The sequence below is a fragment of the Pipistrellus kuhlii genome, unplaced genomic scaffold (genome assembly GCF_014108245.1).
Source record: "Pipistrellus kuhlii isolate mPipKuh1 unplaced genomic scaffold, mPipKuh1.p scaffold_m20_p_124, whole genome shotgun sequence".
NCBI classification, from domain to species: Eukaryota; Metazoa; Chordata; class Mammalia; order Chiroptera; family Vespertilionidae; genus Pipistrellus; species Pipistrellus kuhlii.
This window is the reverse complement of record NW_023425432.1, coordinates 172,777-233,724: the sequence shown is the minus strand read 5'-3', so window position 1 is coordinate 233,724 and position 60,948 is coordinate 172,777. Positions and strand designations below refer to the sequence as shown.

Sequence of the window (60,948 nt, the reverse complement as noted above, 5' to 3'; positions counted from 1 at the left end):
GTGGAAATTACTCAGATCCTCAGATCTAGGGTGTCTATAGCAACCATCGCTGTGTGTGTTCCTTAAATTGGATTATGTGTCCAAAAAGTCAGTCTTCAGCTTTCACTTTCACTTCTCCTGCATCATCATGTTCTACTTCTGCATTTCACTTTTTAAGCTCCTCTCGTTGCCCTAAAAGTTCAAGCTCAGCTGTGTCTGTGGCTTCTTTGAAGATATTCCTTTCCCCCTCAACCTTTTCTTTGATTATGGCGACCTGAGAACAGAGATGCCATATTTTCTCTCCAGAATTGTGTAGCCATCACATGCCCTGGGGAGCTTGTCTTAATGGGTACAGTTTCTGTGGAATAATATGGCTTGCATGAATTCTTTTATGGCTTTAAGAACTATAAGAAGCCATTTCCATGTCTACTTGAGTTTTGTTGGTTCACTCTAGGAAGTGATCTGAACTTGAGATCAAATATCTATTCATATTATGAATTATTGACATTGTGCCCATTTTCGATTGTTGTATAACAAGTTACTACACATTTAGTAGCTTAAAAGAACACACATTTTAAAAAAAGAATAAACATCTATTAGTTCACAGTTTTGTGGGCCAAAAGTCCAGGTACAGCTTAGCTGGATCCTTCACTCAGAGTCTCACTAGGCTGCAGTTGCAATGTTGACCAGGAAGCATTCTTTTAAACAATATATATATTTTTACTAGAAGCCTATTGCACGAAGAGACCCATGCAATAGGCTTTCCTTCTCTTGGTTTCCAGCACCGGTTTTCCTCTGGCACCCAGGACCCAGGCCTTTGCTCTGGCCAGAGTCTGCTTTCTCTATCTTTGCTACAGACTTTGGCCGGAGTCTGCCATCTTTGGCTGTAGGCTGCCATCTTCGTCTTTGCTGCAGACTCCGGAGTCTGCAGTCTTGTCTTCACTGCAGCACTCGACTCCTGTAGATCCCTTCACCCCCCATTCTCCCTTTTATAGCAGGCCTTCTGCCCCAACTGGCCACTCCATGCCTGCAGCAGCTGGGCAGCTGCCATCTTTGGCTTTGTAATTTGCATACTCACTCTGATTGGCTGTGGGCATAGTTGGAGGTATAGTCAATTTACTTGTTTGTCTATCATTCGGTAAAATTGATTTCAGAGAGGAAGGGAGAGAGTGAGATAGAAACATCAAAGATGAGAGAGAATCTTTGATTGGGTACATCCTGCACACCCCCTACTGGGGATTGAGCCCACAAACTGGGCATGTGTACTTAACTGGAATCCCCTTTGGAGCTATTCTAGGCTGTCAGTTTCATCAATCTTTAAAAAAATTTTTAAATTTGCCGAGACCGGTTTGGCTCAGTGGATAGAGCGTCGGCCTGCGGACTGAAAGGTCCGAGGTTCGATTCTGGTCAAGGGCATGTACCTTGGTTGCGGGCACATCCCCAGTAGGGGGTGTGCAAGAGGCAGCTGGTCAATGTTTCTCTCTCATCGACGTTTCTAACTCTCTGTCCCTCTCAATTCCTCTCTGTGTAAAATCAATAAAATATATTAATTTTTTTTAATTTATTTTATTTTTAATTTATCTTTATTGTTGAAAGTATTATAGATGTCCCCCATTCAGTTCACAGGACAACACTCTATCCACTGAGCCAAACTGGCTAGGGCCAGGCTGCATTCTTTTCTGGAGTTTGAAGTCCTCTGCCAAGGTCACATGGCTGTTGGCTGAATACATTTCCTTGTGGTTCTAGGACCAGTTCATGTCTTTTTATTGGCTTTTTGCCAAAGGCTGCCCTCAGGTCCTTAAGGTCACCTACAGTTCCCTGCCATGTGGCTCTCTCTATGAAATTACAATACGTATGACTTTTCAAATATCAGCAAGAGGATCTCCCTAGTGTTTTCTAGCGCAATGGACTCCTATCTTCATCATAATGTAGTCACAGGTGTGACATCCTGTGTAACCTTCATATTTTATTGGTTAGAAGCACATATTCCACCCCACACCCAAATTGAGGGGAATATGCATGGGCATGACTCATTGGGATAGGCTTAGAGGGTGTGTCCATTACAGCTGTCAACAAATACTAGCTGTTAACCTTTATTCAAATCTGAAAACTCTTCCAGAAAGATACAGATAAGATTCCATGTCTTGTCTGTCATCTCTCATATCTATCCTTAGAAGCCTGGCTATTGTTCAGAACAGGCTTTACAGCTAAATCTTCTTGATGGACTCCAACACCTCAGCAATATGTCAGAGGTGCTTGAATCCATGTTAGATTAGGTGAATTTGTCTTCATATCTATTGCTTCCTCTGGGGAAACTCTTCTTTTTGACAAATCAAAAGTCCACCTGTGTTACAGTGATCAAGTTATACTTCTGCCTGTCCTTCCCACAGACAGTGCACTCCTGAGGGAGGGTAGCAGGCAAGGACCAGTGTGCCTCCTTAATCCTCATGTAGTCTCTCCCCCCCCCCCCCCCCCCCCCGGGCCTAGATAAGATGGGATTCAGTGCACAAAAGAACCACTACAGACATTTTTAGAGGCAGGAACAGTGTGTGGCTTAGCCTCATTCTTCACATTGGTCAACCCTGGGGTATACTGAATTATTTTTTCTTAATGGCTTTTTGGTAAGGATGAGAATGTAATTAGGTCCTTAGTTTACAAGCACATAGGAGGCAACTATTGCTATGAGAAAGTATTACATATCCTAATGAAAGAGGAAATAAGAGTAAGAACAACTTTCTGAACACCCACTGGAATATTTATTTACATTGGGCTCAGACTTCCCGAGATATTAGGCCATAATTTTGGGAGGAAAAGAGCAAGACTCTGAATAGCCACCAATACAAGGGAAGGGTCGGGATGAAGAGGGACAGCTGAGGGGCCACCTGGAGTCTGGCAGCTTGGGCCCTGGACTGGGGCTGACCCACCTTGAGGGACTCAGTATGCTCTGGCCTGGGGATAGCAGGCATAGGCTGGCCCTTCCCAGGGGGACACCAGCCAGGCCTCAGTGTTAATAGCTGCCCATTTCTGGGGCCTGAAGAAACAGCAAAGCAGGTGCAGCAGCAGTGGTGGCAGGCCACAGACAATGACCATGTTATGCCTATCGCTTGAGGATGCAACCTTTCATTGAGAGTCACCTTGCTTTTCTTTTTTTATTTTTAAAATTTTCTTTATTGCCGAAACCGGTTTGGCTCAGTGGTAGAGCTTCGGTCTGCGGACTGAAAGGTCCCGGGTTCAATTTCGGTCAAGGGCATGTACTTTGGTTGCGGGCACATCCCTGGTAGGGGGTGTGCAAGAGGCAGCTAGTCGATGTTCCTCTCTCATCGACTTTTCTAGCTCTCTATCTCTCTCCCTTCCTCTCTGTAAAAAATCAATAAAAATATATTAAAAAATAAATAAAAATTTATTTATTGATTAAGGTATCACATATTTGTCCTCATTCCGCCCATTCTCATCCCAAAATCCTCCCCACGCATGGCCCCATCCCCCTGTTGTCTGTGACCACTGGTTAGAGAGATCAACCAAAAGACTTTGTGCGTGCATATGAGCCTAACCAGTGGTCACCTTGATTTTCTACATCCTGGCTGTGTGTCTTTGGTCAAGTGATTCAGCCTCTTTGAGTTTAATTTCTGGATTTGTAAAATGGGAATGATAGCAGCATCTACTTCACAGCATTGCTGTGAGGAGAAAGTTAGCATATTGCCTGGGTCATAGGAAGCCCTCAGTAGCAACATTGATATTTATGTATTTCTTCACACAAAAAAATTTACCTCTAATCTACCTGGCATCATATTAGGTTATTTCACTGGAGAGTTGTGGTGGGTTAGAGGGAGCATGGGGACTGTGATGTCTTTCTCAACCTTCAGTCCCAGGGAGACAGTGAATGATTCTTGTCAAGGAGTTATGATCCTCACTCCTCCCATCTCCTGTTACCAGCCTCTGGGATCCTCTAACACTGTCAGTCATCTTCCACACAATGGCTGCTCCCTCTGCCTGGATCACCCTTCTTGCAGACATCCATGTAGTTTGTACCCTCATCACCTTGGGGCTTTTGTTAAAATGTCACTTTATTAGCTACTCCCACAGAAAATAACAAGCAAATCCTCCCCTCCAGACCATACATGCCACTGCCACTCCGTGTTTATTTGGTTATTTAGTGTCTGCAAGGTCCATAAGGGCAGGGACTTAAAAACTCCCAAGCCACCAAATGTGTTTGGTATATATATCTGTGGCACTTAGTATTTGTTGAACAGATGACTAGGAAAGGGAGTCAGAAATGCTGGTTCTCAAAGGTTCTCACTGAAGGAGAATGGCATTTGGAGTGCTCTGTAAGGAAAAGTGACTTTTATACAGAGAAGAGGGAAGGGGAAGGCTGCAGGTTAAAAGCACAGTAGGAGTAAGGGCAAAGAAGCAGGAAAGTGCTTTTTAAAAACAGTGGTTGCACACCTTGAAAGACTCCCTGCAGCAAGCAGCTCTCAAAAGAGGATCTGAAGCAAGAGCCTGTTTCTCCACCAGGCCCCGCCCCCAGAGGGGCGAGGCTAGAAACAGGCGCGCAGGCGCACTAGCGCTGCGGCGCTCTGGCCTTTGGTCCCGGAGGCCCTGCTGGCGTAGTCCGCTGCTGTGGTCGCGGTGGAGGCGGAGGTGGCTGTACCCCGCCCTCCCGCTGCGACTTGTCACCGTGACCCTGGAGCAGTCGCACTGAGGCAGAAATGCCGCTGTCGGACCGGGGCCTGGTCTTGCTAGGCCTGGTCCTGGGCTCCTTCTGCACCCCTCTAGGATCCGTGGCGCCAGGCAACTATTCCAAAGGTGATGCCTGTGCCCCTGCCCTGATTGTGGGGCTCTCTTCCTCCCACCCAGCTTCCCTTCGTTCTTCCCTCCCTACATTCATCCTTTAGTCTCTCGCTCCCTCCCTCAGTTTTCCCTCCTTCCTCCTCCTTTCCCTGCCTTCCTCCCTGCCTCCCTGCCTGCCTTCCTTCCTTGCTTGCTTCTATCCATCTTTACATTCATCCTTTCTTCTTTCTCTTCCACTCACTGTCTTTTTTCCCTCTATCCATACTTCCCTCCTTCCCCAAATTTTTCTGCTTTTTTAATTTAAGAATATATATATATATATATATATATATATATATATATATTATTGATTTTTTACAGAGGAGGGAAGAGGGATAGAAAGTTAGAAACATCAATCAGCTGCCTCCTGCACACCCCCTACTGGGGATGTGCCCACAACCAAGATACATGCCCTTGACCAGAATCAAACCCGGGACCCTTCAGTCTGCAGGCCACTGAGCCAAACAGGTCAGGGCTTATTTCTTTTAACCTTTCCTCCCTCTCCCTCTTTATCCCTTGTCTCTTCCTCTCTCCCTCTCTCATCCAGGCTTGAGGCCATGGCCAAAGCCTAACCCTACTACCTGGGACTAAGGCTTCCTCTGTGCACCAACTCTCACCATCTCTGGCTTGGTTAGTCTTGTTTGTCAAGGTGCAGGGTACAGTTTGGGCCTTTCAGTACCCTAGCAACTACCATGATCTGGGTTCAGTGTCTGTGCAGGTCATCTCACTGAAGCTGCACCCTCCCGTGCAGATGCTTTGAATGTCCTTCTTATAATTGTGGATGACCTGCGTACCTCCCTGGGTTGTTATGGGGACAAGCTCATAAGGTCTCCAAACATCGACCAACTGGCATCCCACAGTCTCCTCTTCCAGAATGCCTTTGCCCAGGTATGTCTGGGGTCCTAGGTATATATGTGTGCCTTGTGCACTGAGGGGTGGAGAGGAGGGTCACCTTAGCAGTTGTTAGATAGTCTTGATTGTGCCAGGCATCTCTTTATTAGAGGGAAGGATCATCTGGAAAACAGCAGTTGTGATAACCTGGTTGTCCACTAACAAGGAAGATTGTACTTTCAAGGTTCCCCTCCTATTTGGGCCCAAGTAATACCCTGGTCCTAACATGCCCAGGATGGTTCTGACCAGCCTTCTTCCCCATAGGTGCTGAGAAGGAAGAGGTGCTATAGAATGGCACCCTCAGACCTGCTGGCTAACTTTGAGTGAGATCAGCCAGCTTGCCATGGTTGCACTTCATCTCATTAATTGAGGGCACCCCAGGACCCTTGTCTGCTCTGCGCACCTGTGAGATACTGTTGTGTAGAAGGACATAATCATCTGCTGGTTTGAGGGGCTGAGTCCTTCCCTCTCTCTTTCTGGTGACTGAGTGAAACCCAATTCCCACTGGTTGGCTTTGAGATCTGCATGACTCAGCTGCCAAGCTGTTTGCTGAGGACTCAGTAGGTTGCCTGGTTACATTTGAGCTCCCAGACTTGTTTTTCTCTGATGATGTTTCCCTCTGCTTCTGCTCCCTAACAGCAAGCAGTGTGTGCCCCGAGCCGAGTTTCCTTCCTCACAGGGAGGAGACCTGACACCACCCGCCTGTATGACTTCAACTCCTACTGGAGAGTGCAGGCTGGAAACTTCTCCACCATCCCCCAGTACTTCAAAGAGAATGGCTACGTGACCATGTCGGTTGGAAAAGTCTTTCACCCAGGTACTGCTTGCTGTCCAAACTCTGGGTTATTTTTTGTTTCATGTCCAAGCACTGGGGATTCTGTCCTAGGGTTGGGTCTGTCCTTGCAGAAACCTATTGAGAATAGGTGGACACCTCATTATTCACTACTGACTTTTTATAAAATCTTCTCAACCTGGCAGGAGTGAAAGGGGGTAAAAACAGTAGAAGTAACAAAGGGTAGGAGGAGTTTCTCTTCCTTACAGAAATTAGTCATGGTGCGGTTTGATTCCTTCAGCTCATGGGGTGGAGGGACGTGCACTGGATTGGATGAGATTCTAGCTCTGTGCCTGACCTCTGTACTCCAGGGTCCTTGTCAGTAAGTTGGAGATTAAGGATTAGAACATCTGAAGCTGCCCTATGTAGCCATAATTGTTGTTGCTGTCTTGCCTAAAGAAGGGGCTGCTGCTTAGGTCTGTGAATTAGATCAGCAAAAGCAGTGTAAGCTGGCATCTAGGATCTATAGAGTGTCAGGGGCTGCTAGTCTTGATATTCAACACTGCTTGATAAACTGATTCTCTTTAATGCCAAAATGAGAATGCTGAAGCACAAACTTTAAGACTTTTATTTTAACTTACAGAAGAATTGCATGATTATTGGACAAAAAAGAAAGTATAAACTAAATGTAAAACACTTGTAATCACATCACCCTGTGGGGGAGCTGTATTTTGATATCCACCCTATTCTAGGCATATTGTTTTTCTGATTGGAGATTATTTATTCTGTACATATAATTTTATATCATGATTTTTTAACATAAAAATTTCCCATATAGTTACTCTCCATGCAAAGTTTTTTTTTTTAATGACATCCCAGTAGTCATTTAGTCCTACTTTACTTTAGTCCAAGTTGTTTTCAGATCTTTGCTGTCCCACATACAGCTGAGATGAGCATCTCTGGAGGCAGAGTGAACTACTGATGGGCAGTGCCACCAGGAATCCAGGCCCCTCGGTTTCAGTCCCAGCTTTGCCACTTCTTAGCTGTGCAGTTGATCTTGAGCAAATCATTCACCCTCTGAGCCTCAGATCCTTCTCTAGGAAGCTGAAGTCATAACTACCTTAATTACCTAGCAGGGGAGCGTTCCAGTGCAGGTAGTTCGGGATTGTGACAGTGCATTGAAAAACCCAAGCCCTGTATAGAACACAGTGCTTATCATCAGGGGCTACTGCTTGAAAGTTTTCAGTAGTTTTCCTTTTGTTCACTACTTACATCAGCAGAATCAGCAGCCTTCATCTGGAACCCAGTTGGCCAGTCCAAGTTGAGGGTAACTTTAGGCTAGACTAAGTCAGGCCCAGTTTTGAAGGTGAATATGTCAGGAATATTTTGTGTAACCCAAAGCCCACCATCAGGAGAACGTCCTATAGTCGGTACTCATATTATGATACCCCCTTGTCTGAGTACAGCTGGAAGGAAGAGAGAGTTTTGGGGAGACGAGGAAGTAAAGCAGAGGGGAGATTGTGTTTCAGGAAGTGAGGCGAGATATGGCCTGAGTGGTGGTGGTTGGCCTCCTTCCTCCTGATGGTTAGATTTTGGGATAAGGCTCCAAGCAGAGTGTTAGCCAGAGAATAAAAGCGTTGCCTGAAGTCCCTGTGGAAATACATTTTTCAACTTGTTCTTTGTTCTCAAGACCTTGTTCTGTCAGGGAAGAATCTGTCAAGGATGACAGCAGCCACCTTTGATTCAATGCTAGCTATGTACCAGTTACTGTGCTGGCTGCTCCATTAATCCTCTCCTCAACAGAAAACAAGGTGGGTTTTTATCATAGTCATCATTTCCTGAGGAAGAAATTGAGACTTGTTGGAGGTCAAGTAGCTTGCCCAAGGTTGCACAAGTACTAAGGAGCAGTGTGGGGATTTGAATCCAGGTCTGTCAGTGGTCTCTGGTCTGCCCACTATGCTTATTGTGCTGATGAGCCCCCCACCCACTGCCTACCAAATATTTCACTGTGCTAGTAATGCTCTTTCTCCTGGGATTCTGACTGCACTACCCTCTCTGCTCCTCCTGGCTAATCCCCTCAAATCCAATTGGTAGCACTTCCCCTAAGACTCCTTGCAAGCCTCGCTGACTCAAAAGCCCTCACTGCAAACCATCACCAGACCCACATCACCTCTGGGCCTGGGGCCTCTCACACTTAACACAGTACGTCTACTCTAGATAGCTGGCACTGATTCCTTGGTTTCACATGTTGTTATTTTGTCCTCCCAAATAGACTGTTATCTACTGAGCTTAGGATGGGTTTATGCTTCATGAATGAGCACTGAGCCTGGAGTTCTAGGACTTGGGTTGGAGTCCTAACTCAATCATGTAATATCTGGTTGGCATCAGGCATAGCACCAACCTTCTCTGAGCCTCATCTTCCAGCCAATGGTGGTGTATGTGCCTTTGCCACCTTCTTCATAGGACAGGTGAGAGGCTCCAGTGAGGGCTGCAGGGCTCTGTTGCTGTAACAGATTGGCTTATCTCACCCTTTTAGGTTTCTTCTTAAGAGCCTAACATGAGTCACGAAGTCTTTGTAGACTGGGAAGTCAGATGCTTAGTGCTCAAATAGAAACCTAGAGAGAGTTGGCTTTAGGGGGATTTATCATCATGTGGCCTAAGCTCTTGATTTTATAGATTAAAAAACTGAGGGCCAAAAAGGGGAGATGATAATTCCCCAAATGTTTACAAAGTTTTAACTTAGGGTGAGGAAGGCATTGAAAAACCCTTCATGTTTTATTTAGTGACTTTCTTTTTTCCCGCCCCCCTCAAGGAATATCTTCTAATCATAGTGATGATTCTCCATATAGCTGGTCGGTTCTACCTTATCATCCCTCCTCTGAAAAGTATGAAAATACTAAGGTAAGGATGTGACCAGGGGTTAACTATTGTGTATGCTATACCTTCTTTCAAGCTGGTTATCCATTGAGGTTTGTGGGTTTTGTTTGTGATTATGACTTCCTGGCCTGGTTGCCCCCAACTACTTTCCCCTGCAGGCCTGGTCACCTGTAACTGCCTCCCCTGCAGGCCTAGTCATCCCTAACTGCCCTCCCTTGCTGGCCTGATTGCCCCCAGTGACCCTCCCCTGTAGGCCTTGTCCCCCACAACTGTCCTCTCCAGCAGGCCTTATCTCTCCCAACTGCCCTCCCTTGAAGGCCTGGTTTCCCCCAACTGTCCTCCCCTGCAGGCTTGTTCAACCCCAATTGCCCTCCCCTGTAGGGCTGGTCCCCCCCCAACTCCCCTCTCCTGCAGGCCTGGGTCCCCCCAACTGCCCTCCTTTGATGGTCATCTTGTGGTGGCCATCTTTGACCACATGGGGGTGGCCATCTTGTGTGTTGTAGTGATGGTTAATTTGCATATTACTCTTTTATTAGTTAAGATGTTTAACTTTTTGCAGAATTGTCAAAGTGTTTTTCTTTTTCTTTTTTTTTAAAAATATATTTTATTGATTTTGTACAGAGAGGAAGGGAGAGAGATAGAGCGTTAGAAACATCGATGAGAGAGAGAGTCATTGATCAGCTGCCTCTTGCACACCCCCTACTGGGGATATGCCCACATCCAAGGTACATGCCCTTGACCGGAATCGAACCCGGGACCTTTCAGTCCCCAAGCCGACGTTCTATCCATTGAGCCAAACCGGTTTTGGCCTGTCAGAGTGTTTTTCAAAGTAGCTGCATCATTTCACATTCCCACCAGCAATGTATGAGAATTCTAATTTCTTCACATTCTTGCCCAACACTTGTTAATTTCCATTTTTAAACATTATATCCACCCTCGTGGTATTTTTTTTAACAAATTTTAAATTTTTATTAAATTATTACCTGTGTACATATTTTAACATTCCCCACCCCCCCTCCTATACATACCCTCCCTCCCCAGAGTTTTGTGTCCATTGGATGTATACAAGTCCTTCGGTTAATCTATTATCTCCCCCAGATCTCCCTACCCTCCCTGCTGTAATTTGACAGTCTGCTTGTTGCTTTACTGTCTCTATATCTATCTTTTGGTTCATCAGTTTATAATGTTCTTTATTATCCATAAATGAGTGAGGTCATGTGGTGTTTCTCTTTCATTGACTGGCTTATTTTACTCAGCATGATGTTCTCCAATTCCATCCAGGTTGCTGCAAATGATGAGAATTCCTTCTTTTTATGGCAGCATAGTATTCCATTGTGTAGATGTACCATAGTTTTTTGATCCAATCATCTGCTGACGGGCACCTAGGCTGTACCCTCGTGGTATTGATTTGCATTTCCATGATGACTAAAGATTTTAAGCATCATTGTGTGTGCTTATTGATCATTTGTATATTTACTTTGGAGAAATATCTATTCAGGTCCTTTGACCATTTTTTAATGGGCTTATTGCTTTATTGAGTTGGAGTCAGAATTTTTTAATCATTAGTTTACTTGGGTTTCCTTTAATTATGATATATAGACAGAGGATTAACAGCAGGGAGATAAGTGCTGGTAGATTTCTGACCCCTCCCTGGAAAAGCAAAAACACTTCTCTGTTTAAGTTCTACTTCCCGTGTCTCTGTCCTGAATGACTAATACTTAATGGGCTGGGTTGCGGATATGAATGTTAAATATATTGTGTATGTAAAATACATGACTTCTATTTCTTGCACTTAACAAGTTGACTTTATATATTTTTGTTTTGAAAGACATGTAGAGGGCCAGATGGAGAACTCCATGCCAACCTGATTTGCCCAGTGGATGTAGCAGATGTACCTGAGGGTACCTTGCCTGATAAACAGAGCACCAAGAAAGCCATACAATTGTTGGAAAAAATGAAAACATCTACCAGTCCTTTTTTCCTGGCCGTTGGGTATCACAAGCCACACATCCCCTTCAGATACCCCAAGGTGAAGAGCTGGCTGGGGGCTGATCCAACATAGTCAAGGCAGCTGTGCTGTTTGTTAAAGAAGGGGTTTGTGTAGTGAAGGTGGCTTTGTCCTGCCATCCCTGATCACTAGGGGTGCCTGATGACACTAGTATACTTGGTGGTGTGAAGACAGGATTCAGAGGTCAAAGCTAAGTAGTAGACTTTGTACATATAAGAATTTTGTTGGAAATGCTTGGCTTTCTACTTTCCTTCATTGGAGGGTTTTATTTCCTTTCCTTGAACTCAATGAGCAAATGTTGAGTTGGTTGGTGAGATCATCATAGAGAAGCGAGTCAGAGCTGTCAAGGCCTGCAAAAGGGGATGGTCCTTGGGACACAGTTCCAGGGAATGTGAATCCCTCTTCAGTAATCCCCTTTCCCCCAGAGCCTGTCAGCTCAGACTCCTTATACACACAGCACTGCATTTCTTGTTGGAACCTCAAATCCTGTGCTTGCATGTATATCATTTAGAGCTTGTAATATCTTTTAAAAAATGTTTTCCCTATTATTGTTAGCTTTTCTTTATTGTGTTTTCCCTGGGCCTGAGCAGCCCATTTTTAACTCCTCATCCCTTGCTCATGAGTAGAGTTGAGACTAGAAGGCATGTTCTTTGATGCTGCTGGTATCTCTCTTAGATTGGCCCAGGGGATCTCACCTTTCTAGCAGGAGCTATCAGGTCCCTTGATAGAGTGAGTCTCGCTTTTGCTTTTTGTGAAGAAGAATTAACCTTGCAGGCCTCACTATCATCCTTTAGAAGTTCTGCTTATAAGCTTAACCCTGGCTGGGAACCTGAATCTCTGGAGTGTTCCTACCATTCCAAGAACTGATGAGAAGGTCACTATACCTGCACTGTTTATGCAAACCCTTACCACCTTCCTGCATGACGTCTGGAAGTTTGGTATGTGTAGGCAGAGGATGCCAGGGTGACCAGCCCTAGTAAAAACCCTTGACTCTAAAGCTTTAATGAGCTTCCTTGGTGGCAGCATGTCATGCATGTTATCACACAACTCACTACAGGGGGAATTAAGGACATCCTGTGTGACTTCACAGGGAGAGGACTCTGGAAGCTTGTGCCTGGTTTTTCCCAGACTTCATGTGGTTTTCCACTTTGCTGAATTTGTTTGGTCTTTAACTGTAATCAATCATAGCCATGAGTATGACTGTGTGCTGAGTTCCAGTGAATTACAAACCTTAGGGTGGTTTGGGGAACTGACAATACCCCTTCACACCTTTTCTAGTTGCAATGGAGGGAGGATAAGAACAGGAGTGCATGATTTTGTGAGGGAAGAGAGCTGTCACTACTCTGTTGAAAACAAGTCACAGGATTTCATTACCATTGGCATCTAGTGAGAGTGACTTAAGGTCCAACTTTCAGGTGGGGAAATGTCTGAGCAGTGTTAGTGAGTCACCATATAAATGCATCACAGGCTTAGAAAAAAAGGCAGCATAAATACTAAGAGTCTCAGTCCTGTGCCTTTGCTAAAAGAGTGACAATCTGGTGGCTTTATGTCTTTTTCCTCAAGGAGTTTCAGAAATTGTATCCCTTGGAGAACATCACCCTGGCTCCTGATCCTCAGGTCCCTCCTGGCCTCCCTCCTGTAGCCTATAATCCCTGGATGGACATCAGGCAGCGGGAAGATGTTGAAGCTCTAAATCTCAGTGTGCCCTATGGCTCAATTCCTGTGGACTTTCAGGTACCAAGAATATATTTTGGAGAAGTATGGGGCACTTATGGCATGATGTCACTTTTCTCCGTAGATACTATGTACTAAGAACTTTCTCTGTGCAAAGCATCTTACAAATTGCTGGGGTTGGGAGTGGTCTGGGGGCATTTATGACATGGGAAGTGCTGGATGGATAAAGTGTCTCTCAATCAGTGTCTCCACTTCCAAAGAAAGAGGCATCTGGAGATTTGGTAACTCACTGGATGTGGGCACGGGGTGAGGAAGAGGCCTGAATGACCATCAGTAACTCATGGAGAAAGCTAATTAATCCAAGTGATAGTTATCAGTTATAGGGTAGTGGGCAACTCCTGTGATGCCCAGAATACTCATTTTGCTGGCACTTTGGGGTCCCCTCTGAGGAAAACGCAACATGGGCCCATGTCACTCTCAGGGGGTACCTTGGTGAGCAGGGTCTTGGAGCAGGGAGAGCTGGGGCACCAACATGGCCAGTGCCATCCAGCTGCAATGCCTGGTTTCATCAGCTGAAGGAGAAATCTAGAGTTTCTCTTGGAGTCCTCGTCTCCTTCCCTTGCATGTTCCCTCCCCTCTCCAACTCCTACTTATTCTCCCTAATCCTTCTCAAATCTCTACTGGCTTCTTGCTCTTTCTTCACATCTTTCCAAATCACTGCAGTGGGTGTGGATGTATTTTGTTTATTTAACAAGTATCTATTGAGCCTTTCCTGTGTGCTCAGCACTAATATAGTATAATTTTTTCTTGAGCCCCTAGAATCTTCTCTGGGCTGTTGCCTGAGGAATCATGCTGACCTGTAGCCCAGAATGCATTAACTCCTCACCCTAAACATCCTAAGTGCCTCCCTTTGCCTCCATTGAGGGACCTCCACTCCTTGGATGGACCCACCAGGTCTGGATCCTCTGAACTGCCTTTCAGCATTCTTCCCCACCCCCTTGGCCCTCTTTTATTTTTCAGACAGAGCAGCCAGCTCATTGGCCCCAAATACACCTTGCTCTGGTGACTCTGCTCCATCCTGTGCTCTGTAGCTTCTGTGTGTCTTATTCCAAATTGTCTGACTGCCAGTACCCTTTCACAAATGCTAACTCTTCTGTGAGGTCTTCCCTGATTTCCCCAGGCTGACATGAGGGCTCATTCTCCTATGTCATCCCTGGGCCCCAATAATAATGTGCACTTTCATGTCTTCAAGCCTGTGTTCTCACTGGACGGGTGACTCATTAAGGGTAAGGACCACATCTGTTTCTTCCCTATTTCCAGCAGCTGGCATAGGAAGGCAGATATAGTCTTGAATAGGACACAGCCATCCTGACAGGTGTCTTTGATCCCCAGGAGGATCAAAGTTCTCAAGCTATAGACTGAAGGCTTTTATCTAGTAGAAAGCTGAAGTAGGCCACGGTTCAGTATAATCCTCTTAGAAGGTTGTTAGATGGATATCAGTCATAGGGAGAACAGGTGAGTTTCATGATTGCCCTCACCTGGCAGTGAGAAAAGACACCAGAAGGTCTAGCCGATAAGATGGCTGGGCACATGGTGGAAGCTGTGGCTGCTATGATACGTCAGTGGCCCGCTTATTTCTCATCCTTGGTGGGGGTTCATCTTTTTCTTTAATATTTCTGAACAAGGATGGGAGGGGAATCATCCAAGAAGGGGCCATGACACTTTGACATCAGTGCTGCTCCAGAAATCCCTCTTGGGTTTAGCAAGCATGGGGGTTGTGATGCTCTCTTGTCCCACCATTGCTCTCTGGCTGCTGGGGGTTTGTTAGAAATGAGCCTCACATGCCAGCCGGGGGCAATGAAGAAAAGCAGTTGCCAGTCTTCTGCTGTGTTAGAAAGTAGTCAGAGAAAAGGCCCCTCCACTCCTGTTGTTATAAGTTGAACTGTGTTCCTCAAAAAGATATATTGTACGAATCTGGTTTGGCTCAGTGGATAGAGCGTTGGCCTGTGGAATGAAAGGTCCCGGGTTCGATTCCGGTCAAGGGCATGTACCTTGGTTGCGGGCACATCCCCAGTAGCGGGTGTGCAAGAGGCAGCTGATCAATGATCTCTCTCATCGATGTTTCTAACTCTCTATCCCTCTCTCTTCCTCTCTGTGAAAAATCAATAAAATATATTAAAAAAAAAAAAAAAGATATGTTGAAGTCCTGACCCTCAGTAACTCAGAATGTGACCTTATTTGGAGTTAGGGTCCTTGCAGATGTAACAAGTTAAAATGAATAGTCTTACTGGAGTAGGGTGGTCCCTGACTCAATTTGACTGGGAAAAGGAGAGAGATACATAGGGGAAAATTCCATGTGAAGACAGAGATGCGAGTGCTACAGCTGCAAGGCAAGGAATGCCAAGGACTGCTGCCACTGCCAGAAGCTGGAAGAGGCAAGACCTTCTCCTCAAGCCTTCAGAGAGAAAATGACTCTGTAGATACCCTGATTTCAGACTTCTGGATTTCAGAACTGGGAGGCAATACATTTTTGTTGTTTTAAGCCCTCCACTTTATCATCCTTTGTTACAGTAGCAACAGGAAATGGATACAGCTTTAAAGTATATTTGGAGTGACCCTCAGCAGAGTTTGGAGGGACTGAAGGATTAGTTTCTGTGTACATGTTCATCTCCTGGGTCCTGTAAGAGTATGTGAAGGAGACAGAAAGGAACAGTAAATGGCACATCAATCTGCTGTGCGCTAAGTGAAAGCTGATCCCCTTAAAAAAGAATCTTACTTATAGGCCTGCATAATCGCTGTGACTATGGGGTGAGGGATATAGATAGTATAGAAATGAATGATATGTTTTGATTGAGAAAATCAAGGGCATCAGCACAGGGGTGGTGTTTGGGAGGAGTGTTCAGGTGAATACTGTCTATGCTACAGCAATTTAAATCACAGTCATATTATTACTATTATTTTTTAATTTTGTAGAAGAAAATACGTCAGAGCTACTTTGCCTCTGTTTCCTACATGGATACACAGGTTGGCCATCTTTTGAATGCTTTGGATGACCTTCAACTGACCAACAGCACTATTGTTGCATTTACCTCAGATCATGGTAAGCATTTAAAAATGCTCTGGTGAGTCACTCACTTGAGGTGCTTGTATGACCACCTTGTTAGTCCTGCGACCTCTCTCCATGTCTCCATGGCTCAGAGGAGCATATAGGAAGCTGGGATGGTAGAGGTAGGTGGGTGGGGTGAATCTGTAGCAATCTTTTATTTATTTTTTGCTAGATAAAGTCAGCAGGAACCCTCCATTTTGGTGGGAATCCTTTTTATCCCCCATTTCTATTGTAGAGGGTTTATCTTTGGAGGATCCAGAACATTCTTGATAGAACTCAACAAAGCCTTCAGATCTGCCTCTACTCCTCCACTCCATCCTTTCTGACATGAGCCTGGGATTAACAATTATCTCTTTTAAGGCAGTTTCCCATTTAAAAAAAAAATAGAAACATGTTTAAATTTCTTTTTAATTTGAAAAATTTTAAATATGCCCAAGAGGAAAGGATAAACAACTCCTTGGTTTCAATTCGTCTTCCTGCTACCCAGGTATGCACTCATGGCAGTCTTGTTCATCTCATCCTTCCCCATACCCCACCTCTGAATTGTTTTAAAGCAAATCCTAGTTGTTCAGTTTTAGTGATAGAATTGCTAAAAAAAAATTTGGCTTTTTTGAAGTATAACCACATTATCATTACATATCTCGAACCAACAAAACCACACACAATAATTTAATATTATTCTATCTAATAAAAGGGTAATACGCAAATTGACTGTCACTCCAACACAAATTGGTCGTGGTCAAAGATAGTCAAAGATGGGTGGTCAAAGATGGGTGCCCCCATGTGGACACAGATGGCCATCAGGGGAGGATAGTTGTGGGCGATCAGGCCAGCAGGGGAGGGCAGTTGGGGGGGCCAGGCCTAGAGGGGAGGGCGATTAAGGACAATCAGGTCTGCATGGGAGGGCAGTTGGGAGTGACCAGGCCAGCAGGGGAGGGCAATTTGGTGGGACCAGGCCTGCAGAGGAGGGCAGTTGGGCGGGACCAGGCCAGCAGAAGATGGAAGTTAGGGGGGACTAAGCCTGCAGGGGAGGGAAGTTGGAGGGAACCAGGCCTGAAGGGGAGGGCTGTTGAGGAGGGGGTTACCTGGCCTGCACTGGAGGGCAGTTAGGGGCAATTGGGCTGGCAGGGGGAGCAGTTAGGCATTGATCAGGCTGGCAGGGGAGTGGTTGGGGGTGATCAGGCTGGCAGGCAGAAGCAGTTAGGGTAATCAGGCTGGCTGGCAGGCAAGTGGTTGGGAGCCAGCGGTCCTGAATTTTGAGAGGGATGTTTGCCCATTTAGGCCCGATCCCACCGGGATGGGTGGAGCCTAGATGGGCAGTCGGGCATCCCTTGAAGGGTCCCAGATTGGAGAGGGTACAGGCTGGGCTGAGGGAGATTCCCCCTAGCTCGTGCATGAATTTTGTGGACTGGGCCTCTGGTCTAATATTAGAACAACAATATTAGAACATATATGTGCTCATTGTAAAAAGGAAAAAAAAAAACACAAGTTTATGGAGCATATCACATAGGGGCAGATCATCCTACCCTGAGCTGTCACTGACAGATAGGGGGGCATTTGCAGTCTTTGGTTGTGCATATGCATGTGGCTATGGGTTATGTGAGTGCATTTATATAATATACTAGTAATGAAACAAGGCAGGGCTGATTGTGCTATGTGTATTATTTTGTTCCCTGGTGTTTTGTTTTTTTCATGACTTAACAATGTCATAGACAGTTTTCTGTGCCATTTTTTCACAGACCTAGCTTATGCCTTTTAAAGGCCTGTATTCCTTAAATATGGTGGTGTTGTAATTTTTCCCTATTTCCCTAATGAACTTCCATCCACTTCCGAACTCTCTTCTCAATGCCAGGTTTCCTCTTGCAGTGCTAACACAGCCCTTTGTATCCCATGATGGGAAGCCCCACTTGGAAGCACTCTTTGTTCCGAAGCAGCTGCAGTTGATTACAAATTGCGCTTCTCAAAGGGCTCTCCCAGGACTTCCTACATCTGAACTCCAAAAGTCTTCTCAAATCCATGCATGGCAACGCTTTTGGCTTTGGTTATTTTGTAACACAAAATACTCAGTGTACAATCTCTTGTCTTTTATGTACTTTTTATATCAAAAAGAATACTCAAACTTAAAAAGGTTGGAAATTTCCAACTTGGAGTATTCAAGTTACCTTTTTAAGGGATGTTTTAAATCAGAATTAAGGGTAGTTTTTAAATCAAGATTAAAGATTTGAAATCAAAAGTTATATTTTTTTAAATCTATGCTGTGTCCTAAAAGTTGGACAAGCTGTCCTTGTCTTTTTATTTTATTTTTTTTAATTTGAGTGATTGTGCTATAGTTTCACAGTTTTTTTGTGTGTGTGTGTGTTTTTTTTTTTTTTTGTGGTACATACCCAAATGTAAAAACTAGAGGTTTGAAACTTGAATCAAGATAGGTAGGTGTAGGATAAGGCAGTGCTGATACTGCAGCTGTCCGAGTCCCTGCCCAATCAAGAATGAGCCCATCTTAGCAGGGGAGGTGGGTTTGGAGGGCGGGCACCGATCCCTTGAGTCTAACTGGAGTGCATATTGCTAGTTGCTTACTGAAAAGAAGATATTTTAGTTTGAGAATTTAGTATTTTTTTCTTTTTAAAGGTTTCCTCATTCAAGATAAATGTGGTACTTCAAATAAGTAATATTCAGGTGAAATCACCCTTTTTCTGTTAATTTTAGAAGAATTTTTTGATAGTTGATGAGTTTTTGCTTCCTCTGGTTTTTAATAATAACAGGAAATGAAATGGTGTCTAAAATGAACAAGCTGTAATGTGATTATTTCATTTTCTGTCATTCTTTGCTTTTTTTATGAACCAGGGTGGGCTCTAGGCGAACATGGAGAATGGGCCAAATACAGCAATTTTGATGTCACTACTCGTGTTCCCCTGATGTTCTATGTTCCCGGAAGGACGGCTCCGCTTCCAGAGGCAGGCGAGAAGCTTTTCCGTTACATCGACCCTTTTGATTCCATCTCAGAATTGATGGAGCCAGGTATATAATATGCTAAAATGATATAGCTTGACAGTAATAGCTTCTTTAGTTTATATAAACCACTTTACCAAATCATAGGCTAGGGGCTTACTCAGTCCACCTTCTTGTCCAGTGTTGGCATTCCTACACATGTTTCCTGGGTATTTCCCATGCTCTGGGTAAGGGAGGACTGGCATGGTCAGAGATGACAAATAAGGCTTCTGTCCTCAAGGAACCATGAATGGCAGGTGGGGCAAGGCGAGGTTGGAGACAAAGGAGCAAAAGGCATCCATAGGATGGGGAGGGTTATCTTAGGGGTGGCAAACAGCAGCAGCCTACTTCAGAGCTCAGAGGAAGTGGATAACAGATTAGGCTGATGCTCTATCCGCTGTCCCCCCTTCCCACATACACAAACACAGATGAGCAAAACTCCATTGCCCACACATGTCTGGCAGAAACTTGGCCGTTTGTGAGAGAGAGGCATTTGCCATTTTGGTAGCTCACCAGTCTGGTGCTCCACTAGACCTGTAACATTACCAGGTGATTCTCCTTCTGCCCTCCCCAACAATGACCATCACGTTTACTTTGATTTCCATGTGCCAGTCTTTCCAAGTTTCAAAAACAACATAACCTTCTCTTATCTAGGCTGAAATTCCCAGTCCATTAACTGTTCCTCTCAAGACAGTGTTAGACCCATGGTTATCTTGGTCTCTGTCTTCCAAAATGCTCCAATTTAAGAAAGCACTGCCAGAATGTCTTTTGGACTGGATCCCCTCTCTGCCACACAAGGAGACCTGGATGGTGTTTGTGAGAGTTGTCTCATGACTTGATCTGCTCAGTGCAGAGATGAAGCATGTACTTTAAGACAACATTTGCTCTTTTTGGGAGTCCTTTTTCTATGATTCTGCTAAAGCAGGTTGCCCCTCCCCCCCCCCCCCCTTTTTGGAGTCCTGCATTTAATCCATCTTTTAAACATCTACATTCTGTACTTTATATTGATTCTCTTTTAATTAATTAATTAATTAATTAATTAATTTTTTGGTCCTGGACCATCATTCTGGCCCTTTTATCAATAGATCTTTCCAAGTTTGCTTTCTACTGCTCATTTTTATTGACTGCACATTTGATTTTTGTGTGCTGCATGCTCTTCTTTCATGTCATTGATAAAAAGGTTAAATAGTTTAAAGGCATGAATCTAGCTTTTGTTTACTTGGAGAAATCTGACAGGTTGAGGATTTTTTAAAATATATTTTTGTTGATTTCAGAGGGGGAGAGAGAGATAGAAACATCAATGATGAGAGATAATCATTGATTGGTTGCCTCCTGCATGTCTCCTACTGGAGATCGAGCCTGCAACCCAAGCATGTGCCCTTAACTGGAATTGAACCAGGAACCCTTCAGTCTGCAGGCTGATGCTCCATCCACTGAACCAAACAGCTAGGGCAAGAATCTTTTCTGAAACTTTTATTGGGAGGTTTCTAGGCAACTTATAAACTCATAAAACTGCACTGTCATCTAGTTTATTTCCAAATCTTATCTCTAGCCTGTATCTCTTTCCTGAACTTTGGACTTGGATTTCCAACAGACTGTCCTACCTAACCAATCTCACATGCTCAGCGCTAAACTTCTGACCTTTTACCTCAAATGTTGACACTCTTCCATATATGATATGCAGTGCAGCAGCAAGCCTGTCACTCCCCATTCAGAATTGGTCCATTGCATTTCTCACCATTTCACTGCCATCCCCATGGACCACACTACCACCATTTCTTGCTGGATTACTGGAATAACTTGCTAAGTTCTCCTGGATGTGCCATTGCTCCCCTAGAGTTTTTCTTCCTCATAGTAGCCAAAGTGATCCCATTAAAACCCAAGTCAATTTGTAGTATAGCCCTGCTCTAGAGCCTCCTATGCTTTCCTGTCTTACTCTGAGCAAAATGTCCTTACAGCGGCTAAACAAGGTCTGATGTGATCTGGATGCTCCTTATCTTCCTAACCTCATATTTTTTCAAGCTCTCTTATGCAATGGCCCTGTTTTCTCATGATGAGATTCAGGGTAAACATTTTTTAACATGTACACTACATGTGAGGTAGTGTGCTCTCATTGTATCACATTTGGGCACTTTTTGGAAGCCTGTGCCATTATTAATGATGCCAGGTTTGATCACCTGGTTAAGGTGGTCATGTCATCTAGTTCTTGCCATTGTAAAGGTTATCTGCAGTCTGTTCTTTAACAGACTTTAACTCAGTGGTTTGGGCCTCCATTAATGATCCTTGCTTGAATTAATTATAAACTGGTGGTTCCAAAATTCCAGTAGTTTTTAAAAGTGTCAAGAGGGCTGCTATTGGGTGAGGTGCTAAGTTGGTATTGTTTCTACAATTCTTATGCTAAACATAGATATTATTTAAAAAACACACAAAACTTGTGGAGTCTAGATGGCCTCCTTTACTTATTCTGCTTTGCTGTGGCAGAATTCTGTAATGTAACCTATTCTGATGGGTCTTTTTCTCCTTCAGGACGGCAAGTCAAGGACCTCGTGGAACTTGTCTCTCTCTTTCCCACACTCACAGGACTTGCAGGATTGCATGTTCCACCTCACTGCCCCAGACCCTCATTTCATGTGGACCTGTGCCGAGAAGGCCAGAGCCTTCTGAAGTATTTTCAACTTCATGACTTGGAAGAGGATTTGACTCTCCGTGGTAATCCCCGTGAGTCCATTGCCTATAGCCAGTACCCCCGGCCTGCAGACTATCCTCAGTGGAATTCTGACAAGCCAAATTTAAAAGATATAAGAGTCATGGGATATTCCATACGCACAATAGACTACAGGTATACTGTGTGGGTTAGCTTTAATCCCCATGAATTTTTGGCTAATTTTTCTGATGTCCATGCAGGGGAACTGTACTTTGTAGATTCTGACCCTTTGCAGGATCATAACATGTATAATGACACTCGAGGTGGCGATCTTCCCAAATCATGGACGCCTTGAGTTGTGCCAACCACAGAGGGGGCATGCATGTGTGTGTGTGTGTGTGTGTGTGTGTGTGTGTATACACACACACACACACACACACACACACACACATACATATATAGTGCTCCCTTCGGGCTCGTGACAGAATGAGTTAGAGCTGGTTATTTTGTGATTACCCTTAATATTGGAAGAGGTACCAAGGGGTATGCAATGAAAATATGCATGAATAATTTGGCCTAAATTATATAGCAGCCAAACATTTTTATTTGGTCTTTATTAATTTCTAATTGTTAATTAAACTGACGATTGGCTGATCCTTTTCTTTCCTTTTTTGAACAGTCATAGCTTATTTATTGAATGAATATGTACATAGTAAGCAAATTAAAATTATTATACCTTTAGATATCAAGAACATAATAACCAAACATAGCACTATATTCAAGAAATACTTTGTGGAATTTAGTACATTTCGAAAAATAAGCATATATCAAGTTAGGTTTAACACTAAATTCCTGGTTCTCTTGTTTATAATTTAACTAGATGACCAGTGCACAAAATTTGTGCACTGGGGGTGGGTTGGGGTGGTGTGTCCCTCAGCCCAGCCTGCACCCTCTTCAATCTGGGACCCTGTGAGGGATGTCCAACTGCTCGTTTAGACCTGATCCATGAGACTTCTGGCTCTCAACTGCTCACCTGCCTGCCTACCAGCCAGATGATCCCCTAACCACTTCCCTGCCAGCCTGATCGATGCCTAACTGTTCCCTTGCTGGCCCAATTGCCCCCAACTGCCCTCCCCTGCCAGCCTGATTGCCCCTCACTGCCCTTCCCTGACAGCCTAGTCATCCCTAACTGCCTTCCCCTGCTGGCCTGGTCTTCCCTAACTGCCCTTCCCTGCTGGCCTCGTCGCCCATAATTGCTTTCCCCTGCTGGCCTGGTCATCCCCAACTGCCCTCCCTTGCAGGTTTAGTCCCTCCCAACTGCCCTTCCCCGCTGGCCTGATCACCCACAACTGCCCTCTCCTGCCGGCCATCTTGTGGTGGCTATCTTGTGTCCACATAGGGCAGCCATCTTGTATGTTGGAGTGATGGTCAATTTGCATATTACCTCTATATTATATAGCATAATTTGCCTTAGTTAGCCCAATATATCAAAAGCATTATGTCAATATGTAATCCAAGCTTCTTTTTAAAATGTAAAGTTAAATAATAATGTTAGATGCCAAGGTCTTAAAATCTTCTCTTAAATTTTTGTTTCTAAGAACACAAAATTTCAAAATCCAAAGATAAAATATATATGAAGTGATTAATGTGGAATTTTTATATCAAATAATAAATAATACTCAGTAAACTAGAGGCATGAGATGTATGAGTTAATTTTTTAGAGACTTTCTGACCCAAATAATAATTTGTTAGTAAATAATATGACCCATGAACCCAAAGGACATCTATTAAAAGACTGTTATATACAATGGAAATATTTAAAGGCATAACAATCCATGAATTGCATCTCCACAACCTTATTAGTGTTCTTCTTCAAGGGTGTTTTGTTGCAGGCATCCATTTATCCAGGAGCTAAGAAATAGTCTACTTTTAAATACTGATTAAAGAAAATGTTAACTTTATTAAATTCTAATTTATTTTGAGAATTGTAAAAACTTTTTATTAGTATGACATTAGGTAATTTCTAATCCTCAAGAATGTAGTTCTGTATTTCCTAAATATGAAAGTAACCAAAAACACGGGTGGGTGGTAGTGATAAACTTAGCTTATATCATTTTAAAAAGGATGAAATATTCAAAACTCATATTTACAACATGTTGAAGCTGATTATCATTAGTCATAACAAGTCTCAACCACTTTCCAAATAAACATCTAAATTAGCCCTGTATAAAAGTGAGTAATTTTTAGTATTTCTGTTTGTACACTGCATCATTGTTTAAAGGTAAATGCTTATGAAACAAAATACAGCAAATTAGGGTAAGTTACTATAGTGTAGTAAATGATAACCAAAAAAGGCAAGATATTATATTAAAAGATTACTTCAAATCAGTAAAATTTTAGAATTTTATGATTATCTTTTACTAAATAGCCTACAATAGAGGTATTTATGATAACACAATGATCTTCTAAGTGATGAAGTGACTTCAGTGTTCTGGCAACAATTTCTACTTCAGAAGCGAAGGCCTTATTTATCTCCCCAATTCTGAAGCATTTCTCTCTGTGGAAGTCTCAGCTTCACATACAGATGGTTTCCCTCAGCCTTTTCTTTTTATTCTTCATCCACTTTATAGATCTTATCACTTCCACTACGATTTTTACAATCCAGTCTGTAAATTTCCCATGACATATTTTCAGTGTACTTAGCTGTATTTCCTATCTACAGTTACAGTAAGTTTTTAAAAATATATTTTTATTGATTTTGTACAGAGAGGAAGGGAGAGAGACAGAGAGTTAGAAACATCGATGAGAGAGAGTCATCGATCAGCTGCCTCCTGCACACCCCCTACTGGGGATATGCCCGCAACCAAGGTACATGCCCTTGACCGGAATCGAACCTGGGACCCTTCAGTCCCCAAGCCGACGCTCTATCCATTGAGCCAAACCGGTCTTGGCAGTTACAGTAAGTTTTAACACAGTTTTATTTCACATTCATTTGTCACTCCTGTTGACTATAATACATACACGCATCACTTTTCCTCACTTTATTTCTTGAAGCACAGTTTTATTATAAAAAAAATCTCCGAATTCTGCTTTAAAAAAAAAATCATAAGCTGAACTATGCCATTTGGGGAGTAATTTACCTGCATTACCAAAGAAACATCTGGGTTTTGCATGTTAATCTGTCTTTGCTGGAAGTGCTTCTGTCTTATCTTTGCTGCATGAGTGTGTAGCCTCAGAATGCTTCAGCTCCCCTTGGCCTCCCTTTACAAATCTCTCTTTTTAGAAGTTCTGCATTTCATATTCAGTGCCATACTCTTCTAAAACATCTAACAAGTTATGGTTGTTTTTTGTTTATTTGTGATACTGAACTCAATTTAGAGCCCCTTTGGTTTTCTTTTATTTATCTCTAACATACAGTGGGATGAGGAGCCACTTCTAGTTTTTAGATATGAAAGTCAACCTTGTTCCTTATCTTGACTTAGTTTATATAAACCACATCTTTGTTGTCTCACAACCTCACTGATCAGTACATATTTTATTAATGGTTCTCCACTCACTTTGTTTGTAGAAAGTCCCATTTCACTTGGCCAGGGGTTCTTTTATACAGTTCAGTTGAAACTAGAACAAGTGATCCTAGAAATTTTGAATGGTCCTAATTCAGTGGCTCACACATATGAGGGTACATCAGAGAACCACCTGAAGGGCTTGTTAAAATCCAGTGTGCTGGGCCCTGCCTGTAAAAGTTCTGATTCAGTGCCTCTGGGTGAGGCCTGAGAATTTGCATTTCTTACAAATCATTCTGCTCCTCTAAAGACCACACTTTGAGAACCACTACCCCAATGTGTGTGCTGTCCAGTAGCCACTAGGTACATCTGACTATTAATTTTAAATTAGTTAAAATGAAATAAACATTTCAAAAAGAGAATCTCAATTGCACTTGCCATATTTCAAGTGCTCAATGGCCACATGTGGTTGGTTAGTGGTCACCATGTTGGACAACACAGATCTAGAACCTTTTTGTCATGACAGAAAGTAAATTGAATGGAGCTGCTGTCCATTAACTCTGAATTTGAGCTGGATCCACGTGGTTGTTATCAAGTTCCTCCTATGGGCTCATTCTCTACCCTGGGTTTGCCTATGAAGCCATGTCCAGGAGTGAGTGAAGTATGTTTTGTTTAAGCATAGCATAGGGAGTTCACTCTGGCAGTCAGCCTCTTTTTCTCCATTACCATGACCATCGCCTCAGCCCTTCTCACCTCTTTCCCAAGTAGTTTGCCCACCCCTCTTCTTTCCTCCCTCAGTCCCTAAGGAATCCATGTGTCTTCCTGAAATCCCTCTTTGATCCTGCCCTTTGAGAACACCATTAGTGCCTACTACTGGGTCTACAAAGACCTCCGCTGAGCAGTCAGAGTCTTCCCTGACTCCACAAAGCCCCTTTCCTCGGTTGACCAGTTTGTATACTGGTCCCTCACTCTCCTTTGCCAATCCCTACCTCCCCTCCACCCTTAGGTTTTTCCCTCCCCCCTTCACCATCCATTCATGATCATTCTTCATACCCTACTCCCATGCTCCCACCTACAAGAGGGTGAGGGTTTGTGGCTCTCTAGACTACATCTTGGGATGAAATGAACATCGCTAAAGAATCTTGTGGTCCCCTTACTTAAAAAAAAGTTATTTTCTTGATTACAAAATTGTGGTAATTAATAGAAAAATTGGACAACAGAAATATAGTAAAAGATAAAAAAAAATACATCAGTATTTTACCCCAAGATAGTCACTTAATATCTTGTCTTTTTTGGGGTGTGAATTTTTACTTGTATATGGTTGTCATCATACTATTATTGTACAATTTTGTATTCTTGGTTTTCCCCCCACTAAATATATGTGGTTACTACAGGTTTTTGTAAAGATGCTTTATACTGGTGGGAATATATTTTATTGGGTAGTTTTTATCAATGTACACAACCTTCTTTCAGTTATTCAATGTTTAGGTTACTTCCAAATTTTAGTATTTCAAATAATGCTATGGTTAACAACTTTTTGAATAAAATTTTTATGTATTTCAAATGACTCTTTTAGGATAGTATTTCAGTGCCACATTGTCAAAAGCTTCTCTATTTTGCTGTTCTTCCCACTCTCCTGTTTAAAGAAAGAGGGCAGTGAAGCTAAAAATAAAGCAAATAAGCATGCAAATAAAAACCATGAAATCAATAAAACCCCTAAACACCCCCCCCAATGATAATAGATAAAAGTGGTATTTTATTTTACCTTCTAATTATTTGCTCATTAAAGACTTTGATCATACTTTCTCTGTACGATTGTTGGACATCTGTATTTCTAGTATGTGAAGTTGCCTTTTAAATTTGGTTTTGCGTTTCACTTTTTAAGTAATTAAACAAATTATTCTTTTCCTATGCGATGTTTTCCCTCTGTCTTTTCCTGTTAAACCCGGAGAACTCTCTCATTGTGGAGATTGAATAAATATTCATATTCCTTTAAATTTTTGTGGTTTGGTTTTATACTTGACTTATCCTGTCTTTTCATCCCATTATCAAAGTAACACATGCTCATTGTGGAAAATGGTGTGATGAAATGAAGCCCACCTTCCAGAATATAGCCACTGTTGGCATATACATCTCTTTCCTTTCTTTTCCCACATACATATGTACAGATATGGACATTTTTATCTTTACATAGCTGAAATTTACTACATATAATCCTGTATCCTGCTTTTTTTTTTTTTTACCTAAAATAACATTAACATGGTTGTTTTTTTAATGTCATTTACAATTCTTGATTAGCAGTTGTAATGACTATACCACCCTTCCTATACTAATCTTTCAACTGAAATTCTCAAATTTTTGTATGCATTTTTAAAAGTGTTAAATACAGGTAACATAAAATTTGCCACCTTAAACATTATTAAATGTGCAGTTCTGTGGCAATAAATACACTCACATTGTTGTGCTACAGTCACCTCCATCCATCCACAGAACCCTTATCCTCTTGCCAAACTGAAACTCTGTTCCCATTAAATACTAACTTCCCATTCTTCTCTCTCTAATGCTTGACTCCCACCATTCTAATTTCTGTCCCAATGAATTTCATCACCATATGAACCTCATATAAGTGGAATCATGCAGTATTTGTCCTTTTGTGCCTGGCTTATTTTACTTAGAATAATATTTTAAAGTTCATTTATGTTGTAGCATATTGCAGAATTTCCTTCTTTTTAAAGGCTGATACTACATTGTATGGATAGGCCATTTTTTATCTATTCATCACTTGATGGACACTTTGTTTCTGCCTTTTGGCTATTGCAAATATTGTTGCTATGATCATGGCTATAGGGCTATCTGAGTGTGTTTTTAATTCTTTTGGGTATATACCCAGCATACGTTCATCTTTAATCACTTATAAATGTTGGGTGTGTGCTTAGAGATGAGCAAGGTGACTCAGAAGGAGCCTCACCCAGTCTACAGAGGACATGATTTCTCTGAATGATGACAAGGGCTGGCTCTTACCCCCGCTAGGGCCAACCTCACTGATGCCTGTCAGATTCCCAACTCACCATGTGAGGGGACTTTGGGAATAAATTCACAAATTGGGCTCTGCCCCCTCTCCTTGCCCAAGTCCAACCTGAAGTTATAGCTCCTCTGAGAAGTCTCTTGAATTCTGACCTCAGATCTAGTGTTGAAATAGAACCCAGCTCCCCCTTTGACCTCCACCCATTTTCTTTTTTGGCTTTAGGTGTAGCCTGTTGTATTGAACCTGCTGTCAGCCTAGTCTCTCCCTATGCCAATGCACTTGGTGTCCCCTTGACACTTCTGGGCAGGCCCTCTTCTGCTCAGAGAACTTGAAGCTGAGAGAAATGTCACTAATTGGTGCCCTTGGATTGCCCATAGGGTTGCCATGATGGGTAAGAGCTCTCTCTGCTCTCAGGACTTGCCTTACCCATGCTATGGAAGCTCCTGCTGGCATCCCTGTCCATTTGCCCACCTGGTGGGGTAGGTGCCACTGTCCTCTCAAGTGTTTGCTGAAATATTGACAGGCTGATGTGGGGAGTCCACCTTCAAGGGCTTTTCTTTCTAACAGTTTGCTGGCTGTTATTCCATGTCCCAATCAAGATCACTGGTAGCCAATGGTGCTAGTCTTGAAAGATGCCCTTGTTTGACTCTGGATTCCTAGGTCTCTGATGGGGGTATGTCCAGGCTGGAGAAAAAACAAAAACAAAAACATGGCTTGTACTGGCTCTGGATGAGGTGTCTGGAAACCACTTGCAGGTGCCTGCACAGAATCATGTGGCAAAGCCCAAGCAAGAGAAGCAATGCCTCACTGCCAGCAGGGTAAAAAGGCTCAAGGTCTAGTGCAGTGGTTGGCAAACTCATTAGTCAACAGAGCCAAATATCAACAGTACAACGATTGAAATTTCTTTTGAGAGCCAAATTTTTTAAACTTTTAATGCCACTTCCTCAAAATAGACTTGCCCAGGCTGTGGTATTTTGTGGAAGAGCCACACTCAAGGGGCCAAAGAGCCACATGTGGCTTGCGAGCCAGCAGTTTGCCGACCACGGGTCTAGTGTATTTGTCACCTACTAGGAAGCCAGAGTTAGGATGTGGGCAAAGAGAAGAGCAAAGGCCAGTGGTCAACTGCTTTTGATTTATTATATCTGTAAAAGTCAAGAACCATTGATTTATGTTGGTAAGATGGTTTAGCAGGATTGAAGTTGACTTTTACACAGCTTTTGCCTTAAATTACTGTAATTTTGTGTGCTTTAGAAAGAAACTTTTGCAGGTGATTTGTATTCAAAACTAATTATCTACTTAATAGATTTTGTTATAATTTTACCTCCTCCATGCTATTAAAAAGGTTCTCTTGTATTTGTGTTAAGGGAAGCATGAGTTATTATATAATTAAATCATAGTAAATTTGCCATTGTCATTGTGTGTGCTATTCTTGCTGCTGTTTTGGGACTGCTTGATGCTGCCTTAAAATAAGTGAAGCCATCTAACAAATCCTGACACTGCAGTATAGGTTTGTTCCTTTGCAGTACTCAAAATGTTCCCACAAATGTGAGGACAGGGCAATTGTGGTGTGGGTTTTGTGAGGGAGTCGAATTCTTTCTTGATGGTTGGGTGAGCTGTTCTTGAGTGTAGCAGTGTCTTTGTGGACAGTGATATTTCTCCCAGCTTGCTCTGAAGTTAGAAACTCCCCAGAAAGAAGGAAGTGGGGTGATCAATCACGTGGGCCTTTGTTTAAGGAAACCAGATATGCAATAGCAACCACTTAAAAGAGGGCTTGTCTTCTTGAAGGAAATGTGTGAGTTCCTGGTGTTCCAACTGGAAAAGTCATTACTTGATGTCTTGACTTAAATATGCTTTGATGAATCTGGACTTATCTTTTTCCACCTTTCCTCATGGATTACTTCAAGTGAATGCATCATAAATTACCAGATGGGTCAGGACAGGCTAGAAGGATTGGATGAATCAAAGCAGGTGAAACATATCCAATGTATTTATTTGCTGACTTATTTATTGTGTCTAGATAATATATGCACACAGTACAAAGTTTGAAAGGCACACACACATGTCCCCAGCTACCCTGCTGTCTTCAGAGGCATGCACAGTTACCAGTTTCATGTGAACTGGAGAAGTTTGAGAAAGATAAATGTAGGCCAAACAGGTAGGCCTCAGAACCAAGGAGATAGGAAGGGTGACCCAAGGGATCATTGTCATACATACAAACCTTTAACATTTTGGTCAATAGCTTAGTATGAAGACTTAATGTGACATGGTGCCAGGAAGGAATTTTGGGCTACATAAATGGGTATTCAGGAGGAGGGAGGTGGTCAGCTATTCTTCCTACATAGTTAGCCAGCACCTAGGGAATTGTGTTTAGCCAAGGACCCAGAGTTGTCATAGAAATATGGACAAACAAGAGACCCAACATGGCATGTGAGGAACAGCCTAAGGATGCATGTTCAACTTGGAAAGAAAAACATGGGAGCATGTGGGGGAATGATGGGAGGCAGAGCATGGTGCTATATTGAAAGCTCTGCAGAACCATCATAGGCAATAGAGATTGGACATGCTTTCTAATGGCCTCAAGGAAAGAACCAGCACCAGAGGCTGAGGGAGACAGATGGCAGTGGAGTAAAAGTTTGAGCTTTAACAGCAGCTCATGGTTGAAAGACTCTATTCCTAGTTGTGGTGAGCTCTCTGCCACCTGAGGTATGTAAATAACATCTAGGCTGGTGATTCTCAACAGGGGCAATGTCTCAACTCCGTTTTAGCTGTCACAACTGGGGGCAATGCTACTGGCATTGAGTGGGGTAGAGGCAAAGGGTAATAGAAAGCATACACAGGATAGCCCCAACAACAAAAACTATCGGGCCCCAAATGGCAACAGAGCCTAGGTCGAGAAACTCTGACACCGGCAATTATTTGACAGAGTAGGACTAATTACTAAAACCCCTTCTATCTCTGAGACTCCTGATTCGGGGAATACACACTCAATTACTAAAATAATGTGTTGACTATATAAAATGAGTGTTCCTTTGCACATAGCCCTGAAAAATCTTTAAGGAGGACAAGGAGCTTACAAATAAAGATAAAGATTTTAAAACAATAAAAAATTTTCTATAGTAGTAGTTGATTGGATTTTCCCTTTCTTCCTATGCAGAGAGAATCTCCCATCTCAGTTTCTTCCCTATAGACAAGGAGTTATGTATATTCAGTAATTTCTTTTAAAGTATAATATTGGATTCCTCCCTTAATTGCAATAGTATTTACATATTCTTTACAGAAAAATATTAGAAAACAAAGCCAATAATCTAACACCACTGTTAACCTGGCATAGCCTTTCCTTTGTGTGTACAATTTTACATTCTGTCACTTTTTCTACATCCTATTTTACAATCTACTTTTCATGCTGCACAATTTCTAAGGGGTTCTCAACTCTGATTTTCTATGATATTCAGATATGAAACATTTGCAAGTGAGTATATGATACTGTTTCCTGGAGGGCAAAACTGGTTTCCTTCCTCTCCCATGACAACTTACAAATGTGAATAATTTTATAAAGTTTAACACCAAGACTGCTGCTGTTCTTCCCAGCCTTGACCTTTATGGCTATGATAGCTGCAGGGCCTAGAAAGCCCTGCAACCCCCTGAGGTATAGACATCCACCAGAAGACAATATGGATTTCACCTCCTTCAGTATATCCTCAATCCATCCAGGCATCTATCTCTACCCATATCATTCCATGCCACCATCTCCTATTGCTTGGACACCTGACCATTTCCTAAGGGGTCTTTCACTCCTGCTGCATTGCAGTCCAGGTCACACAGTTCTGAAGATGATCTTTGCAAAATGCAAATCTAATCATACATGCCCCACCCCCAAATACAGTGTTCAATGGCTTCCCATTTAAATGACAAGAAGCAGAAAACACTTTAGCCTTCATGATTTGGCCCCTACTGACCTGCCACACTTCGCTGGTCCTCCCTTCCCAAGGGCATCCTTCCCTAATGCATTTTACTAGATAAGGTTGTAGCATACAGACCACTTTTTCTTAGCCCTCAGCTCAGTTGTACTTTCATGCTCATTTACATAATTACTTCCCAGGTATGTGTTTTCCCCAAGTAAGCTCCATGGGGGCATAGAGTGCCTGCTTTTACACTATTATTTCTCAGTACCTAGCACTTGATAACCCCACAACAAATATTACTGGAATGAATGAGTACTTGTGTGGGTATTAACATCACTGTCTAAAGGATTAAATTGTAGAAATGGCCCACCTGGTGTGGCTCAGTGGTTGAGCATCCACCTGCAAATGAAGAGGTCACTGGTGCGATTTCTGGTGCACATGTTTGGGTTGCAGACTTGATCCCCAGTAAGGGATGTGCAGCCGATCAATGATTCTATCTCATCATTGATGTTTCTATCTCTCTTTCCTCACTTCCTCTCTGAAGTCAATAAAAATGTATATTAAAATTTCATTAAAAATCATAGAAATGGGATGTCGAGGTCAAAGACCTATATAGAGGACATTTGTCATGATTTTGGCCACCAGAATCATAAATGTCTTCCTCTGCTGGGGAAATTCCCCATGCTATTATTTTGGGTGGGAAGCAGAGCCCATTTGCCACTATAGAGGCACAAAATGCCAGGTGACCAGTTTTCCTGTGGCTCCCTTTTGGCTAGAGAGCAGGTATGTGATCCTGACACAGCTAAGCAGATACCCTCTTCCTTGATTTGTGAGACAGGAACCATGGTGACTCCATCTTTGTGGTAGAAAGCAGTGGTGGCATGACACAACACACAGACTAGGTGAGCAGTGACCACCAGTGTCCAGTGGTAGCAATGGCAGTGTCAGAGCTAGACTGTTTTTGTGGTGTGATTTCAGAGCTGTGGTTGTGGCAGCTGCCTTGCTTAGTATGCACCTACCTGAGTCTGAGATTGCAGTCTTCTCTAGTATTTTGACTTACTCAATAGCCTTAAAAAATACACCCACAAATTCACATCCTTTTCTGCTTCAGTTAACTAGAGTTAGTCAAGCAACTAGAACTGCTGATTAATGTAGTATGTACATTGGACAATTTGGAAGCTGGCGCTAAAATGGCCTCCAAAGGGGCTGCACAAGTTGACAGTCCCATCAGCAGGGCACCCAACTTTTGGGTTTCTCTTCTAGTACTTCTTAAAAAAATTAAAAAATTATATATATATATATATATATATATATATATATATATATATATATAATTTTTTAAATTTATATTGATATTTTACAGAGAGGAAAGGATTGGGATAGAGAGTTAGAAACATCAATGAGAGAGAATCATCGATTAGCTGCCTCCTGCACACCCCCCACTGGGGATGTGCCCACAACCCAGGTACATGCCCTTAACTGGAATCGAACCTGGGATCCTTCAGTTCGAAGGCCGACGCTCTATCCACTGAGCCAAACTGGTTTCGGCTCTAGTACTTCTTTATAATGATCTACTTTTAAGGAAGGGGCATTTCTTATTCATCTTCTATGATGTCTCTAACCCAGTGCCTGGCATATTTTAGGTACTTATATATTTAGTAAATGAGTGAACAAAATTTTTTTGAAACAGAGTTTGAGGAAGACCAAAGTAGAATCAGACTGAGAGTTGGGTAGATGCCATGTAGTTCCTTATCCCATGAGGGGAGCCGAACTTCAGAGGAGGGAAGCCACTTAGCCAAGGATTTGCATCTAGCCAAGTGACAGCAGACCTCAGACCCAAGTCCTCCAAGTCTATTCTTTGGCCACTTGCAAGTTCAGTTCTCTGTGGCAGTTGCTGCAAAAGCTGTGGCTTGGGCAACCTTCCTCTTCTTGGGTTCCTCAACAAAGGAGGTAGGTTTCAGCTGAAACGATGAGCAAATAAGCCAACTGAAAGCTGTGGAGCTGCCAGAAAATCAACTTGTGAAAGAAGAAAGGCTGGTGACCACCCATTTAGAAGACCACCTTTTTATGTAAGTGAAAGGCTCAAGTGTGTATGTGTTCATATGTGAGGATCAAGCTCAAACCCCTTTTGGCAATATTTTTATAATTTCCCTTCATTCTTTTTTAAAAATATATATTTTATTCATTTTTTTTACAGAGAGGAAGAGAGAGGGATAGAGAGAAACATCGATGAGAGAGAATCATCGATCAGCTGCCTCTTGCACACCCTGTACTGGGCATGTGCCCGCAACCAAGGTACATGCCCTTGACCAGAATCAAACCTGGAACCTTTCAGTCCGCAGGCCGATGCTCTATCCACTGAGGCAAACCGGTTTTGGCTCCCTTCATTCTTTGTATTGCTTTCAAATAAAAGGGAAGCTGTGGCAGAAAACCTCTTACCCCAAGCTACATATATAAAAATGAGCAAGATTATGTGAGTACTGTGTTTTCAATAATCAATTCATGGTCCCTCCCTTTGTCCAAAAAGAAGGGAGATGGCTGCTTGGTTGGAGGTAAGAGGCAGAGGGTGGGGTAGGGGTCCTAGTTCAATGGTTTTACCTTTCTCACATCCCCCAACTATCCATTTAGGCATAATCATTAGGTAGAAGAAGAATCAATTCCAAGTCCAATCATTTCTCATTCTAGTAATGCATTTGTGTGTGTGTGTGTGTGTGTGTGTTTTGTTGTTGTTGTTAACCTTCATCCGAGGATATTTCCCCAGTCATTTTTTTAGGGAGAATGGAAGACAGAGGGAAAGACAGAGAGAAACATCGATGTGAAAGAAGCACATTGATTGGTTGCCTCTTGCACAAGCCCTGACTAGGGCCCAGGCCGGGGAGGAACCTGCAACCATGGTATGTGCCCTTAACCAGATTCGAACCCGGGGCCCTTTGGTCTGCAGGCTGACACTCTATCCAAGAACCAAACTAGGACAAGGGTTTTTTGTTTTTGTTTTTTTTAACGTTTCCACCACCACAGCTTGATAGTTGAAGAAAAATATTCACAAAACCGAGTCTGTTTTAAAGAGAACATCTCTAAAATTGGGTCAGCAGATATGTTACACGTTGGCAGGCAAGATGAAATACAGCCCTGATCTGGTCAGAGCTTCACAGTGGCAGGGAAGAGCTTGGTTTTCACACAATTCATTTGGACTTGTGCTTTCAGGCTGTGATCCTTCTACACCTCCCAGGCCCCTGGGAAGTGTGGGGCGCCAGTGCTAGCTATCCAATAAATGAGTAGGCAGTTGTAGCCTGAGGCTGAGACAGCATGCGGTTCCCCGACAAGCCAGTGGAGGTCGCTGTGGCACCAAGAATGTGAGGAGGGTGATCAGCTGGCGGAAGGGGCTTCTCCTAGGAGTAGTGACTGTTACACTCACACACCAAGACTGCTCTCGAATTCTAGTCCAGAATTTTAAAAACACTATTATGAATTAACGAGGATAAAAGACTTGGCAGATGAAACGCGGATCTCGGATCCCCTGAGGTTGTTTTCTAACTGCTTTTCTAACTCATTCCCCCCCCCCCCCCCTCTCCAGGACTGGGTCTCATTTGCATCCTCCAGATGCACGCTTTAAATAAGGTGAAGACAATCCTCCAAAAATGACAGGAGAGGAAGTGTCGTGGCTGCAGCCTGTCGTATTAATCCCCAAATACTTTTGCAAAACAGGATATTACATTGTTTTCTCCGTTAACTACTGGCAGCAGACACAAGGCATCAACTGGGCTTTAAGAATAGGGCTGCGGGATAAAATCTGGACGCCTAGATAAATATAAATTTTAGACGAACAATGAATAATTGATTAGAATAAGTAATGATTTGTTGTTCCCTGGAAATTCTAATTTAACTGGATGTCCTGCGTTTTGATTCACAAACTCTGGATACCCTATACAGGAGAGGTGACTCTAGACAGGTAGCATTGAGCTGCCCCAGGGAAACCTGTGGACTCTGGCTGGTCAGGGCTGAAGCCAGGCAGAGAGTTCTAATTCCAGGTGGGTGACAATAAATGCCATATGTTCAGATAGAGAACGAATGGGCTCACAGACCTGTCTAGTGGTAAGGGGCCTCAGAGGAAGAGGTTTGCTCACTGAGAAGTAGCAACTAGACTTAATGTTCTATTTTTCTCTTTTTGGTTACCACCCTCCCACTAACACCTGCACAGACACACTAACTTTGGAGGACTTGATTCCCATACTCACTGAATTCAATTAATGGTCACGTGTCCTGGCTGTGGGAGATTCTGTGCACACACATTGTACTGATATAGGCCTGCCCCTGGTATGGTCACCACCGGCCCCACAGTGGGACTGGAGCTGCAGGTAGGACTAGCAGATTTAACTCTGGGCAGCCAGAGAAAAAGGTAAATCCAACAAAACTACTTTGCATTGTATTATAGACTAGAAGCCTAGTGCATGGCATTCCTGCACCAGGGAAGGGGGGCCCTCAGCCTTGCCTGAGCCCTCTTGTAGTCGGGACCTCTTGGGGGATGTCTGCCTCCCAGTCCAGGCACAATTCTTGGGCGATCAGGCCTAAGCTGGCAGTCAGGCACTCCTCTCACAGTCTGGGACTCCTAGCTCTTTACCAGCCGCCTGCAGTGGAGGTGGGAGAGGCTCCTACCACCGCTGTTGCACTTGCCAGCTGCAATATATGTAAACAACTCATACAACTCCATTGCAAATCCACAAATAACCTGACTAAAAATAGGCAATGACCTGAATAGAAATTTTACCAAAGGCATACAAATGGCAAAGTTATATGGAAAGGTGCTCAATATCACTAATTATCAGGGGAATGCAAATCAAAACTGCAATATGATGTCACCTCATTTAAATGGCTATTTATATAAAAAAATAAGAGACACCAAGTTCTGGCGAGAATGTGGAGAAAAAGAATAATTTTATACTGTTCGTGGCAATGTAAATTGGTACAGCATTATGGTAAGCATTATGGAGGTTCCTCAAAAAATTAAAAATAGAACTACTATATGATTCCGCAATCCTACTTCTGAGTATTTATCTGAAGGAAGTGAAATAACGATCTTAAAGAGATATTGTACCCTCATGTTCACTACAACATTATTTACAATAGCCAAGGTATAAAAACAACTTAATGTCAATGGATGAATGGATAAAGATGTGATATACGTATATGTAATGGAATGTAATTCAGCCTTAAGAAACAACTGAGTTCTGCCATTTATGAGGGCATTATGCTAAGTAAAATAAATAAGACAGAGAAAGACAAATATTGCATGATCTCACTTATATGTACAGTTTAAAAACGACAAACTCACAGTAATAGAGATCAGAATGGTGGCCACCAGAGGCTAGACCATAGAGAGAAAGAGGAGAGTAAAAAATAAATTAAAAAGTAAGTAGAATGGTGTTTTTCAGGAGTTGAGGGGAGAGGGTCATGGGGAGCTAGTTTTTAATTGGTACAGAGTTTCAGTTTTGCAGGATGAAAAGAGTTCTGGAGATATATGGTGGTGATGATTGTCCAAAATTATGAATGTAGTTAATATCACTGAAGAGTACAGTTAAAATGGATGAGAAAATAAGTTTTATTTATTTTTGGAAAAACATTTCCCAGAGGAAATGTTTATTTAAAAATGAAAAACAACTTTATACTTCTTTTATTATGAAAATGAAACCAATGATGGGAGAAATAAGATGAGTTGTACAAGTATATATGTGTCTATATTTGAAAACTTGGCTACAATCAGAACAATTGATGTTGCATTAGGTTCCAATTGTAAATAATATGAAAACAGTGGAAACAAATTAAATCCTCTTGTTTTTATAAGTTAAGGTCCAAAATTGAAATTTCTCCTCCTTATAAATGAAGTCCAAAGCTTAGAATTCTTCACTCCAAAGAAATTTAAGTCAAAATTTTATTCTAGTTTTTTATTCTGCTCAGGTATCCAGTAGCCTGGACTATTCAGTCTCCTAAATACCAGCTATAGGTATCCTCAATGTTAACAGCAGCTGCCTAAGCTACCTTCCCATGGGATAGGCATTGCTCTAAGGAGTTGTGCCCTGCTTTTAAGAGTTTCATGACTGTGGTCAGCCATACTGGTCTTCTACTTTTCTACAGCTCTGATTCAGCATACATCTTTAATCTGCCACATCATGGTAAGGAGTTTGGTCTTTTTCCCCATGTGTGATGGATTAAAAAAGATATTTTTAAAAAGAAGGGTGCCATGATGAGTAGATATAATTTTTTAACAGAACCCATTGACAGAAGAGTGGAGAATAGCTGGAAGGGGAATTTAGATAGGTGGAATTTAGGAGACTGAATAGTCCAGCCTACTGGATTGATGATGGGTGGTGGCAGTGGTGACAGAAAGAAATGGAGGAATGGCTTTAAAGATGTTAGGAGGTAAAATCAGAGGTATTGTTTTGATGTGGAGGATGAGTGAAAGTTCCTTCTTTTCATGCGATGCCTATATAGTGCTTTTCCTTCCTTCTTTCCTTCTTTCCTTCTTTCCTTCCTTCCTTCCTTCCTTCCTTCCTTCCTTCCTTCCTTCCTTCTGTCCGTCCTTCCTTCCTTTTTTCCTTCTTTACTCTGTTGGAACTGTGTAGCTTTATACAGTGAGAGAAGCCAAGAGGTAATTGCTTTCAGGGAACTCAGTCCAGTGGTAGAACTTGGGCACAGTTTCAAACAACTATGTAATAATAACAGTATCTTTCATGTGTTGACCCCTCTGTACTGTGCCAGACACTTTACATAGGTAGTCCTTTTGTCTCTGTGTGTGCATTTGTTATATTTTTCCAGTGATCATTTTACACCATGGAGGAACTGGAAGGCTGGTGTGTAAAGAATCTAGCCCAGTACCCAGCATCCTCATCTTTCCATGCATTTGCTCATTTTTACCCATCACTGTACATAAGAAAGCTCTAATTAAGGGTCCATAAATACCCATTAAATTTCCTGATGATACTTCCTTTTGTGAGGATCTATGTGATAAAATCCTCTAAATCCTAAATCAATAATTACAAGTATTCTGAGAGTCAGAGGAATCCATCTTCACTTCCAACTTTCCATTCTTACCAAGTGAGAGACCAGGGCCCTGAAAAGGCTCTAGTTCAGGGCATTTGCTGGGCAGTAGGAGGTGACACCATTCTTCTTTTTATCCCAATAACACCCTTCAGATACTTCAGTGCTTGAAAAAGGAATGACATTTATTTTCACAAACTCCTTGTGGATTTGAGTCCATTGTTCTGGGCCTCCAGAAATAACGGTCTCCTTCTTTGGGGCCTCGATCCCAATTGACACAGCTGCTGAGAGTTCTGGTCATCTCATCTTTCTCTCTGCCTCCTCGCAACACAACTTTCTCCCCTCTTCTCTTAATGCCCTGAAGCTCTGATATTTATAAGGTAAATCTGAGTAATGAGGTTTGGTAACAACCAGCCTGAGGTAGAATCAACCCAGCAACCTTGAGGGGAAAGAAATTTTTCTAAATGGCTTTTTTTCTTTTAGGTCTTCAAAGGAACTGGTACTGTACTATTCATTTTACACATCACAAGTTTTGATCTTCAAAAGCTGGAAAGCATCAACATCTCAGGAAAATATAGTGTAATATATGTGGACATCTGCTCACCTGGAGCAGCAGTAATCACAGAGAATATTGTAATCTCCTAGGCTGGCCATCATTAGGCTTTAGTGCGTACCATCTGACTTTGGGCTATCTTCAACCTTATTAGACTCATATAACATAAAAGCCCAGACAGCACATTCGCTGAATTAGGCTGCTAGTAAAACCAAAAACTTGTTTCCATAGAAAGTCAACAATAAAGCCGTTGTGTTTCACTGGAGTGAGACATGCTTAGAGGAGCTCAGCTTTCCACTGTGGTATAACACCTTCAATGGGGCCTTCCTTTCCAGCCCAGGCCCACTGAGATGGGAGTCAGCAATTCGCAGGTATTTCCTGAGGGCCCCTCTCACAGTTCCCTCTCAACGGGTGCATTCATGGCCAGGTCATTTATCCTGCCTGCCACGTTGGACTGATGAAAATGTTACTTTGACTTATGGCTTGAGTATTTCCTCAGAAAGTTGGGGACCCCAAGTGAGTCCCACTCCTGACTTTCTTCATGGAAAGGTTTTCATTGTTTATAGTCTGTGAATTTTGGATAGCAGCCAATTCTGAAGTCAAGAGGAAGGTTTGCTCTGTGGGATTTTGCCTGAATCCGCCACTATGATAAATATGTGATGCTGTTTTCAGTGTATTTGACTTTACGCAATAAATGCTTTCTTTGTCTGAGAGGACTTCTGTGTAGTTTTCAAGTTCATACATCGTTCGCTGCTGTTAATTGGCAGTCATGTTTTCATTTAATTATTATAGATTAATGTAACCTCTTTTATTTTTTTTAATTTTTATATCTTTATTGTTTAGATTATTACAGATGTTCCTCTTTTTCCCCCCTAGCTCCCCTCTACCCCAGTTCCCACCTCACCCCAGGCCTTCCCCCTACACACTGATCTTGGCCATAGGTGTAAGCTTTTTGTCTAATCTCTTCCCACATCCCCACAACACTTTCCCCCTGAGAAGTGTCAGTTCTGTTCCCTTTCCATGTCACTAATTCTATTACATTCACAGGCTGTTCTGTTCATCAGGTTTTTTATTCATTTAATTTTTAGGTTCACTTGTTAATAGATATGTATTTGTTGTCACTTTGTTGTTCATAATTTTTTCTTCATCTTTTTCTTCTTCTTCCTCTTCTTATAGAATACCCTTCAGCATTTCATATAATACTGGTTTGGTGGTGATGAACTCCTTCAGCTTTTTCTTGTCTATGAAGCTCTTTTTTTATTAATTTAAATTCTTTATTGTTTAAAGTATTACATATGTCTCCTTTTCCCCATTGACCTCTCTCCAGGTGCTCCCACTTCACAGCACATGCCTTCATCCCTGTACTGTCTATGTCCATTGGGTTTTGCTTATATGCATGCATACAAGTCCTTTACTCCACCCCACCCTACCCCTCGCACCTTCCCTCATATGTTAGTTTGATGCTTCTATGCCTCTAGATCTATTTTTGTTCATCAGCTTATGTTGTCCACTATATTTCACAAATGAGTGAGATCATGTGATACCTATCTTTCTCCAACTGGCTTATTTCACTTAGCATAATGCTTTCTGGTTTCATCCATGCTATTGGATATTGGAGTTCCTTCTTTTTACAGCAGCATAGTATTCCATTGTGTAGATGCACCACTGTTTTTTAAACCACTCATTTGTTGATGGACACTTAGGCTGTTTATAAATATTAGCTATTGTAAATTGTGCTGTTATGAAGATAGGGGTGCATATATACTTTCTGATTGGTATTTCTGGTTTCTTGGGATATCATCCTAGAAATGGGATTACTGGGTGAAATGAAAGTTTCATTTTTAATTTTTGAGGAAATTCCATATTGTTTTCCACAGTGGCTGCACCAGTTCTTTATCTGCCATCCAATTCTGAATGATAACTTTGCTGGGTAGAGTAATCTTGGTTGTAGGTTCTTGCTAGTCATCACTTTGAATATTTCTTGCCACTCCCGTCTGGCCTTCATAGTTTCTGTTGAGAAATAAGCTGATAATCATATGGGTGCTCCCTTGTAGGTAACTGTTTTTCTCTTGCTGCTTGTAAGATTCTCTCTTTGTCTTTTGCTCTTGGCATTTTAATTATGCTGTATCTTGGTGTGGTCCTCTTTGGATTCCTTTTGTTTGGGGTTCTGTGCACTTCCTGGACTTGTAAGTCTATTTCTTTCACCAGGTGGGGGAAGTCTTCGGTCATTGTTTCTTCAAATAGGTTTTCAGTGTCTTATTCTCTCTTTTCTGGCACTCCCATAATTCTGATGTTGGTATGCTTGAAGTTGTCCCAGAGGCTTCTTACACTATCTTCAACTTTCTGGATTCTCTTCACTTCTTGCTTCTTCGGAAGAGTGTCCTTTGCCTCTTTGTATTCCAAATCCTTGGCTTGATTCTTGCGTTCTTCTGGTCTGCTGTTGGGTCTCTGTATAATATTTTTTATTTCAGACAGTGTATGTTTAATTTCTAGTTGGTTTAATTTCTTTTTCATATCCTTGAGGGTCTCATTAAATTTATTGGCCTTTTCTAGGAAATGCTTGAAAAACCTTATAACCGTGGTTTTGAACTTTATATCCAGTCTTTTTTTCTCCTCCATTCCTTTTGTTTGAGATCTCCTTTCTTTTCTCAGCATTTTTGCTGTTTATGCAAAAACAGCTGTGTGGAGCCTGGGCAGCTTTGTAGAATGTGCAGGGCGGGGCCTCAAGGCGAGGCAGGGTCTCAGGATGTCACTAGGTTGGGGCGTGGCAAACAGCGATGGCTGCCATAAACCTCTGCCTTTCAGCATTTCCAACTCCCCGTACTCCAGTGCAGTAAACAATGATTGCTGCGTGTACCTTTGCAAAAAAGTCACCCTCACTTTTGGACCCATTGGCCGACAGACCAGCTTCTCCCCGTAGGGTCTGGGTCCCCTGCGTGACCTCAGAAACTGGATTTCAAAGTGATCGGGAGCTTGTTTCCCTTCTAGTTGAAAAAGAGCCATGTGCCCAGTCTCCCGCCACCAGCCCAATTCGTGTGCCTCCATACCTAGGCTTTTCAGCTTTTCAGTACTTGTGCTCCTTTCTCTTTCAGCCAGCTTTCCCATGGTTTTGGGTGATAGATGTTTTGTCTTTTAGTTGTAGTTTTGAAATTTTTGTGCGAGGCGGCAGATTAGTTGCTCACCTACACTGCCATCTTGGTTTCCCCCCGAAACATTGATATTTGAGCATTCACTGGAATCCAAAAACTCCTCATTGACATGTAACCTAAGATGGTAGAAGTACACCTTCCTACCCAATATGAAGACTCTGTTGGCCTTTTCTGAACCCTACTTGGGCAGGATTGTTTGGAATTGCAAAGGCACCTAGGATAATTTGTATAACAGTGACAGAACTCCCAGATCAGGCTTTTATTCAGCAGTAGGTGAGTCGGACATCTGGAAAGATAATAAGTATCTTAGAACAGTTATTACCTCCTTGTCAAAAGTTTGACAGTTGAGCTGAGGCCAAATATTTATAACAATAAGAGGAAAATGTTGCAAACTAATGACTGGTCCTGGAGAGAAATGAGTGTCCATGGCACAGAGCACTTATCCCTTGGGCACTGCCTTGTATTTTCATTCTTCAGACTAGACTTACACCTCATAAATCGGTCAGTCATTTCAAATAAAATTTGTTTGTGTTGGGCAAACCATTTCCAGAATTTACATAAACTATCTGGTAAGTTGGTGAGGCAATGAAGACCGTATTCCACATTGAAATAAGGAGAGAAAAATCAACTGATAATTTCTTTGCTACCTCTAATGCTGTATACTTATTAAAAAGCTAGTGTCACATTTCCTTCAGTTTGGAGAATTTAAGTTTAATCTTCTCATTTGGGTTGCCATCTGGTGTGCTACTAACAGTCTCTGAAAGAAAGAGGCCATCTGTTAATACTTTTTCCAGGAAGCTTTTTACAGAACACTGAAGTGGCAACTCTCAAAAACACATTGTAATGACTTACACGATCTTGGGTAGTAGGTATAAGTTGAGGCTGATATTTCATTTCTACTAACAGTACTTTCTTCCATTGAAGAGAGAACAATCAATATGACATATTTGCATGGTAAAAACACTTATCTCTGAAATGTGGGGAGCCATAAGGTTAACAAATTATTGGTCCTATGGTATTTCAAATAGAAAATTATAAATACATACTGAGAAGTAATAATGATGATGATGTTGACAATAATTTACTGAACACTTGCCATCTTCTAGCCACTGTGGCAAGTGCTTTATATCCACTGTCTTATTTTCTCTTTACCATAACTCTGCAAAATTATTGCTGTTATTATGCAACCTACAGATGAAAAATAATAGGTTCTCAGTGACTGGACCAAGCCAGGACTTGAAAACAATTTTCTTTTCTCTTTTTGGACTCCATGCCTGTGCTATTAATTACAAACTATTCTTTCTTACTGTTCTGTGAAATTTAGAACAGTCTACTTTTGTAAGTAGATGAATACTAGTAAATAAACTTTCTATTATGAGAAATAAAAGTTTAGATAGATTTGATTCAAGACAGTGAATGATCTAAATAATAGTATGAGTTAGCATGAGCTAGATTTTGATATAATTATAAATAACCTCCAAATCTCAGTGTGTTAGCATAAAAACATACTTATTGCCCATGCTATATGCCCAACAGTTTACTGGAACTATGCTTATTATGATCACTCACACTGCTGGAGTTTCCATCTATAGGCTTCTATAATCACAGTGGCACCAGCCCCTCCTTGTTTCCTTATACATTTAATTGACCAAAGCAAAGACTTGGCTACCCAAAATGGGAAGATGCAAGTTATATTCCCAAATGTGTTGAGAAATTTCAATCCTAGCATGTGTGTACCCAGAAGGAGAATAATAAGAATATTTAGAAGTAGCTCTAGTTCCCACCAAAGCAATTTTATAGCAGTTGATTGAAAACTGCCTGATTTTTGGCCCTTTGCATTTCTCAATTTGAGATTAAGATAATAATCCTAAAAACATATGTTGGCATTTAATGGGCCATGGTATGTTTCCTTTTTTGTTTGTTTGATCTGATGTCATTAAATGTTCTGTAGGGATCATACCTTGTCTGAATTGGCCTTCTTTCTATCCAGTGTCTTTCAGATTTCTCTTTGAATTTACATCCTATAAATGTCAGAAAATACTGCTATACACAAATCATCCCAGCATGTTTTTCATCCAATGGGAGTTTACTCCCAAAATGATTTCAAATCATATAATTGAATTTTCTTTTTTTTTTTTGTTACTATCACAGTATTTCAGTATCAAGTATGATAGAAAATTTTTGCTTTTATAAGGCTCCCACTATGTACTTTCCTCTTGTATTTGAGGTAAGCCGATGATGGAAATATTTATGTCATGACAAAGTTTGAAAGATTACTTGAAGAGCAGTTTGAAAAGTCTATTTCTTAGGTGTATCTTTGTGTTAATCTGGCCACAGGGGTGAAGTGTTACACAAGGAATTTTTCTGTCCCTTCTGATTGGACAGTGTGACTTTTAGAGGACTGGCAAACTGAACAGTAATATTTAAATATATATTTTATTTTATGTTTTTCTTTTGCCCAGTTGGTGTGACTCAGTGGTAGAGCACCGACCCATGAACCAGGAGGTCATGGATCAATTTCTCTTTCATTGGTGTTTCTATCTCTGTCTCCCTCTCCCTTCCTCTCTAAAATCAATAAAAAATGTTTTTAAAAAAATAAATATATTCTCTTTAATAATAATAAAACCCCCACAAGACTTTGTACCTTTTTCCAAGTTTGCTCCTCCCCACAGCCTCTGGCAACCACTGTCTTACCCTCTGCTTCTATGAGTTTGACTATTTTAGATCCCTCATTATAAATATGAACATGAAGTACTTGTCATACTGTGCCTGGCTTATTTCACTTAGCATAATGTTCTCTAGGTTCATCCATGTTGTTATTGTACAAATGGCAGGCTTTTCTTATTTTAAAAGGCTGAATAATATTCCATTATATATTTCTATATCTCTATATATCACTGTTATGAACCAAAGGTCAGTATGCCCACAAAATTTAAACGTTGAAATGCCAAACCACCAATCTGAAGTATTAGAAGGTGGGTGTTTTTGGGAGATAATTGGGTCATGAGGGTGATACCCTCATGAATGAGACTAGTGCCTTTATAAATATAACCCCAGTGAGCTCTCTTGCTTTCTCTCTGTCATGTGAGGATATAAGGAGAAGTTTACTGTTTGATACTTAGAAGAAGCCTCTCACTACTATCCAATCATTTTGGACTCTGATCTTGAATTCCCAGCCTCCTGAGTAGTTGCTTATGGCACCCAGTCTATGGAACTGTCATAGCATCCCAAACTGACTAAGCCCTGAGGATCCCCTTTCACATTTTTGGATCATGCCAACCCCAAGGGCCAGGACATTTCTGGGCAAAGACTTCCCCAGATCCTCCAGCTCCTGCAGTGTGCATTTCTCTCTCCTGCCCGGCTCACAGACCTCACCTTATCCCAGGTGAAATCTGACCTTTCCATGAGAGGGTGTAGAGCTTCTCTGAATCTGCCTGCTCATGCTGCTTGGAGACCTGTGTTCCCGGTTTCACAGCTGTTTACTGGGTGCCATTGTTGTAAATTCCCCGGATTTTCAGGCTTCCAACAATACCCACGCTCCCCTTCAAGATGGTACGACCTCCACTCTCAGAGCCTGTGGCTCTGGGAGTGATCCCAGCAGCAATGGAGGCTGCCTGGTCAGGAGAAACCCATCTGGCAATCCCCCACAGTCCCCTGGAATATAGCTGTCCCTTAACTCACAAACAAACACTCCCTTTGTTCTCTCACACTCTGTCATACAGTCTGCCTTCCTGTTGTCAGTCATCTTTCATCTGCGGGGACACTTGTGATATATCCTTGGGATAATTGAAATTTCTAGATCAAAGTGAATGCATTTTATTAAGGCTCTTATAATATTATAAAATTACACTTCAGAAAAGTTGTGCTAATTTATATCCTCATCCACAATACATTATGGGAGTGTCTGCATACTAACCATCCTCACATATTCCTTTTGTTTTATGCTGAATTTATATATAAAAATATTATTTCATTTTTATTTATTTGTTTATGAATGAAGTCATACATCCTTTCTCTCGTTTTCTTCTTCCATTCTTCCCTCCTTCATTCACTCCTTTCTTCTCTTTCTCTGCCCCCCCCCCCATCCTTTTGTAGTTTGTAGGTTTTCTTTCATTTCTACCCTATCTATGTCTCTTGCCATTTTGTTTCTCTGTTGGGGTCATTTTCCCTCATTTGTAAGAGCTCTTTACAGTAGTAGGCAGTTAGACAGGCATGATCAGAGTAGGAACCATAGGCCAGGTACTGAGGGTCATCAGGGTGGACATCCCAGGTACCTAGCTATCAGCAAAACTAGGGTGGTACCCCACCCCCAGGGTGACCTTTTCTCCCCTAGTATATTGCTGGTCATGTGGTTTTGATGCTTTGACTTTTCATATCACTGTTCACGTAGTTCAGACCTTCCACTGACCCTTTCCCCCTAGCATGTCACTAGTCATGTAGCATATCCCTTTAGAGGAGGAACAAGGGGGCTTGAGAATAGTCTCATATGACTCCCTTTGCAAGATCACTCACTTAAGCATTGCACTCTTAGGACAATGATGTTCTAACCCACATAAAATAATCTTAGGAACAAAACCTTAGGTTTGTTGACTACAGAGGCAGAGTTTTGGTCAAACTAGAGATGACATCTAGGCTTCAGTCGTGTTTCAACTCCAGGCCCAGAAAGGCAGAAAAGGTCAGGTGGGGTTATGCCATTGCTGACTGATAGATCCTCCCTTCCTCCAGTTGATGGGCAGACTTAAACCCCACCTGCTGTTAGACATACCTGAGCACTGAACCACCAGTCAGCACCTCCCAAATACTCTAAACCCCCTCCCCCATTCCTAAGTCCCTAGGTCCCTAATCACCAATCAAAGCCCTGTCCCCTATCCTCCCCTTAAAAGTAGACCCCCGGGTTTTGGCACCAGCATAAAAGATGAAATAAAGAGGTATGGAGACTGGGATGCCAGGATATAGGCTTTTATTGGAGAGAAGGGTACCCCCACCGGCTGCTTCCAGAAAGAAAGAGGCCGGAAGAAACCCTCAGTACCTGGCCTATAGTTCCTACTTTGCTCATGCCTGTCTAACTGCCTACTACTGTGCTTAAAGAGTTATTTCTTCTCCTAAGTTTAATTATTCACCTTAATGATGTCTGACTAGCTTACTTTTCCCCAGTGATTAAAAATCCACATTTCACTATTTAATTCATAAGGTATTTATAATAGTGTACAGGAGGAAAACTAATTTACCCTCTATCCATATAGTCTAGGTTCTTGGTTGGGACCACCCTGTAATAAAAAACAAATTAGCAGAAAGACATTTTAATTATGTTCCTAAGCACATATGGGAGCTTCGTGGAGATATGAGACTAAAAATGTGACAAGACCAATGAGTTTTACCCTGAGCTATAAAAAGAATGGAGCTTCAAAGGGCAGGGAGGCAATTCACAGCAAGGTGAGAAGAGGACATGTTTGGTAAACAAATATTTTCCTTTCTATGCAGGTAAGTATTTTGCATGAAAAATGATCTCTGGTAATAGCTCTCTTTCTGGTACAGATCTCCTTTCTAATGTAAATCCCCCTTATAAAAGAGTAAGCTCTATTTTCAGAGCTTCTGTGTCTACAATTTCTCAAAATAATTAGCTCAAAATAGTCTTTATGGTAAAGAGACATATTTTGGGATGGTACATTCTGTTACTCTTTAATGGCATAGTCACTTTATTTTATCCCCAAATTTAACCAATTGTACCAGTCTGTCCAAACTGCTTACTAGCTTGAATTTCAAATTCCTCTTACCAAAATAGAAGTTTATTCTTAGTGTTCTAAAGGTTTTATTTGTGAATGTAGTTGATGGGAGAGGGGTTATAATCTGATAGATAGAGTACCTGAATTAATCTGAAAAAAATCATATTATTTTAAATCTTAGAATGCATATACTTCTGTGAATAGGGAGTTAAGTTTCTCATATGTGAATAGGAGGTTAAGTTTTTATTGTTTTCTTTTCAAGGCCTGTGTGAATCTATTAAGAAGATGACTCAGGCCCTAACTGGTTTGGCTCAGTGGAAACAGCATCAGCTTGCAGACTGAAAGGTCCCAGTTTCAATTCCGATCAAGGGCATGTACCTTGGTTGTGGGCATATCCCCTATAGGAGGTGTGCAGGAGGCAGCTGATCGATGTTTCTCTCTCATCGATGTTTCTAACTCTCTATGCTTCTCCCTTCCTCCCTGTAAAAAAAATCAATTATATATATATATATATATATATATATATATATATATATATATATATATTTTTTTTTAAAGAAGATTCCTCATCTGTGAATCCAGCAAGCAGAACTGATAAGCATGGTCAGACCTACCCATCAGGAGCCAAAACATCATCTCATCACCTAATAGTTAAGGACAATAGCTGATGTCTGCAGCTTCCAGGACTGCACATAGATGCATTCCATTCCAATCCTCACCCCTGCCCACAGTTTCCCTGGCCAATCACAGGACCAGAGTAAAAAAAAAAAAAAACAACACACACACACACAAAAACACAAAAAAACAAAAAAAAAAAAAAAAAAAAAAAAAAAAAAAAAAAAACAAACACACAAAAAAAACAAAAAAAAAAACAAAAAAAAAACATTGACAGCAAGTCCTTTCAGTATGATTAGGGCATTAGAGGCCCACAGAAAAATCATTTCCTTTTCTATGAAACACATAACTCTGGCACACTATTTACAATTAAATATGTTCCATATATTTTGACATTTTATAGCCCTGGAAAGTTACATATAATGATGAGCAAAGTGGGAGGATGAAAATAATTTTTAGGTTTTTAAAGATGTAACTAATTTCTGTCTAGAAGACATACCAATTCAAAAAGTGATGGTTTTATTGTCCTATAGGACATTAGCCAGATTGTATCTAATTCAGCAGTTTTACTTCAGGCTTTCATCTTTGGCAATCTCATTTGAGAAGCATTATCATCCTGCCAGTCCCTTCACTGAGTTAAACAGAACTTTTGCATCTGCTATTATGTATTTGAATAAGAATTATGTATTTAACACATGCAAAATTTTATTTTGACACACAAAAAACAAAAGATCATTTGATTCTTCCCTGGAACACAGAAAAGCACAAACTTGAATCATTGATGTGGCTTAGGCTATTTTTCCAAACATTGTTAATAAAATTCATGTAGGGGTCTTCACAGAGCCAAGGATTCTCTCTTTCAGGCCTACATATTCAGCATCTCCAAGGAGGAGGCGTTATTCTGTGTTTTGTTTTTTAATGCTCACCAGAGGATATTTTTTCACTGCTTTTTAGAGAGTGGACCAGAGGGAGATGGAGAGTGGGAGAGGAAGGGAGAAGGCCAGTAGTACTGCCTCTGCATGTGAACTGCAGAGGAAACACCTTTTCTGACGGCTCATTGGCTAAGCCTCCTGTACACTACTGTGAGTGTTCTTGATAACTTGCCTAATAAGAATCCAAGAAGGTGATCTAGGTTTTTCCACCTCACTCCTGGAGGAAAAAAAAAACAAAGGTCCGCTGCTGGAGGGCTAAGAAATGTCATATCCTGCCCTAGCTGGTTTGACTCAGGGGATAATGTCTTGGCCTGCCTACAGCAGGGTCCGGGATCAATTCTGGTCAAGGGCATGTACCTAGGTTTCAGGCTCCTCCCTGGCCAGGAATGCAGGAAGGAATCAATCGCAGTGTCCCTCTCACATTGATGTTTCTCTCTGTCTTTCCCTCTTTCACGCTCTCTAAAAATCAATGGAAATATATCCTCAGGTGAGGATAAAAAAAAAAGAAAAAAGAAAGAAATGTCATATCCTATAAAAGAGACATCTTGAAAATGTCTGAAGAAAGTTGTCATTTTTTCATGGTGAAGGGACTGGAGTCCATGTTGATTAAAACACCTTGGCAGTAGGGTGATGGAGTTGGGGCCTTCCCCTGATCAGCCAGATTACCTCCTGCAGAGGGAGGCCTACTGATGGGTTAAGCCTGCAGGGAGTGGGCCTAAACTGTCAGTAAAATATCCCATGAGAGCTCCCAGACTGTGAGAGGGGCAGGGTGGGCTGAGGGACCACCTCAGTACACGAATTTCATGCACCAGGCCTCTAGTTACTTTAAGAAAACTGTAAGTTTGCCTGGATAGTGTTGCTCAGTGGTTGAGCATTGACCTATGAACCAGGAGGTCATGGTGTGATTCCAGGTTTGGGAACATGCATTGGTTGAGGGCTTGGTCCCCAGTAGGGGGTGTGCAGGAGACAGCCAATCCATGATTTTCTAACATCATTGTTTCTATCTCTTTCTCCCTCTCTCTTACTCTTTATAGAATCAATAAAAACATACTTTAAAAAATAAAACTGTAAGTTTAATGTTTGCACAAAATTTCATTGTATGAGATACACTATAATTTTTAGAGCAGGTTTCTTTGAATTTACTTACTTAACTTTCAATTTTGCAATACTAATAAATTCAGATACACAAATATTTGCAAAATAGTACAAAGATTTATAATTTACCCTTCATCCAGAGCTCTAAAATATTATATCTTAATAGTCATAGTAAAAGCATCAAAACCAGAAAATTAGCATTGATGCAATTCTATTAGCCAGTCTACAGACCTTAAACAAATTTTATCAATTATTTATAATGTCTTTATTTTTCAATCCAAAAACACACATGGCATGCAGTTGTCATGTCTCTTTCATCTTCTGTGATCTAGGATAATTCCCTAGAATTTTTTTTTTTTTTTTTCTGAACATTTTGAAGAGAATTGGCCACTTATTTTGTAAAACGCTGTTCAACTTGAGTTTGTCTGAGGTTTCCTTGATTAAATTCAGATTTTTCATTTTTGGCAAGAATACCCCAGAAGTGATGCTATGCTCTTTTTAGCATATCATATCAGGAGGTATATGATGTTAATATGTCCTAATACTGATTATTTTAACTTTGATAATTGTTTATAAGGTTTCTTCACTATAAAGTTACTACCCTGTTCCCCTGAAAATAAGACAGTGTCTTATATTAATTTTTGCTCCCAAAGATGCGCTAGGTCTTATTTTCAAGGGATGTATTATTTTTCCATGAAGAAGAATATGGTACACATTTATTGTTAAATGAAAATAAAGGAAATTTATTACCTGTATACTGTACGGTAGCACGGTAGTTGTCAACACAAACCAGACAAACTGTGAATCCTACGGTATCAAGAATTTACTCATTTATTCAATGACAATCATGTCATCATCTTCTGGAACATCAATATAACAATCCAATTCCTGAATTTCCTGGTGAATTTCTTGTGACTCCATTTCTTTCAGAATCAGTGGACCAAATCTCCCATGTTTAGCAATAGCATTCTGAGACAGAGCTAGGGGGGGCCTTATTTTCGGAGGGATGCCTTATATTTCACTCAGAAGGAAACCTGTAAGTAGGTCTTATTTTTGGAGGATGTCTTATTTTTGGGGAAACACAGTATTTTCACCTCAGTAATTATAAATATCTTGTGGTAAGATATTTTGATATTATGTAAATATTTTTTCTTATGCTACTTTTATCCACTGATTTATTATCCACTGATGTTTTTTCTTAAAACAATTACTACTCTGGTATTTGCAAAATGGTGTTTTTGTATGCCCCTTGTTCTTTCTCTATTTATGAATTAAAAGAGTTTTCCTTTCTCCCCCACTTATTTATTCAATCATGTATTTTTACATTTTGTTTTATTTTTTATTTTTTGTTATCTGTACCCGAGCATATTTATTTTTTCATTGATTTTTAGAAAGAGTGGAAGGGAGTGATGAGAAAGAGAGAGAGAGAGAGAGAGAGAGAGAGAGAGAGAGAGAGAGAGAGAGAACGAGATTGGTTGCCTCCTGTACTTGTGCAGTCCAATGGGGTCAGGGATCAAACCTGTAAGTCAGGTACATTCGTGTCCTTGACTGGTAATTGAACCCTCCACCCTTAGGTGTGTGGGCTGATGCTCTATCCACTGAGCAATGCCAGCCAAGGCCTGTATGGACTCGGGTATATATACTTTATACTTTGGGCTATACTCCAATACTATTTTATTTATTTTGTTGGTCCAATTGTTCCAACTCTAGCCATTGAGTGATCTTTAAGGTTGGCTCCTGAATGCCTTTGACATGCCCCATTCTTTTATTCTTTGAGTATTTCCTGCTTTCTGGTATTACAAGATGCTCCAGGCTTATTTTGATATGTTTTTATTAATTTTTAGAGAGAAGAAGGGAGAGAAATAGAAAGATAGAGAAATTGATGAGAGAGAAACATTATCAATCAGCTGCCTTTTGCATGCTCCCAATTGGGGATTGAGCCCACAACCTAGGCATGTGCCCTGAATATTGATAGAAATTGAACTGGTAACCTCTTGGTTCCTGGGTCAATGCTCAACCACTGAACCACATGTCTGGGCTCCAGGCTCATTTTGTGATTTTGCTGCCCTAGTTATTTTCTTCTAGTTATTTTCTTCAAGGAGAATTGTATTTAGAAATCAAAATCTGGGCACTAGCTGTGCTCATTGATACTGGGGTTGTTGCTTCTAGAGTCTTTCATTGGATAGAGCTGGGAAGTATATGTCTGTATATGTTTGGGTGTGTGCGTATGCATGTATGTGTATGTGTGTGTGTGTGTGTGTATATATATATATATATATATATATATATATATATATCCTGCTAAGGAAATGTCTTTATCATCAAACTTTATTAAGAACTAGAGGCCTGGTGAACAAATTATGTGCAAGGAGGGTGGGGTGTTCCTCAGTCCAGTCTCCAATCTGAGACCCCTCGAGGTATATCCAACTGCCTGTTTAAGCCCAGTTGGATCAGGCCTAAATGGGCAGTTGGACATCCCTCTCACAATCCAGGACTACTGGCTTCCAACTGCTTGCCTGCTTGCCTTCCTGATTGACCCTAATCACTTCTGCCTGCCAGCCTAATCACCGCCCCCTAACCACTCCCATGACAGCCTGATTGATGTCTAACTGCTCCCCTGACAGTCTGTTTGTCCCCAATTTCCCTCCTCTGCCAGCCTGGTCACCCCTAACTGCCCTCCTCTGCAGGGTTAATTGCCCCCAACTGCCCTCCCTTATAGGCCTGGTCCCTCCCAACTGCCCTCTCCTGCTGGCCATCTTGTGGTGACCATCTTGTATCCACATGGGGGCAGGATATTTGACCACATGGTTGAAGCCATCTTGTGTCCACATGGGTGCAGCCATTTTGTGTGTTGGAGTGATGGTCAATGTGCGTATTATTCTTTTTTTTAGTGGGGGCTGGCTGGTTTGCCCTGAAGGATGTCCTGGATAAGGGTGGGGGTTCTCTTGGGGCATGGGGCAGCCTGGGAGAGGGCCTGTGATTGTTTTCTGGCCAGCCACAGCCCCTGGTAACCCAAGCAGAGGCCCTGGTATCTGGAATTTATTTATCTCCTACAATTGAAACTTTGTAGTCTGGAGCGGAGCCAAGCATCCTGCTAGCTCTATGACAGCAGCCATTTCTGTTGAAATTTATGTATCTTCTGTAATTGAAACTGTAGCCTGGAGTGAAGGCCTGAGCTGGCCAGGGCTACAGAAGCTTGGCTTCCTCCATTACCCAGGGAAATCCTAGCCTCCTGCTCTTCCAGCTACATGGCTGCCGCCATTTCTGTTGGAATTTATTTACCTTCTATAATTGAAACTTTGTACCCTTGAGTGGAGGCCTGGGCCTGCCATGGTGTGTAGAAAGCTTGGCTTCCTCCATTGCTAGGGAAACCCAAACCTCCCTCCTGCTCTCTGTGGCTGCAGCCTTCTTGATTGGGGTTAATTTGCATACTCACTCTGATTGGCTGGTGGGTGTGGCTGGTGACTGGCTTGTGGGTGTAGCGAAGTGATGGTTAATTTGCATATTACTCTTTTATTAGATAGCATAGTTATTATGGATTCATATGGATTTTAGCATATGCCCTGCTGACATCTATCAAGATGGTAATTTTGTTTTGATTCTGATGTGATGAATACTATTCTTACATTTTTTAATAATCAAGTATCTATCTGTGCCTAAAATAAAACCTGCCTAGTCATAGGAAAGCTTGTCTTACTATAATATTCTAATATATATATTTTAGCAATTAATTTGCCAATATTTTATTTAGAATTTATGCCTATATATTTACAAACTAGTGGCTCAGTGCATGAAATTCATGCACAGGGGGTGGAGGGAGAGAATGTCCCTCAGTCAAGCCTGCACCTTCTCCAATCTGGGATCCCTCAGGGAATGTCCAACTGACATTCAGGCCTAAACCACAGGGATTGGGCCTAAACTGTCATTTGGACATCCCTTTCACAATCTGGGACTGCTGGCTCCTAAACGCTCATCTGCCTGCCTGCCTGATCACCTCTAACCACTCTGCCTGCCGGCCTGCTCACTTTCAACTGCCCCTCCTTGCTGGCCTGATCACCCCCTACTGCCCCCTCCCACTGGCCTGCTTGCCCCCAACTGCCCCCTTGCCAGCCTGATCATCACCAATGACCCCCCTGATGGCCTGTTTGCCCCCAACTGCCCCTCCCCCCCCCCCCCCCCCCCGCTGGCCTGATCGTCCCCAACTGCCCTCCTCTGCTGGCCTGCTTGCCCCCAACTGGCCCCCAGTCAACCTGATCACCCCCAACTGCCCCCCACTGCTGGCCTGCTCACCCCCAACCCCCCCCCCCCCCCGCCAGCCTGCTTGCCCCCAACTGTCCCTCCAGCTGGCCTGATCACCCAAAACTGTCCTCCCCTCCGGGCCTGATTGCCTCTAACCACTTCTGCCTCAACCCCACCACCATAGCTTTATTTGGAAGGACATCCAGAAGGTCTCCTGAAAGGTCTCCCAGTCTAATTAGCATATTACCCTTTTATTAGTATGGATTAGATAAGTTTTTAGTCCTCATTTTTTATGATTTTTTTTTTAGATTTGTATATCAAAGTTAAGGTAGTCATATTATTTTCCTATGGCTAGTGTAACAAGTTATCGCAAATTGTGTGGCTTAAAACAACAAATTTATTTTCTCATAGTTCAGAAAACCAGAATTCTGAAATGAAGGTATATGCATGGTTGGTTCCTTCTGGAGGCTCTGAGAGAGAATTTGTTCTGTGCTTCTCTTCTAGCTTATGGTAGTTGTCAGCAATCTTTAGCACTTCTTGACTTTTACTAGTAGGTGCGTCATTTTAAGCTCTGCCTCATCTTCACATAGCTTTTCCCCTATGTGTTTTCATGTGTCCTCTCCTCTCCTTATAAGGATATGTTATTGGCTGTAAGGCTCACCCTAAATCTAGAATGATTCCATCTTGTGATCATTAGTTAATTAGAGACTCTATTTCCAAATAAAGTCAGCCTGGTTCCAGGTGGACATGAATTTTAGGAGGGGGGTGTCTTTTCAACCCACTATAATGGCTCAATAAAATTTTAAGTGGATAAAACTATTTAATTTATTATCATTTGGAACCAGCGTCTTCTTTTAATCATGAAATCAGAGTGTCCTTTTAATCATGGTAGACAAAAACCTGAGTGTGTGGTCTTTATACTCTATAATTCTCACTTTAAATCATTGATGCTTATAGTTAACTTATTCTAATCTTAGGTATTCCTTTATTGTTTAGACTCAACTATCTTTATAGTTTTTCCCTTGGTTAATTGTATTTTCTGACATATAAACTATAAATCACATGTAAAAATATAGTTCAAAAGTGTTTACATGATAATCTATGCATCAGGGTATGTGTATGATTTAAATAAATAAGGTTATAAATATTAGCATCTGGCAATAAGCTGACATGTGGTATGCAGTACTAACTTTATTAATTGATTTATGTTCATAATTGTTTCATACATACTATATAAATATCACTCTTACTTTTTAGATTACAATTTCATTTTATTCCTTGTTAGTTTAAAATGGCTAATCAGAAACTCTCATTTTTAAAAAAATATATTTTATTGATTTTTTACAGAGAGGAAGAGAGAGGGATAGAGAGTTAGAAACATCGATGAGAGAGAATCATCTATCAGCTGCCTCTTGCACACCCCCTACTGGGGATGTGCCCGCAACCAAGGTACATGCCCTTGACCGGAATCGAACCCGGGACCTTTCAGTCCGCAGGCCAACGCTCTATCCACTAAGCCAAACTGGTTTCGGCAGAAACTCTCTTTTTTTTTTAAAAATATATTTTATTGATTTTGTACAGAGAGGAAGGGATAGAGATAGAGAGTTAGAAACATCGATGAGAGAGAGTCATCGATCAGCTGCCTCCTGCACACCCCCCACCGGGGATATGCCCGCAACCAAGGTACATGCCCTTGACTGGAATTGAACCCGGGTCCCTTCAGTCCCCAAGCCAACGCTCTATCCACTGAGCTAAACCGTCCCGGCAGAAACTCTCATTTTTTTAAGGACTTACTTTTTTCAGAGCAGTTTTAGGTTCATGGTAAAATTGAGAGGAAGATACAGAGTCCACCCTTATTTTTACTAAAAAAACAATCATGCATTTGTGATGGTTTTAATAGGGATTAAAGTACTCTAATAAATTCTCATCATATTATAGAGCTTCTATTTTCACCATATGCTATGGAAAGGTGGCTTCAACTTTCATTTCTGACTATCCCTGGAAGAGTCATTCAAACATGTGAAATGAGTTGAATTTTAATGGGCATAGAATATGCCAGAACTGGGGAATGACCTGAGGAATGCCAACAAGATCAAAGAGTAGGGGTTTGGCAAGCTTATTGAGGAGCATGTGTGACAGACAGGAGGCAGAAGGGATAGAGGGATAGAATCAGTGGACAGACACTGATGTGTGGGGAAGCCATTCTGGAGAGTTTTCAGTAAGGGTGTGCAAGGACCTAATTTCTCTGGCAGAGGCCACTTGAATGTCCCAAATATTTTCTTTCTTTTTTTTTTTTTTTTTTAAAAAATATTTTATTGATTTTTACACAGAGAGGAATTGAGAGGGATAGAGAGTTAGAAACGTCGATAAGAGACATACATCGACCAGCTGTCTCTTGCACACCGTGGGGATGTGCCCGCAACCAAGGTATGTGCCCTTGACCGGAATCGAACCCGGGACCTTTCAGTCCTCAGGCCGATGCTCTATGCACTGAGCCAAACCGGTTTCGGCTGTCCCAAATATTTTCTGCCTTTAGTTTGATTTGTTTCCAGCTTTGTCAGCAATTCGACTCTTGGAGGCTCATCTGGTTATGAGGGATATGTAATCCAACCCCACCTAAACCACTGCAAACAGAAAATGAACCAATTAAGATTGAGAAATTGAGTCATGTACTTCCTTCGAATATTCCCTCTCTACTTTTTATAAAAATACTAGTGGCCTGGTACACAAAATTCGTGCATGGGGGGTGGGGGTGTCCCTCAGCCTGGCCTACACCTCTCCAATCTGGGACATCCCTCTCACAATCTGTGACTGCTGGCTCCTAACCGCTCACCTGCCTGCCTTCCTGATTGCCCCTAACCACTTCTGCCTGCTAGCCTGATTATCCCTAACTGCTCCCCTCTGGCTTGATCGCTCCTAATCTCCTCTGCCTTGGTCCCACACCCAGGACCCAGGATTCCCTCCTCCAGCCGACCATAGGCACCCAGGATCCTGGCTTCCATCTCTCTGGCTGGCCATAGGCACTGGGACCTGGGCTGGCTGCAGCCTCAGGGGACAGTGGGCAGGTGGCTTTGCCCAGGTCATAGGCACTGGTGTCCAGGACCACGGGGTGGGCAACTTCTCCATCTGACTGTGGCTGGGACTGTGGGGCAGGCAATTTTCTGTCTCTCAGGCTGCAGCCAGCTGCAGGTGCTGGGTCCCAGGGCCAGGGGGTGAACAGCTTCTCCATCTCCCAGGCTATAGCCAGCCTCAGGCATTGATGCTGGGACTATTGGCAGGCGGCTTTTCCTGGGCCTACTTTGTCGAGAAGGATGCAGATGGTTGTCTGGAAGATATCTGGTCTAATTAGCATATTACCCTTTTATTAGTATAGATCATGGGTGTTTTTTCTCACCATCATTAACCATAGTAACTGTTGCTTATGTATTAAAGTTGTATTCCTGCTAAGTCTAAAAACACCCTCAGAATCCTTCTCACAATTCATCTTAAATCTGATGCTTAGTTGATCAAAATTATACCTGAGGTGAAGCCTCTTACTGCAGATGTATCCCAGAATGTATGGCATCCTTTCTGCTTTATGATCCAGCTAATAGTACATTGCTTCAATCATGTTGATTGAGGTCATTTTCCCCTTTCAGTTTGTAGGAGTAGATTATTATCTACTGTATAGGAAGCAAAATTGACTGTCTCCATGTAGATCGCAAAATAAGATATTTTTCTCATCAATAAAATTTCATTCTTTCAGCATGAGTAGAATAATTTTGTCAACAATGTATTGAGGGAATAACAGTTTATAGCAAATTGAGTGAATTATTGTTTCAGATACTGTGCTGTGTCATACACAGATTCCATTTTATCTTTGCAATAACTCTATACAGAAGGTCCTATAATTACACAGATGAGAACACAGTGGTATAGAGAGATCAGGTAACTTGACCAGTGAAACCTAAAAGTGGCTGAGTCTCATTTCAAACCCATGAGCGATGCCCTTTAACCATTATACTCCACTCAGTATTGTGCTGGAGCCTGCTCTTACTGGCTCACAAATTTTCAGGAATTTTGCAAGCTGGTTGTTAAACATGGTCATTATTAAAAATTAAATTATATAATCTTAAAAGTGAATGAATTACATTAAAGCCAAAGGTAATACATACTCTAATTCACCACTCCTCAATTATTTACTACACTTTACTGTTCTGACTCTTGACATTATTTATAACTTTTGGGTCTTTCTGGTGGAATATAATAGTGTATTACAGCACATTTCTCCTCAGCTCTGCATTTAGTGGCATCACATTAGCTGCCAGAATCAGCCATGGAGGGAGAATTTATGCCTCAGAAATTGGCTGATATTATAAATCAGGATTTTGTTTTCTTTGATTGAGAGCCAGTTGTTAAACATTTACCAGCACAACACTGACCACATTGGTGGCGGTGATCTTGTCAGAATGTGTTATATTATGTAGGTAAAAATATATTTAAACAGATTTGATATACTTTCAAAGATGGAAGAATTGTCCCTGTCAATTATTTTAGTTGATTCATATCTTCACTGATTGTCATCATTGTAAAGTTTTCAGTCCCCACATGGATTGCTGGATATAATATGTCTTGCCCTGTCCCTGTCCCCTCCCTTTCTAGCCTTTGTTATCTTAAGGACTCTAGTTTTCCATGTATATGTTTCAGTACCAATCTTACCTGCTTAAAAATGTAAGCTTTTAACACTGCTCTCCCTGTTCCCTGTCCTAAAGATGAAAAGTGGAGTTGGGTCAGGGCAGCAGAGAGAAATTCAGAAGGGGAATATTGGAATAATTACTATAGTGGGAGAAGAGGGAACATATCTCCTAAGCTGCAGGCACTGGAGCCCTGGGCCACAGGGCTGATGGCTTCTTTGGCTAGGTGCTGCCTGGGATTCAGGGCTCATGGCTTCTCCATCTCCCAGGCTGCAGCCAGCCTCGGGCATTGGCACCCACAGGTGGGCAGCTTCCCTGTCTCCCCGAGGACTCTGGGCAAGCCTCTTCTACAGGACCACAGGGCAAGCGGCTTCTTCATCTCCTGGGCCACAGCCAGCCTCAGGAGCTGCCACCTGGGACCTCAGAGAGGGTGGCTTCTCTAGCTAGCTGAAGCTTGGGACCTCAGGGCAGGCAGCTTCTCTGTTTCCCAGGCCACAGCCAGCTGCAGGCGCTGGTGCCAGGGACCACTGCCACATGGGTTCACCTGGCTGGCTTTGTCAGGAAGGACGTCTGGATGGTTGTTCAGAAGGTTTCCTAGTCTAAGTAGTATATTATTTTTTTTTTATTAGTACTAGAGGCCAGTGCACGAGATTCGTGCACAGGGGTGTGTGTGTCCCTCAGCCCAGCCTGCACCCTCTCCAATCTGGGATCCCTCTCACAATCCAGGACTGCTGGATACCAACT

The 60,948-nt window shown here is 41.9% G+C and overlaps 1 protein-coding gene across 3 annotated transcripts; it reads left to right on the top strand.

Annotated features, from left to right (window-relative positions):
* Positions 1-4,547: 4,547 nt before the first annotated feature.
* IDS (iduronate 2-sulfatase) lies at positions 4,548-22,545 on the top strand. Of its 3 annotated transcripts, none has more exons than XM_036434461.2 (10): positions 4,549-4,782; positions 5,558-5,694; positions 6,337-6,514; positions 9,282-9,370; positions 11,175-11,375; positions 12,918-13,088; positions 16,002-16,128; positions 18,976-19,149; positions 21,646-22,138; positions 22,213-22,545. In XM_036434461.2, exons 1-9 carry the CDS (start codon positions 4,686-4,688, stop codon positions 22,116-22,118), a joined length of 1,647 nt encoding a protein of 548 aa, XP_036290354.1. In that variant the 5' UTR covers positions 4,549-4,685; the 3' UTR covers positions 22,119-22,138; positions 22,213-22,545. The 3 variants fall into 3 exon arrangements, with proteins under 3 accessions (XP_036290355.1, XP_036290354.1, XP_036290353.1); XM_036434460.2 differs by having other exon boundaries at positions 5,525-5,694; XM_036434462.2 differs by lacking the exon at positions 12,918-13,088 and having other exon boundaries at positions 4,548-4,782; positions 5,525-5,694.
* The last annotated feature ends 38,403 nt before the right edge of the window (positions 22,546-60,948 follow it).

Coding starts and splice junctions, on each gene's coding strand:
- IDS (XM_036434460.2), top strand. CDS start 4,686: ATGCCGCTGTCGGACCGGGGCCTGGTCTTGCTAGGCCTGGTCCTGGGC. Junction 16,129..18,975: donor TGCATTTACCTCAGATCATG/GTAAGCATTTAA, acceptor TTTATGAACCAG/GGTGGGCTCTAGGCGAACAT. Junction 19,150..21,645: donor CTCAGAATTGATGGAGCCAG/GTATATAATATG, acceptor TTTCTCCTTCAG/GACGGCAAGTCAAGGACCTC.